Source organism: Mobula hypostoma, unplaced genomic scaffold (assembly GCF_963921235.1).
Source record: "Mobula hypostoma unplaced genomic scaffold, sMobHyp1.1 scaffold_60, whole genome shotgun sequence".
Taxonomy (NCBI): Eukaryota; Metazoa; Chordata; class Chondrichthyes; order Myliobatiformes; family Myliobatidae; genus Mobula; species Mobula hypostoma.
This window is the reverse complement of record NW_026948213.1, coordinates 325,267-397,355: the sequence shown is the minus strand read 5'-3', so window position 1 is coordinate 397,355 and position 72,089 is coordinate 325,267. Positions and strand designations below refer to the sequence as shown.

The 72,089-nt window shown below is 44.8% G+C and overlaps 2 long non-coding RNA genes and 1 other non-coding gene across 3 annotated transcripts; all 3 read right to left on the bottom strand.

Annotated features, from left to right (window-relative positions):
• Positions 1-26,099: 26,099 nt before the first annotated feature.
• LOC134341878 (uncharacterized) lies at positions 26,100-36,723 on the bottom strand. The gene is made up of 5 exons (XR_010016896.1): positions 32,416-36,723; positions 30,717-30,803; positions 30,396-30,565; positions 30,073-30,240; positions 26,100-29,913 (listed from the first exon to the last, which is right to left on the bottom strand). It is a non-coding gene; the product is annotated as an uncharacterized LOC134341878 (long non-coding RNA).
• Positions 36,724-39,683: 2,960 nt separating this feature from the next.
• LOC134341879 (uncharacterized) lies at positions 39,684-45,909 on the bottom strand. The gene is made up of 3 exons (XR_010016897.1): positions 45,402-45,909; positions 40,813-40,905; positions 39,684-39,724 (listed from the first exon to the last, which is right to left on the bottom strand). It is a non-coding gene; the product is annotated as an uncharacterized LOC134341879 (long non-coding RNA).
• A 4,744-nt stretch (positions 45,910-50,653) lies between these two features.
• On the bottom strand, positions 50,654-50,735 carry trnas-gcu (transfer RNA serine (anticodon GCU)). The gene has a single exon. It is a non-coding gene; the product is annotated as a tRNA-Ser (tRNA).
• Positions 50,736-72,089: the final 21,354 nt, after the last annotated feature.

Genomic DNA, 72,089 nt, shown 5'->3' with positions numbered 1-72,089 from the left:
GCATCTTGCACAATGGCTGTGTGACCATCCCATTGGATGCAGTCTCTCATTGATTCTATCATGTTTCTGTTACGTATCCCGTAACTGGGTTGCCAAATCAGCAGAAATGGACCACTCGTTGGAGTCTGGATTACTAGGACCTAATAAAGTTTTATTAAAGAGATAAGTAACGCAGTACTCTAATCGTAAGGATATAAATGCAACAGGTTTGTGATGATAATACACACATGTACACAGAACTAGGGTAATAGGAATCAACCAAGCTCTATCGCAGTCTAGGGGTAAAATGATCAGTCTTAAGCGACGCAGAGTTCAGTTCAGCTTAGTACAGTTCGCAGTAATGGCTGTTGTGCCGTTGGGGGGGAGGGAATACAAATTTGATTCAGGCAGACCTTTGATGTTCTTCGCAGTTGGTTTCGAGCAGACCCTTTTATGTCTTCTATCCCGCTTGGTCACCGACTGTGACCCCTCCGTTCCGGATACGACCGTTCTTCCATGGTGAACCCGGCACCCAGGCAAGGGCAGACACACACACCAAGTTCCCACTGTTCGTACCTTTACACCCTGTGAGTCTATGGTCGGTTCCCACGAACCGGACCTCCAAACTCTCACCAACTTTTGGGGGCACACCGTTCTTCCAGGCTCTCGTTAGATCTCATGGTGTCCCATGCCTTAGCGAACCTGTTCTTTTTATCCCCCTGCTGGGGTATCACCTGTTCATCAAACTTCAAACAGTTCAGGTACAAAGCAACCGGTCTGTCAATATTCTGAATTGTGTCCCTTTTCTGTTAATCTCTCTCTCCTCTCTCATTAACATTTTGAACGTTTCTCCATTGTCTCCCTTATCTCTCTCATTAGCATCAATCATAACTTGGTTTGGCATCACACTGTATTTACTGCGTTTGCCCACAAGAAAATGAATCTCATGGCTGTAAATGCAATACATCTCTACTTTGATAAGGGATTTATAATGAACTTTGAACACTGAACTGCATACACCTTATCTGAGTCTCCTTTTGCTTTACCAGGCCCTCATTATCTCTCGATAACAGAAGTACCCTAAACCTGTCAGCTTTGACTTTTATTCTAATAGGAGCATACAGATTCTGTACACTCAATATTTCACTTTTGAAAGCCTCCCATCTAACAGGCATCTCTCCCCTGTCAAATCCACATCTAGCAGATCCCGTCTGATGCCATCAAAATTTGTATTTCTCCAATTTAGATTTTCTCCTTGCCGTCCCAATTTCCTTTCTAGCCATCCCCTACACTTTTTATACTTACTGTATCTATGAAATATCTTTCTTCTCTCTACCTAACCCTTGACATTCCCCTCACAATCTTAGGTTGCCTGTACTTGTTACCTTTGGTTCTTACATTGATGGGAACATGACAGTTCTGAACTCTTGTTATTTTTCCATAAAACATTGGAACAGAATTAGACCATTTGGCCCATTGAATCTGCTCCGCCATTACATCACGGCTGATTTATTGTCCCTTTCAATCCCATTCTCCAGCATCTCCCTGTAATATTTGAACCCTTACTAATCAATAACGTATTAATCTCTGCTGTATCTATACCAAAAGACTTGATCTTTCCAGCCATCTGTGACGATGAATTCCTCAGATTCACCACCACATAGCTAAAGGAATTTCTCATTTCCCCCACCCCCATTCTTCTAAACTCTAGTGAGTACAGACACAGAGCCATCAAATGTTCCTCAGGTGTACTTTAACCCTTTCACTCATAGAATTGTTCTCGTTAACCTCCTCTGGATGCTTTTCAATACCAGCACATCCTTTCTTAGGTAAGCGTCCCAAAGCAACTTACAATATTCTAAATGCAGTCCAATAAATACCTTATAAAACCTCAGTGTTACATCCTTGCTTTGATATTTTAGTCCTCTAAATAAGTGCTTTATATTGGATTTAACTTCCTTACCATCAATTCAACTTGCAATTTAACCATGAGGATTCCCAGGTCCATTTGCACCTCTAACAGCATTCAGTATACCACAGTTGCTGAAGATATGTTCAGTTGTGTGCAGCTGATCTATCTCACTCCTGTACACCAGCTCATTGCCATTAAACTTCTGTCAACAATAGGCTAATTTATATATGGTGGTTGAGACACCCACACTCACTCTGACCACTGACACTCAAATTTCTGCCATACTCTTCCACAGTGAAGACAGACACAAAATACATTTTCTGTTCATCCATCATTTCGTTGTCCACCATTACTACATCCCAGAATCATTTTCCAGTGCTTCAATGCCCACTACCACTTCTCTTTTCCTCTTTATATATCCAAAAAAATCTATTTGTATCTACTTTTATATTTTTGGACAGCTTACCCTCATATTTCACTTTTCACACATTATTGCATTTTAAAGTTGCCTTCTGTTGGTTTGTAAAAGCTTCCCAATCCTATTGCTTCACACTAATTTTGGTATATAAGCCTTGTCTTTTGTTTCCATCCATTCTTTGACTTCCCTTGTCAGATTGCTTTAACCTGGGCCTTACAAATTGCTCCCAGAGCATCCCACCATTGCTTTTCTACCATCACCCCTGTGAGTGTTGCCTTCCAATAAACTTCAGCCACCTCCTCTATCAAGCTTTTGTAGTTTCCTTTACTCAACTGTAATAACAATTTAATCTGATTTTTGCTTCTCCCTCTCAAACTGCAGGGTGAATTCTGTTATGTTTTCATCACTGGCTCTTTATACAATACCTAATCCAAAACTGCCTTTTCCCTGGTGGGCACAACCACACGCCATCTCGTAGGCATTCTACTATTCCCTTCTTTTGGGATCCAGTACTAATCTGATTTTGCCTACCTACGTGCAAAGTGAAATCCCCATGGCATGGTTCTGTGTTGTATGACTCTGTGACTCTCTCCCTTCCTCTCCCAGCTCTACGGTCCTACACTTTATCACTACACCCCCCCCCCCCGCCCGCCCCAACTCCTCACATTGTAGCAATACCTTGTGTTTCAACTCGTGATGTTTTACCAAATGTTACCCGTTCTAGGATATGAAACCCCTCTGTTCTCCCTCTGTTTGCATCCGTTGACAAATAGGAGAAGAGAACAGGGTAGAATTAACCAGAGGGATGTTCCTATTACATCTGTAATGCCCACGGAAGCACGAGCAAATAATTTGGAATGTTTTGCAGAGAAACAGAATATTCAGCCCCACAAACTACTTGGCACCTGTCTGACCTTTCCTTGCTATCCCCCCCCCCTATTTTATCTTTCTCTCTCTCCTAGCTGACTATCTCTCTCCAGCACACTACCTCAGCACCATTAAACTTCTTCTAACAGCTGTCAATTGGCAAATTTAAAAATGGTGTTTGAAGCACACACTCACTTTACCCCCTGACATGCTCGAAATTCTGGCATACTGTCACCCTATTCACCTCGCCATCCTATTCCAGGAACTACTCTCACTCCAGTCTCTGGGTGAATTTGCATCTGTGCCTTTCAACCCTTGATACCTGAGTGAGTGAAATGAATAATCCTTTGTTCTCAATCTACGTGTTTCCTGTTGCTTATAATTTCCTGTCAGTAAGTTTCCCTTCTTAAAGAGTGAAGTAACATTTGGAATTTTCCATTTCCCCAAAACTTTGACATCCTCCTTTCAGCCACAGTTGCCTCATCCTCCCTTCAAGCAACACACATAGAAGTTTCTGGTGAACACAGCAGGCCAGGCAGCATCTATTGGAAGAGGTACAGTCGACGTTTCGGGCTGAGACCTTTCGTCAGGACTAACTGAGGGTCTCGGCCCGAAACGTCGACTGTATATCTTCCAATTGATGCTGCCTGGCCTGCTGTGTTCACCAGCAACTTTTATGTGTGTTTCTTGAATTTCCAGCATCTGTAGGTTTCCTCGTGATTGCATCATCTTCCCTTCACAACTTTTTTTTTTCCACCTTTGGCATTTATCTGGGACTGGGAGAAATTCAGAGTTCAGCAGAGGAGGGCAAAGGACTTAATTAGGAAGGGGAAAAAAGATTATGAGAGAAAACTGGCAGGGAACATAAAAACTGACTGTAAAAGCTTTTATAGATATGTAAAAAGGAAAAGACTGGTAAAGACAAATGTAGATCCCCTACAGACAGAAACAGGTGAATTGATTATGGGGAGCAAGGACATGGCAGACCAATTGAATGATTACTTTGGTTCTGCCTTCACTAAGGAGGACATAAATAATCTTCCGGAAATAGTAGGGGACAGAGGGTCCAGTGAGATGGAGGAACTGAGCAAAATACATGTTAGTAGGGAAGTGGTGTTAGGTAAATTGAAGGGATTAAAGGCAGATAAATCCCCAGGGCCAGATGGTCTGCATCCCAGAGTGCTTAAGGAAGTAGCCCAAGAAATAGTGGATGCATTAGTGATAATTTTTCAAAACTCGTTAGATTCTGGACTAGTTCCTGAGGATTCGAGGGTGGCTAATGTAACCCCACTTTTTAAAAAAAGGAGGGAGAGAGAAACCAGGGAATTATAGATTGGTTAGCCTAACGTCGGTGGTGGGGAAACTGCTGGAGTCAGTTATCAAAGATGTGATAACAGCACATTTGGAAAGCGGTGAAATCATCGGACAAAGTTAGCGTGGATTTGTGAAAGGAAAATCATGTCTGACGAATCTCATAGAATTTTTTGAGGATGTAACTAGTAGAGTGGATAGGGGAGAACCAGTGGATGTGGTATATTTGGATTTTCAAAAGGCTTTTGACAAGGTCCCACACAGGAGATTAGTGTGCAAACTTAAAGCACATGGTATTGGGGGTAAGGTATTGATGTGGATAGAGAATTAGTTAGCAGACAGGAAGCAAAGAGTGGGAATAAACGGGACATTTTCAGAATGGCAGGCAGTGACTAGTGGGGTACGGCAAGGCTCAGTGCTGGGACCCCAGTTGTTTACAATATATATTACTGACTTGGATGAGGGAATTAAATGCAGCATCTCCAAGTTTGCGGATGACACGAAGCTGGGTGGCAGTGTTAGCTGTGAGGAGGATGCTAAGAGGATGCAGGGTGACTTGGATAGGTTGGGTGAGTGGGCAAAATCATGGCAGATGCAATTTAATGTGGATAAATGTGAAGTTATCCACTTTGGTGGCAAAAATAGGAAGACAGATTATTATCTGAATGGTGGCCGATTAGGAAAAGGGGAGGTGCAACGTGACCTGGGTGTCATTATACACCAGTCATTGAAAGTGGGCATGCAGGTACAGCAGGCGGTGAAAAAGGCAAATGGTATGCTGGCATTTATAGCAAGAGGATTCGAGTACAGGAGCAGGGAGGTACTACTGCAGTTGTACAAGGCCTTGGTGAGACACACCTGGAGTATTGTGTGCAGTTTTGGTCCCCTAATCTGAGGAAAGACATCCTTGCCATAGAGGGAGTACAAAGAAGGTTCACCAGATTGATTCCTGGGATGGCAGGACTTTCATATGAAGAATACTGGATGAACTAGGCTTGTACTCGTTGGAATTTAGAAGATTGAGGGGGGATCTGATTGAAACGTATAAAATCCTAAAGGGATTGGACAGGCTAGATGCAGGAAGATTGTTCCCGATGTTGGGGAAGTCCAGAACAAGGGGTCATGGTTTGAGGATAAAGGCGAAGCCTTTTAGGACTGAGATTAGGAAAAACTTCTTCACACAGAGAGTGGTGAATCTGTGGAATTCTCTGCCACAGGAAACAGTTGAGGGCAGTTCATTGGCTATATTTAAGAGGGAGTTAGATATGGCCCTTGTGGCTAAAGGGATCAGGGGGTATGGAGGGAAGGCTGGTGCAGGGTTCTGAGTTGGATGATCAGCCGTGATCATAATAAATGGTGGTGCAGGCTCGAAGGGCCAAATGGCCTACTCCTGCACCTATTTTCTATGTTTCTATGTTTCTATCATGTGCCTTCTGAATTACTCCTAGAATTTCCAGCCATTGCTGCTCTGACATCATCCCTACTAATGTCCCCTTCCAATTGCTTTGTTCAGGTCCACGCTCATGCCTCTGTAGTTCACTTCACTCCACTGTAATACTGATACATCTGATTTTAGCTTCTCCCATTCAAACTGCAAGGTGAATTCTATCTTATTAGGATCACAGTCTGATTACACAAGACCAGATCCAGACTTGTCTTTATACTAGTGTGCTCAACAACAAGCTGCTTTAAAAAGTCATCTTGCAGGCATCCTACAAACTCATTCTTTCAGGATCTGGCACCAACCTGTTTTTCCCAAACTTCCTGCAAATTGAATGACCCCATGGCTATCATTGCATTGCCCATTTTACATTAGCTTTCTATCTTGTGTTGCAATTCATAGCTACTGTTCAGAAGCGGGCATAAAACTCCTGTCGGGGGATTTTTACTTTTACAGTTTCTTAACTTTACCCACGAGGATTCTACATCTTCCCAATCCTGTAAGACCAGAAGGCACATGAGCAGAATTAGTCTATTCAACCCATCGAGTTTAATCCACCATTCCATCATGGCAGATCCCGGATCCCACTCAACCCCATACACCTGCATTCTCGCCATATACCTTGACGCCCTGACAGGTCAGAGAACTTTTGCCTTAAAAATACACCTGGACCTGGCCCCCACCGCAGTCTGTGGTACAGCATTCCACTGACTCACTATTCTCTGGCTAAAACAATCCACCTTACCTATGTTCTAAAAGGCAGCCCTGCAATTTTGAGGCTGTGCTGTCTAGTTCTGGGTACCCCCACTATAGGAAACATACTCTCCAAAATCACCATGTTCAGTCCCTTTAACTTTCAATAGGTTTCAATGAGATCCTTGGGCTTTTATCCAAATTCCAGTGAGAAAAGGCCAAAAGCTGCCAAACACTCCTCATATATCAACCCCTTCATTCCTGGAACCATCCTTGTGAACTTCTCTGGACTCTCTCCAATGACAACACATCCTTTCTGAGATATGGGGCCCAGAACTGTTGACAATACCTTATATTCCATCTGGGTAGCCTCCAACCTGATGGCATGAACATTGACTTCTCTAACTTCCGCTAATGCCCCACCTCCCCCTCGTACCCCATCTGTTATTTATATACACACATTCTTTTTCTCTCTCTCTCTCCTTTCTCTCCCTCTGTCCCTCTGACTATACCCCTTGCCCATCCTCTGGGTTTTTCCCCCCATCCCCCTTTTCCTTCTCCCTGGGCCTCCGGTCCCATGATCCTCTCATATCCCTTTTGTCAATCACCTGACCAGCTCTTGGCTCCATCCCTCCCCCTCCTGTCTTCTGCTATCATTTTGGATCTCCCCCTCCCCCTCTCAAATCTCTTACTAGCTCTTCCTTCAGTTCGTCCTGACGAAGGGTCTCGGCCCAAAATGTCGACTGTACCTCTTCCTAGAGATGCTGCCTGGCCTGCTGCGTTCACCAGCAACTTTGATGTGTGTTCCTTGAATTTCCAGCATCTGCAGAATTTCTCATGGTTGCTGTTGACAATACTCCAAGCTCAGCCTGACTAGCGTCTTATAATGGCGAACCAGTATCTCCTTGCTTTTGTGTTCTTTCCCCTTGAAGTACATGCCAACATTGCATTTCCCTTCTTTACCACAGACACAACCTGTGAATTAAACTTCTGGGAATGTTGCACGAGAACTCTTAAGTCCCTCTGCACCTCTAATGTTTGCGCCTTCTCTCCATTTAGATAATAGCCCGTGCTGTTGTCCCTTTTATCAAAATGCATCTCGTTTCCAACACTGTATTCCATCTGCCACTTTTTGGCCCTTCTTCCTAATTGTCTAAGTCCCACTGTAATCACATTGCTTCCTCAGCACTACCTATCCCTCCATCTATCTTCGTATCATCCACAAACTTTGCCACAAAGCCATCAATTACATTATCCAATTCATTGACAAACAAAGTGTAAGCAGTGGTCACAGTAAGTAGAGGTCACAATACTGACCCCTGAGGAACACCACTAGGTACTGGCAGCCATCAGGCAAAGGCCCCATTTATTCCCACTCATGGTCTCCTGTCTGTCAACCATTCATTGTCCATGCCAGTATCCTCCCTGTAATGCCATAGGAGTTCAATTTGTTAAACAGCCTCATCAGTATCAAATTATCAAATGGGATACTGATAATCCAACTAAATGACTTTCACTGCCTGTCATTTATCCAACCTACTTGTTACTTCCTCAAAGAACTCTAACAGATTTGTCAGGCAAGGTTTCCCTTTACAGAAGCCATACGATTTTGAATTATTTTATCATTAGACTCCAAGTACCCCAAAACTTTGCCCTTAATAATGGACTCCGAAACTTTCCCCACCGAGGTCAGGTAAGGCTAAAAGCCCTATAATTTCTTTTCTTTTGCCTTCCTCCGTTCTTAAAGAGTGGCATGATGTTTGCAATCTTCCAGTTCTCTGGGACCTTGCAAGTATCAAGTAATTCTTGAAAGATCATTACCAATGCATCCATTATCTCTTCAGCAACCTCTCTGGAACCTGGAACATAGTTCATCTGATCCAAGTGACTTATCCACCTTAAGACATTTGAGTTTGCCACGCTCTTTTCTCTTTGTAATAACAATGGCACTCACTCCTGTCCCCTGAAACTCACAGACCACTGGCACACGGCTCGTTTTTTCTCCCCACAGAGAAGACTGAAGCAAAGTACCCATGAAGTTCATCTGCCGTTTCTTTGTCCCCCATCACTACCTCACCAGCAACATTTTCCAATGGTCCATTATGAACTCCAATGCCAATTCTCTCTCAGAACTCTATGACTGTGTGGCAAAGTACAGCTCCAACACCATATACAAGTTTGCTGATGGCACCACTGTTGTGAGCTGCATCAAAGTTGGTGATGAATCAGCATACAGGAGGGAGTCAGAACATTTGACTGAGTCATGTCCCAACAATAACCTCTCACACCATGTCAATAAGACCAAAGAACTGATAGTAGACTTCAGGAGAGGGAAACCAGAGGTCCATAGGCCAGTAATCACTGGAGGATCAGAGGGGGAGCATGTCAGTAACTTTAAATTGTTGGATGTCTCTATCTCAGAGGACCTGTACCGTACTCATTATAGAAAGATAATTGTGAAGAAAGCATGACAACACCTCTACTTCCACAGGAATCTGTGGTGATTTGGTATGTCATCAAAGACCTTGGTTAAGTTCTGTCGCTGTGTGGTTCAAAGTCTTCCGACTAGCTGTGTTACGGCCTGGTCTGGGAACACCAATGCCTTTGAGCAGAAAATCAAACAAGAGGTAGTGTATTCAGCCCAGTACATCACAGGTAAAACCCACACAACTATTGAGCACATCAACATGAATCATGGCTGTACAGAAATAACATCAAACATCAAAGATCCTCATCACTAAGGCCAAGCTCTTTTCTCACTGCAACCATCAGCGAGAAGGTACAGGGTTTCCACTCAAAGTGTTGACTGTACTTTTTTTTTCCATAAATGCTGTCTGGCCTGCTGAGCTCCTCCAGCATTTTGTGTATATTCCACCATGTCAGTCATAGCTGTCAATTTCTAACTGTGCTTCAGTTAAATTAATATCCCTTTTGTTTTTTTAATTCATTCAGGAGACGTTTGTAACCTCTCCTGCACTCTCCTTTTTACTTTATCCTCATTCAGCCAAAATGTTGAAATGCTAATCCTAATATTTAGGTCAAAGACAAACTTCATCCAATCCCACTGACTGCAATTTAAACCTATCACCTGCCTAAATTCCAGCACTATGTTGGTTTTGCTACCAGTGGTGAAAATACACTGAACCTGGTTTATACTAACACACCAAATGCAGATAAAGCAGATCCTCTGCCCCACACTGGGCTCTCAGGTCACTGATCTGTTATGCTAATTTCAGCACTGATCAAACTGGCCAAACCAGTTCTGAGGGAGTGATCTCAGCATTGCAGGATGGCTTTGAAAGCAGGAACTATAGTATGTTCAGAAAGGCTGCTGCCCATGGCAACCACATTAACATCGAGGAATGTGTGGATTCTGTGACCAGCAAACGCAGAGACATGTACTGAGAATTTTACCATCACAAAGCACATCTATGCGAGGACAAATCAGAAGCCATGGTTTACTTCAGAGATCCGTGCATGGATGAGGGATTGTGATTCTGCCTTTAGATCCGGAGACGTGACACTTCTCAGGGAAATAAGAACTGTGCTTTCCCACTCCACTAGGAAGTGGAGCAGGAGCATTCTTAGAGAATACAGAACCACTTCAGTGATACCAGAGAAACAAGGCACACGTGGCTGGGAATTCAGAGGATTACAGACAAATCTGCCTAGCACGTCAGTGACAAGGATGCTTCACTCACTAACAGTCTGAATGTCTTTTGCCCAGTTTGATGAACAGAACAGAGTGCTGGCCAGAAAGGCACCAGGGGAGCAGTTTCTTCCCTTGGGCCATTAGCCTTCAGAACTCACTGCTGCATCGCATTCGTAATGTCACCAGTTCATTGGTTCTGCACCCACCAATATTTAATTTATGCACTTTACTTATGCATGATTCATTTGCAGATTTTATTCTTACTTTCCTAAGTTATTTTGCCTCATATGTGTGTTATGTGTACTTCTGTGCTTTACCCCTGGTCCAGAGAAATCTTGTCTCCTTTGACAGTATACATGTATGTATTTCGATGACAGTAAACTTGATTTGACTGTCCTTCCTCACTGTCTCAGCCATACACTGTATCCACTTGTATACCAACTTCCCATCCTCAGCCCTATCACTCGAGTTTCCATTCCCCTGCCAAAGTAGTTCAAACCTCCACAACAGCTCTAGCAAACCTGCCCGCAATGATATTGGTCCCCCTCGGGTTCAGGCTGAAATGTCAACTGTTTATTCCTTTCCATAGATGTTGCCTGAGCTGTTGAGTTCCTCCAGCATTTTACATGCATTTCTTTGGTTTTCCAGCATCTGAGAATCTTGTGTCAGGTCCTGTCTTATTATCATACAATGCCTGGCCCTCCCCTCCAAATTTAAAATATAAATCCATAAATTTCTCCAAAAGAACTTTGAATTGAAAGTCTGCTTCTCTGAAATATTACTTTAGCAATGCAATCATTGACCAATCCTCATATTTCTAAACTCAGAGCACGTGGCAGAGAGATTATAAACTTGGAAATCCAGCACTTTAACCATCAACCCAACTCTCAAAGCACACACTGCAATATCTCATCCCTCTGAAATTAAGACCAAGCTGAACAATAATCTCCGGCTGATCTCCCTCACCTTTCGCAATGCCCAGATGTCGCCAGTGGCCATTCTCAGAACAGATAGTCATTACCAGAGGGTGCAGTTTTACAGCCAGTTGTCACAGGTTCACAGCAGATATCAGGATTATATTCTTACCCAGAGGCTCCTCGAAGTTTCGAATGCAGTTCCTGAGAATATAATATCCAGATCTGCACTTGAATCAACAAGGCGTAGGAGGCGATGAACGAAGTGTGTTCAATTGGGATTAGTATAGATAGGTACTTGATGGTCAGCATGGTCTGGAAGGGCCAAAAGGCCTGTATGTGCTGCAAGTTTTATGACTATAGTGGCTTCAAAGTTCAAAGTATTTAATTACCAATGTACATACAGTATACTGTGTCATCATACACAACCCTGAGATTCATCTCCATGCAGACACTCACAGTGTGACAAAGAAATACAATAAAAGCAATGAAAAACTACACACAAATAAAGACCCACTCACAACCAATGTGCAAAAGACAAACTGGTGGAGATAGCATCATGATGTGGGGATGCTTTTCAAGAGCAGGAACTGGAAATCTGGACAGTATTGATGGGAAGATGAATGCTGCTAAACACAGAGATTCTAGATAAGAACCTGCTAGCTCTGCCAGAAAGCTTAAACTGTTGAAGTTCATCTTTTATCAAGACAACAACCCAAAGCACACTGCCAAAGCAATCAGAAAGTGGCTTCAAGTGAAGAAAATTGATTTCATTGTCCCAGTCAGATTCCTGACCTTAACTGGTCAAACGTCTCTGGCAAGACCTCATGATTGCTATCCATCGCTGCTCCCCACTAATCTGGCACAGCTTCAGCAATTTTGCAGGGAGGAATGAGCAAATCATGCTCCATCACATTGAGCAAATTTAATAGAGACATCCAAAAACACTCGTCTCTGCGACAGCAACACTTGAGGCCAGTTCATTGGCTATATTTAAGAGGGAGTTAGATATGGCCCTTGTGGCTAGTGGGATCAGAGGGTATGGAGGGAAGGCTTGTGCAGGGTTCTGAGTTGGATGATCAGCCATGATCATACTGAATGGCGGTGCAGGCTCGAAGGGCTGAATGGCCTACTCCTGCACCTATTTTCTATGTTTCTATGTAACTAAATAATGAGCAAAGGGGAATGAATACTTTTGAATTGTTTGGTTTTCATGCTTTCCAATTCTCCCTGGTTTTGGGCTCTATTGTGAGAAACAAGGAGCATGTGATTCACGTACACAAATTCTAAGTTAAATTGATCAAAATCCCTGGTTGTAATATTCATTGATGTGAACGATGGCTTGGGGCTTGAATACTTTTAGAAGGCACTGTAGTTAGAAAGGTCAATACATGATACTGAGAACATGATCTGTAGAGTCCTTGAAAATGAGTCCACAGGTTGTGGAATCAGTTTAGTATTGAGGTGAGGGAAGTTATCCACATTGGTCCAGTGACCTGATGGTTGAGGATAATAACTGTCTTTGATCTGGTGGTGTGACCCTCAGGCTCCTGTACCTCCTGCTTAATGGCAGCAGTGTGAAGAGAGCATGGTCTGGATGGTGGGGTCCTTGATGATGGATGCTGCTTTCTTGTGTCTACACTCCTTGTAAATGTGACCACTGGTGGGGAGAGTGTCTCTTGAGATTGAGTGGGCTGTATTCACCACTTTTTATAGGCTTCTCCATTCTTGTGCATTGGTGTGAGATAGGGACAGATCAACCAGTGAGTGGCAGCCTAGACTTGGGGGTAGGCCAAATTCCTCTTGCTCCCGGTGAGTTGTCCTCTTACAACACGAGATGGAGGGGTCTCAGGAGGTGACTCTAAAGCAGGATGTCCTGGTTTCATTCCACACGCTGATCAGAAGATTAATTGACCACAGAAAACTGCCTCCTGGGACGGTGGAGACAATAACTTGGGATTAACGTAGGATCAGTGTCAATGGTGTTCGATGGTTGGCATGTACTCAGTGGGTCAAAGAGCCTGTTTCTGTGTTGTGTGACTCTGCGATATTCTCCCTCCTCTCTCACCTCCACTGTCTTTCACTTTCCTACTTTCCCCATCACCCCCTCAACACCTCACATTATACGAATGCCTCATGTTTCACCCTGTGACCTTTCATCAAATGTTACCTATCTCTATCATGTGAAACTCATTTGTTCTCAGTCTGTTTGCATCCAGTGGCAAACAGGAGAATAGAACAGGGCAGAATTAACCAGAGGGATGTTCCTATTAGATCAGTAATGCCCACAGAAGCAAGAGTGAATAATTTGAGCAACACACATCAAAGTTGCTGGTGAACGCAGCAGGCCAGGCAGCATCTGCAGGAAGAGGTGCAGTCGACGTTTCAGGCCGAGACCCTTCGTCAGGACTAACTGAAGGAAGAGTGAGTAAGGGATTTGAAAGCTGGAGGGGGAGGGTGAATAATTTGTAAAGTTTTGCAGGGAAATAGAATATTCAGCCCCAGAAACTGCACAACATCTCTCTGAACCTTTCTCTCTCTCTCTTGCTCTCTGTACCACATCAGCACCCTAATCCAGGATGTTTTGTCACTTCCCTCTGTTGGTGAATTTGCATCTGTGGTTTTCGACACGTAATACCTGCGTGTGTGAAATAAACAGCCTTTGTTCTCAATCTGTGTGTTTCCTGTTGCGAACATGGTGTCAGAACAAAACAGGATTAAAACATGCGGTATTATTATTCAAAATCCAGTAGCTGCAGAGTCACATTAAATTATTCAGGAGAAATCTGTAAAAACAGGTCACTTGTGGGGAAAAAAAGGCTCCTCTTTAAATATACCAGACTTTTCCTCCCCAAATATCTGTGCCAATAAATTCTAATGACCGAGCTCTCTGGCTAAAGAAATTCCTCCATCTCTATTCTAAATAGACGTCAATCTATTCCGAGGCTATGACACTCAGTCCCAGACTTCACCACAATAGGAATCATTCTCTCAACATCCACTCCTTCCAGGGCATTCACTGTTGAATAGGTTTAAATTAAATCCTTCTCATTCTTGTAAACTCCAGCAAGTACTTACTCAGAACCATCAAATACTCTTTCATTCACAGGATCATTCTCGCCAACCTCCTCTGTGTGTTCACCAATGCCAGCACACCCTTTCTTGGAAAAGGGACCCAAAACTGCTCAATACTCCGAAGGCAGTCTGACAAATGCCTTATAAAGCCTCAGCATTCCATCTTTGCTTTTATATTCTGGTCCTCTCAAAATGAATTCTTACATCACATTTGCATTCCTTACCACCAGCTCAGCCTGCAGGTTAACCTTTGGGGAACCTTGCATGAGCATTCCTAGCTCCCTTTGATTTCTGAATTTTCTCCCCATTTAGAAAATGTTCTACACCTTTAATCCTTCTACCAAAGTACATGATCACACACTTGCCTACACTGTATTCTATCTGCTACAGTTTGCCCAGTCTCCTGACGTATATTAGTCCTTCTGCAGGCATCCTGCTTCCTCAACACTACCTCCCCTCTACCTATCTTTATATCATCCACAAAACCATCAATTCTGTCATCCAGACTACTGACATACAGAATTATGTGAAAAAAGTGATCCAGCACCGACCAGTGGAACACAACTCGTCACCGGCTGGCATTCAGAAAAGGGTCCCTCTGTTCCTCCTCTCAGCTTCCTGTCAGTCAGGCGTTCTTCCATTCATGCTGCGATCTTTCCTATAATACCATGGGCTCCTACCTTGTTAAGCAGCCTCTTGTGCAACACTTTGTCAAGGGCCTTCTGAAAATCCAAGTCAACAACAACCACTGACTTTCCTTTGTCTACCCTGCCTGTCAATTCCTCAAAGAATTCCAACTGTTGTCAGGTAAGTAAACCTTGCTGGCTATGGCCTAATCTGTCATGCGCCTCCTAGCACTCCAAACTTTATTTTTAATACTGGATATTTTAGCAACCATTGACATCAGGCTTATAATTTACTGCCTTTTGCCTCCCACCCTTATTAAAGAGTGGAGTGACATTTGCAAGTTTCCATTCCTCTGTAACCATTCCAGATTCCAGTGATTGTTGCAAGATCACTGCCAATGCCTCTACAAACATTTCAGCTACCTCTTTCAGATTCCTGGGTGTCCACTGGTCCATGTAACTTATCTACTTTCAACTACCCAAGCACCCTCTCCTTACAAATAGCAACTACACTGACTTCTGTCCCGGCACACCAATTTCTGACCTACAGATGATGTCTTCCACAATGAAGACTGATGCAAAATACTTATTGAGTTTCTCTGTCTTTTTTGTCCCCCATTACAATCTCTTCAGGGTTGTTCTCCATTCTTGCCTCCCTTTTACCATGGTGTATCTGAAAAAGCTTCTGGAATTCTCTTTTATATTCTTGGCAAACTAACCTACTTATTTCATCTTTTCTGCTTATTAATTTTTATTGGTGTGCAGAGGTGAACGTGTCTCAGGAAGTCATTCTAGAGCAGAGAGTCTTGGTGGACAGCGGGGGAGGATTTCAATTAAGGATAGAGCCTCGGGGTGGATGAGACAACAAAAATATCTCAGTCAGATCAGAGGAAATGAAATCTTCTCCCAGTCCCAAGACCACAACCTCATTATTTGTCTCTGGTATTATTTATTTATTGTGTAAATTATATCAGTGATGACAAACCTGACTCTGTTTCCCAGCTCTATCTCTCACCTCGGCATCATTCCAACTGTTGCTCAATGTCGTCCTGTGGTTTTTCTCCAGATGTTGTCTTGGCATCTGACACGGAGAGTCCATCGTTCACTCTGTCAGTTTCCTTTCACAAACACAGCGTCTCTATGTGGCACCAGAGACGGCTGGAATCTGAAGCAACATACAAGATGGTGGATGCGTTCAGGCAGGTCAGGCAGTATCTGCAGTTGGAAATGAAGAGTCAATGTTTCGGGTCGAGACCTTTAATTAATCTACAATCAGAATAAATCCAACCCCAAACTGTGTCTGTGTCCATGCTGTCACACTGTACACAGATTGTAATGGACAGAGAGTGAGAGACAGACTGCAGGGTTGATCCTTCCACACCAGCACAGTGTCAGATATGCACTTTGCAGAGGAAGGTGGGATTAGTTCAGACTGGCAACGTGGTAATTACAGATATCGTGGGTCAGATGGACTATTCCTGTGCTGTACTGCTTTGTGCTTGAGTGGCATTAGTGTTTTGTACATAGAATGTATTACACTGACACCACAAACAGGAGAAAACTTGCAGAGGATGGAAATCCGAGCAACACACACAAAATGCTGGAGGAACTCAGCAGGCCCAGCAGCATCTAGGGAAGAAAGCACAGACAACATTTCAGGCTGAAACGCTTTGGCAGGACTGGAGAGAAAATGCTGAGTAGATTTGAAAAGTGGGGTAGGGGAGAAAGAAACACCAGGCAATAGGTGATACTTGGAAGGGGAGGGATGAAGCAAAGAGCTGGGAAGTTGGTGAAAGAGACAGAAGCCCATGGAAGAAAGGGGAAGAAAAAGAGTTGTCAGGAGGAGCACCAGATGGGTGGCAAGGAGATAACATTTGAGAGGGAAAAGGGGAGGAGAAATAAAGAAGGGGGATTACTGGAAATCTGAAGAATCGATGTTCATGTCATCAGGTTGGAGAGTAGCCAAACAGAATATAAGGTGTCCTTCCTCCAACCGAACTGTGGCCTTATCACGACAGTGGAGGAGGCCACGGATGGACCTATCGGAATGGGAATGGGAAGTGGAATTAAAATGGATGGCCACTGGGAGATCCCACTTGTTCTGGCAGACTGACCGTAGATGCTCGGCGAAGCGGTCTCCCAAACTATGTTGGGTCTCATCAATATACAGGAGGCCACACTGGAACACGGACTCACAGGTGCAATGTTGATTCACGCGGAAGGACTGTTTGGGGCCTTGAATAGTAGTGAGCGAGATGGTGAAGGGGCAGGTGTAACACTTGATCTGCTTGCAAGGATAAGTGCTAAGAGGGAGATAAGTGGGAAGAGATGAATGGACAAGGCAGTTATCCCTGCAGACAGCAGAAAGTGGGGTGAGGGAAAGATGTGTTTGCTGGTGGGATTCAGTTGGAGGTGGCGGAAGTTTTAGAGAATTATGTGCTGGACATGGAGACAAGTGGGGTGGTAGGTGAGGACAAGTGGAACCCTTTCCCTGGTAGGGTGGCAGGAGAACGGGGTAAGTGCAGACATGTGTGAAATGGAAGAGACATGGTTGGAGGCAGAGTTGATGGTGGAGGAAGGAAGGGAAGCCCCTTACTTTGAAAAAGGAGAACACCTCCTTCATTTTATAATGAAAAGCCTCATCCTGAGAGCAGAAGTGGTGGAGACGGAGCAATTGAGAATGAGGTAGACCTGAGATTCAATCGAATTAAGCATCGGGCTGAATTGGAAAGGTCAGGTACAGCTCGTTTCGAAGGGGGTGACTTCCGGACCCCAGAGCAGATTAAGGTGTTAGAACCCAGAGTTTAGATGACAATTTAGGTACAGGGCTAAAAGGAAATGTCAGGTGCAGGCCCCATGTTGGGCAGAGGTGACTGAAACTGATGCCTGGATGACAATTTAAGTGCTATTATGAATTGGAAAGGTTGGGTACAGGCTGAATAGAGCCGGCAGGGTTTGGACGATGATTTAGTCACCAGGTCAGATTGAAGAGGTCAGGGGCCTGAGGTGAAGAACAGACCTGTTCAGCTTGCTGCTCCACGACACTGACTCGGCTCTGTGCTGAACTGAGGGTCTGGGAACGGACTTTTTGTGGACGTCAGGTCAGAACTCTATTTGATTGCATTTATTGTTTATATGATTTGTGGTTTTTTTGAACATTGGGTGTTCAATGTTCTTTTTATAGGTTCTATTTGGGGTTCTTTGTTTCAGGGCTCCCTGTTAGGAGGCAAACCTCAAGGATATGCAACACATACATACGTTGAAATTAAATGTACTTTGTACTTTATTTTCAGACCATTCTCTCTAAACTCGAATGACTGCTGTGCATGAAAATCGCAGCACCTGAGTGGTTTCCAATATACTCAAACCACCCCATCTGGCACCAATCATTACATGGTCAAACTCACTTCAATCACTTTCTTCCCCATTCTGATGTTTGGTCTGAACAAATGAACCTGTGAATCATGTCGGCTTGTGTTTATGCATCGAGTTGCTGCCACATTATTAGCTGATTCGACATTTACACTAATGAACAGATGTACAGGTATACCTAATAAAGTGGCCACTGAGTACGTGGAAAACAAGATACTACAAAATTATTGTTTGGACAACATTATTAACATGAAGAATGCAAAGTACTGTAGTATATTTCCTGGATATATTTTGTGAATAAAGTTTGCATGTCAGATTTTTAGAAAAATCTACCTGGATTGAATTTGAGATGAATAGAGTACAGAGGGACTGAAATGTTCTGTCGAATGAAACACTATAAAGTAAGCTTGAAGCTGCAGCAAGCAATCACAAGGTAAAGGGTATTCTGTCATTATTGTGAGGGGTTAGAGTTTACAGGACTAATGTCACACAAAGGAGGGTGTGTGAAGACAACTGGAATATTATGTCCAGCTTTGGTACCCTCATTTAAACAAAAGTAGAGACCAGCATTTTAGATAGATGAGAAGAGATTCACTCAGCTGATTACTGGTATGAGAAAGCTGCCTTTCGCTGAGGAGCTAAAAGCTTCAGACCTGTACAGTTTGGAATTTGGCGTAATGAAGGATGATCTTATTGTGATTTGAACGGTCCAGAGGGAGATGACAGTGTAGATGTTGAGAAGTTCCCAGAAGTGGGTACAACTCTGATAAGGGGAATGTGGTAACAAGTTGTGTGGTCATTTAAAAGTGATTTACATCGTTATTTCTTCTCACAGTTTTAAATCCAGAATCTTAAACACTGTGGTCATGAATGAAATGGTCAATCTGTAAAGGAATGGAGATTTGGGAGCTTTGTGGAGTTGGTTCAGGAGAGGAGTTGAGGCTGGGGGCAAATCACCCAGATCAATTTGAGAAGTGGGTCAGGGTTGAGGAGCCCAGTGACCCAGTCAAGCTCCTGATCTGTTGTGAGTTCCTGTCTGGAGGTGCAGGTGTCTTGTGATGTAATTCTACAGCAGAAGGACATGGGACAGTGCTGAAGGATTTAAATCACAATAATAGTGACAGGGATGGGACAGCAGTGATATCTCACTGTAGAATAAGACCAGACGAAATGTTCAGCCTCCCAGTCTCAGCTCCATCTCTCACCTCAGCCTGGTTTCCATCTGTTATTCAGTGTTCCCCTGTGGCTCCTCACCAGACGTTGCCTCTGCGTCTGACAAGACTCCATCACTCTCGGTCTGATACCTTCCTGTAACAGACCCGTCATCAGTGGGCTCCGACCATTGGAACTCTGCCCACATCAGACCCTCAAGTCCATCCCTCACCCTGAGAAAGCTCACTCAGTCTGTCCCTCAGCCTAAGAAGATCCCTCAAAAACCTTCCATCAGGGCCTCCCTCATAATCAGACCACCCCTCGACCTGAGGACCTCCTTCGATTACCATGAGACCCGTCACTGAACCTGAATTAGACCCTCGCCCTCAAACCCTCGCTCAGCCCATGTTCCTCACTGCATCACAGGAGTTCTGACATCCCAGACGATGAGCTTGGAGTAGGTGTGGGAGTGAGGGAGAGCATGAGGGGAGTGAGCTTTGGCCACAATGAGAATCCAGGTGTCCCTGCAAATTCTCCACTCCCAGAGGAGTTAAGGAGGTCGGCTCCCTCAGTCTATCACATCTTAAGGAATTCCCTCACCTCCATTTGCACACGGGTCAGGTTAGCTGACCAATGACTAAGGGCTACCTGCTCCCTCCATTCATCCCTCTCCCCTCACTGGCATATTTTATCCCAACAACGATCTCCTCCTGTCTCTCTCTCTCTCCAAACAATCCCTCACTCCCTTCCTCTCTCTACCCACACAATCTCTCCCTCCGAACATCTCCCCTCAGGCAATACTTCCAGCTTTCTAACCTCCCTCAGGCTCTGTCTTTCTTTTTCTCCTGCTTTATTCCACGTGCTTCCACTCTCTTTATTCCTCCCCTCTTCACTTTCCTCCATCCCTAGCTACTACCCTCCCTCCCCCTTCATTTTCTGCCTATTCACTGTCCCACACTCTATCCCCCTCCATTTCTCTGTTCCTCCTCTCCCACTTGTTGCCTCCCAGCTCTTTAGAGCCTCGTTCCTCCCTCACTTTTCATTTCTCCTGCACTTTCCCTAAGTACTGCTCACCCTCGTCCCTTAGACCCGCATTTCACACAGCCCCTTGCCCTCAGGGGTGACCCTCAGTCAGTGCCCACACCAGAGAGCTGCCTGACCTTGGTGCTCCCTCACATCAGACATTCTTCCTCACCTCTGAGACCTTCACTAAACACCGGACACTCCCTCACCTCAGACTCTCTCACTCCCCCACTCCCCCGAGACCCTCACTAAATACCAGTCGCTCCCTCAATTTAGACTCTCTCCGTCCAACCCCCCCACCAAGATCCTCAATAAATACCAGACATTCCCTCACATCAGACTCTCTCCCTCCCCCGAGACCCTCATTAAACACCAGACACTCCGTCACCTCAGACTCTCTCCCTCCCCCAAGACGATCAATAAACACCAGACACTCCCTCACCTCAGACTCTCTCAGTGCCCCGAGACCCTGACTAAACACCGAACACTCCCTCATCTCAGACTCTCTCCCTCCCCCGAGACCCTCACTAAACACCGGACACTCCCTCACCTCAGACTCTCTCCCTCCCCCGAGACCCTCACTAAACACCAGACACTCTCTCACCTCAGACTCTCTCCCTCCCCCGAGACCATCACTGAACACCAGACACTCCCTCACCTCAGACTCTCTCCCTCCCCCAAGACCCTCACTAAACACCGGACACTCCCTCCCCTCAGACTCTCTCCCTCCCCCGAAACCCTCACTAAACACCGGACACTCCCTCACCTCAGACACTCTCCCTCCCCCGAGACCCTCACTAAACACCGGACACTCCTTCACCTCAGACTCTCTCCCTCCCCCGAGACCCTCACTAAACACTGGACACTCCCTCACCTCAGACTCTCTCCGTCCCCCGAGACCCTCACTAAACACCAGACACTCCCTCACCTCAGACTCTCTCCCTCCCCCAAGACCCTCACTAAACACCGGACACTCCCTCACCTCAGACTCTCTCCCTCCCCCGAGACCCTCACTAAACACCGGACACTCCCTCACCACAGACTCTCTCCCTCCCCCGAGACCCTCACTAAACACCGGACACTCCCTCACCTCAGACTCTCTCCCTCCCCAGAGACCCTCACTAAACACCGGACACTCCCTCACCTCAGACTCTCTCCCTCCCCCGAGACCCTCACTAAACACCGGTCACTCCCTCATCTCAGACTCTCTCCCTCCCCCGAGACCCTCACTAAACACCGGACACTCCCTCACCTCAGACTCTCTCCCTACTCCGAGACCCTCACTAAACACCGGACACTCCCTCACCTCAGACTCTCTCCCTCCCCCGAGCCCCTCACTAAACACTGGACACTCCCTCCCCTCAGACTCTCTCCATCCCCCGAGACCCTCACTAAACACCGGACACTCCCTCACCTCAGACTCTCTCCCTCCCCCGAGACCCTCACTAAACACCGGACACTCCCTCAGCTCAGTCTCTCTCCCTACCCCGAGACCCTCACTAAACACCGGACACTCCCTCACCTCAGACTCTCTCCCTCCCCCCCGAGACCCTCACTAAAGACCGGACACTCCCTCCCCTCAGACTCTCTCCCTCCCCCGAGACCCTCACTAAACACCGGACACTCACTCACCACAGACTCTCTCCCTCCCCCGAGACCCTCACTAAACACCGGACACTCCCTCACCTCAGACTCTCTCCCTCCCCCGAGACCCTCACTAAACACCGGACACTCCCTCACCTCAGACTCTCTCCCTCCCCCAAGACCCTCACTAAACACCGGACACTCCCTCACCTCAGACTGTCTCCCTCCTCCCGAGACCCTCACTAAACACCGGACACTCCCTCACCTCAGACTCTCTCCCTCCCCCGAGACCCTCACTAAACACCGGACACTCCCTCACCTCAGACTCTCTCCCTCCCCCAAGACCCTCACTAAACACCGGACACTCCCTCACCTCAGACTCTCTCCCTCCCCCTAGACCCTCACTAAACACCGGACACTCCCTCACCTCAGACTCTCTCCCTCCCCCGAGACCCTCACTAAACACCAGACACTCCCTCACCACAGACTCTCTCCCTCACCCGAGACCCTCACTAAACACCGGACACTCCCTCATCTCCGACTCTCTCCCTCTCCCGAGACCCTCACTAAACACCGGACACTCCCTCACCACAGACTCTCTCCCTCCCCCGAGACCCTCACTAAACACCGGACACTCCCTCACCTCAGACTCTCTCCCTCCCCCGAGACCCTCACTAAACACCGGACACTCCCTCACCTCAGACTCTCTCCCTCCCCCAAGACCCTCACTAAACACCGGACACTCCCTCACCTCAGACTCTCTCCCTCCCCCGAGACCCTCACTAAACACCGGACACTCCCTCACCTCAGACTCTCTCCCTCCCCCAAGACCCTCACTAAACACCGGACACTCCCTCACCTCAGACTCTCTCCCTCCCCCAAGACCCTCACTAAACACCGGACACTCCCTCACCTCAGACTCTCTCCCTCCCCCAAGACCCTCACTAAACACCGGACACTCCCTCACCTCAGACTGTCTCCCTCCTCCCGAGACCCTCACTAAACACCGGACACTCCCTCATCTCAGACTCTCTCCCTCCCCCGAGACCCTCACTACACACCGGACACTCCCTCACCTCAGACTCTCTCCCTCACCCGAGACCCTCACTAAACACCGGACACTCCCTCACCTCAGACTCTCTCCCTCACCCGAGACCCTCACTAAACACCGGACACTCCCTCACCTCAGACTCTCTCCCTCCCCCAAGACCCTCACTAAACACCGGACACTCCCTCACCTCAGACTCTCTCCCTCCCCCGAGACCCTCACTAAACACCGGACACTCCCTCACCTCAGAAGCTCCTCGGACTCGGTCAATCTGAGCGGAGTTTTCCAGACGGATGAAAAGCGGAGAGCGGAGATCGCGCGACTAACAGGAATTCCCGACCAATGGTGGAAGGAGATTGGAGCTCGCGCCGTGGGCGGGGCTATTGTCCAATGATGAAGAGAGATTAAACCTCGCGCCGTGGGCGGGGCTACTGGCCAATGCTGGAGAGCGATTGGAGTTCGCGCGGTCAGGAACTGACGGTGAGGGCGGAGCGCGATGATCGCGCGGTGGCCGGGGCTCCCCGATCAATGACGGAGAGATCTCGGAGCTCAGCAGAGGGGAGCGGTGACTGGGAGACAGGGCAATTGATGTTGATCCCCTGCCCCCTGTCCCTCTGTGGGTGAGGGGGTGTCCGGGTCTTCCCTCTCTCTGCTGGGTTACACATCAGTGACAGGGGAGAGGTGACTGGGAGACAGGGCAATTGATGTTGATCCCCTGCCCCCTGTCCCTCTGTGGGTGAGGGGGTGTCCGGGTCTTCCCTCTCTCTGCTGGGTTACACATCAGTGACAGGGGAGAGGTGACTGGGAGACAGGGCAATTGATGTTGATCCCCTGCCCCCTGTCCCTCTGTGGGTGAGGGGGTGTCCGGGTCTTCCCTCTCTCTGCTGGGTTACACATCAGTGACAGGGGAGAGGTGACTGGGAGACAGGGCAATTGATGTTGATCCCCTGCTCCCCGTCCCTCTGTGGGTGAGGGGGTGTCCGGGTCTTCCCTCTCTCTGCTGGGTTACACATCAGTGACAGGGGAGAGGTGACTGGGAGACAGGGCAATTGATGTTGATCCCCTGCTCCCCGTCCCTCTGTGGGTGAGGGGGTGTCCGGGTCTTCCCTCTCTCTGCTGGGTTACACATCAGTGACAGGGGAGCGGTGACTGGGAGACAGGGCAATTGATGTTGATCCCCTGCTCCCCGTCCCTCTGTGGGTGAGGGGGTGTCCGGGTCTTCCCTCTCTCTGCTGGGTTCCACATCAGTGATAGTAAAGTCCCCTCTGTTCACACTTCCGCAATCAGACAGTGAAGCTCCCTTTACCAGGTGTCTCGGCCCGAAACGTCTCTTCCTAGAGATGCTGCGTGCACCAGCAACTTTTATGTGTGTTGCTTGAAATTCCAGCATCTGCAGATTTCCTTGTGTGTACGTTCCCAGCTTTTCTCTGCCATGGACCTCTCCCATTAAAAGAGTACCTGCACCCAGTTTGGGAACTCCTACTTCTGAACGGTCCGATCACACACTCCCGAAATCAGACACACAATGAAGCTCCCTCTGCAATGTCCAATCACACACTCCTAGGGATTAGACAAGGAATATAGCTCCCTGCACAATATCCCATCGCACGTTCCTGGGGTCAGACACAGTGAAGCTGTTTCTACAGGTCCCATCACACAAAACCGGTGTCAGACACAGTGAAGCTGCCTCTACACAATACCATCGCACACTCCCACAATTAGATATATAGTGAAGCTCCCTCCACACTGTCCCAACTCACATTCCCGTGGCCAGACAGAGTAAAGCTCCCTCTACATTGTCCATCGTGGTAATTAAAGGAGATCCTGAGGTAGAGGGAGTGTATTTCATTAGCAAGAGGCCAGACTGAGTGAGCTCCCTCAGGGTGAGAGATGGACCTGAGTATCTAAGGTGGACAGAGTTCCACTGGTCAGATTTTACTAATGACTGGTCTGTTACAGGAAGGTATCAGACTGAGAGTGATGGACTCTTGTCAGTGACAGAGGCAACGTCTGGTGAGGAGCCACAGGGAAACACTGAACAACAGATGGAAACCAGTCTGAGGTGAGAGATGGAGCTGAGACTGGGAGGCTGAACGTCTCATCTGGTCTTACACTCCACTGAGTTATCACTGCTGTCCCATCCCTGTCACTATTATTGTGATTTAAATTCTACAACACTGTCCATCGTGTCCCTCTGCTCTAGAAGTACATCACGAGACACCTGCACCTCCACACGGGAACACACAACAGATCAGGAGCTTGACTGGTTCACTGGTCTCCTCAACCCTGACCCACTTCTCAAATCGATCTGGGTGATTTGCCCCTGGCCTCACCTCCTCTCCTGAACCAACTCCACAAAGCTCTCAAATCTCCATTCCTTCACAGATTGATCCATTTCATTCAATAACCCCAGTGTTTAAGATTCTGGCTTTAACACCATGAGAAGAAATAACAATGTACATCACTTTTAAATGACCATGCAACTTGTTACCACATCCCCCTTATTTGAGTTGTACCCACTCCTGGAAACTTCTCAACATCTACACTATTATCTCCCTCTGGACCTTCCAAATTTCAATAAGATCACCCCTCATTACTCTAAATTCCAAACTATACAGGTCTAAAACTTTTAGCTCCTCAGGGAAGGACAACCTTCTCATCCCAGGAATCAGCTGAGTGAATCTCTTCTCATCTACCTTCAATGCTAGTCTCTACTTTTGTTTAAATATGGGTACCAAAGCAGGACATAATATTCCAGGTGACGTCACACACCCTCCTTTGTGTAGTAGTAGTCCTCTAAACTCTAACCCCTCACAATGATGACAAAATGTCCTTTACCTTCATGATTGTTTGCTGCAGCTTCATGTTCACTTGATATTATTTTATTCGCAATAACAGTTCAATCTCTCTGTAATATGTTCATCTCGAATTTTCTCCATTTAGATTTTTTTCTAAAATTTGACATGCAAAATTTATTCACAAAGATATACAGTACATTATATTCCTCACATTTGTAATGTTGTTCAAACGATATGCTCGTAGTGTCCTGTTTTTTCACATATTCTTTTGCCACTTTATTAGGTAGACCTGTACATCCGCTTGTTAATGCAAATATTTAAACAGCAAATTTTGTGTCAGCAACTCAATGCAAAAGTGCCTGCAAACATGGTGAAAAGGTTCAGACCGAACATCAGAATGGGGAAGAAAGTGATCAAAGAGTATGATGGTGAAATAATTGTTGGTGCCACATGGGGCAGTCTGAGCATCTCCGAAACTGCTGACGTGCTGGGATTTTCATGCACGACAATCGCTTGAGTTGAGAGAGAATGGTCCAAAAATAAAGTTGTACAAGGCAGTATGAATGTTCAGGAATGTAAGGAGCTGTAGAGATTGGATGACTCAGACCAATACATTACAGACACACCCCTCCCCACTGTCACTAGTTTCTACATGAGGTGCTACTTCAAGAAGGCAACGTCTATCATCAAACATCAAGACCATGCCATCTTCTCACAGATACTATCAGGCAGAAGGTATGTAACCCTGAAGTCCTCACAAGGGTAGGTTTCACACAGTGAACAATAGGGCACTAGAGATTGTGGTAGAACAAAGCAATCTGGGAATACAACGGCAGATGGGCCTTCATAAATCAAAGTATTGTTATGTTGAAGTTGTGTAAGCCTGGCTTATAGTATTGTGTGCAACTTTGATCTACTGACCTGTAGGAGAGATGTAAGTAAGGGTGAAAGTGTACAGAGACAATCTACAGGGTTGTTGCTGGATCTGGAGGATCTAAATTAGAAAGAAAGATTGACTAGGTTAGGAATTTATTCCTTGGAATTTAGAAGATTGGGAGGAGATCTGATACAGGTATACAACATTATGAGAGGTATAGATAGCATAAATACTGGCAGGCTTTATTCACTGAGGCTGAGTGAGATTACAATTGAGGTCTAGGTTAATGGTGAGTGGTGAAAATGTTCAGGGGAACATGAGGGAAACCTTCTTCACTCAGAGGGTTGCGTGCGTGTGGAATGAGCTGCCAGCACAAGTGGTGCATATGAACTCGGTTCACCGTTTAAGAGAAGTTCGAATCAGTACACGGATGGTATGTGTATGGAGGGCTATGGTCCCAGTACAGGTTGATGGCAGTGGGCACTTTAAGTGGTTCAGCATGGACTCAATGGGGCGAACAGCCTGTTTCTGTGCTATACTTTCCTGTGACTCTATGTCCTGTCTATCACCTCCTCAGCCTCCTGGAAGTCCTATTCTCAATTATTGACGAAATGAAATAACATGTACTAATCGGAATTATACTCCATCTGCCATTCGTTTGATCACATAAAGAGAATATCAAGATCTCTCTGCAAATCCCGATACCACATTAACTGTTTTCCACATCACCTATTTTAGTGATGCGTACATCTCAGCCAGTTCTCTCCCATTTCCCTCCATTCCAACAGTGCTCTTGGCCTGGAGATTTCTCAATACATTTTGAGATATTTAGCACCTCCTCTGCTATAATGTAGACTATCACAAAACCATTTGCATTGACTATTTTAAGTTTTGCATGATTCTCTACAATGAAAAAAAAAGCAGGATAAATATTGATTTACAATCTTGCCCATCTGCTGAGGCTCAATATAAAGAAGTTTACTTCCAGAAGTGATCAATTTTTGATCTCTTTTTGATAGATCACGTGGATGCTCTTCAACACTCATTGTGCATTAAAGTTTAATTTGTCAGAGCCCACAGCCTTACTAATGTCCGGTGTGTTAGAGGAAGCTGATAGACTGTGATTGATCGACTCCCTGTATCAGAGACATGAGACAACATGAGGTGAGAAGCCACGCGAGAGCTTTGAGTAATAGTGACAAACAAGACCGAGGTGACAGAGGGAGTTGGGACTTGGGCGAGTGTATGCATTTCCTGTGCCCTTAGCCCCCACAGAGATAACAATGACTATAGCAGCCGTATTTGTCACATGTGCATTGACACATATAGAGAAATACGTTGTTTGCGTTGGAGAGGTGCCGTGACAGTTCGCAAGTGTTGCCATGCGTTCGGCGCCAACACAGCATATCCACAACTCAGTAACCCTACCTGTGTGTCTTTCGAATGTGGGAGGAAACCGAGGCAGCCAGAGGAAGCTCCCACAGGGAAAGTGTGCAGGCTCCTTTCGGACAGTGGCCGGAATTGAAACACAATCTTAAAGCTTATCCTAACCACTATTCCACCATGTCATTCTGTTATCCTTAACTTAAATACTCCAACACTGGCCACTAATATCTCCCACTCGAGAATGACCTCCAAAGCCCTCTCCAGTTATTTACACTCTTACTGCTGTGCTCAGTGATTCTAACCAGACATTGAGAGCGTCCGTGAGAGTTTGAGGGAACAGGCATGGTGTTTGCCAAGTTACACTGTTTCATTTACCGATTCACGAAAATGATTCCGGAATGGAAAGGCTTGTCATAGGAGGAGGTTTTGGTGCTTTGGGAAGCTAATCACTGGAATTTAAAAGAATGATTGGGATCCTCATTGAAACCTATCGAATGTTGAACGGCTTTGATAGAGTGGATGTAGAGAGGATGTTTCTCATGATATGGAGGTGGATGGAAGAGGTCTGAGACCAGAAAACACAGCCTCCTAATAGAGGGGGCTGGAGGAGATCAACTTAGAACGATGAGGAGGAATATATTTACTCAGAGCGTGGAGAATATGTGAAATACTTTGCCACAGATGGCTAAGGAGGACAGGTTATCCCTTATATTTAAGGCAGAGGTTGATAGAATCTTGATTAGTTAGAGCATGAAAGGATACGAAGATAAGACAGGAGATTGTGGTTGGGAGGGAAATCTCGCTTTCCTGATGCAGTTTTTGAGGAAATAACAGCAAATACAGACAAAGGAGAGTTAGTGGTTATTGTTTATTTGGATTTTCAGAAGACATTTGATAAAGTGCGGCACATAAGGCTGCTTAATAAGGTAAGTGCTCATGGTATTACAAGAAAGGTGGAGAGTTTAACAAAGTGTGGTCGCACCCGGTGTAATGCATTTACTCTGGTGGCCCCACTAGAGGAAGGATGTCGAGTCTTTGTAGAGGATACTGAAAAAGTTAACCAGGATGCTACCTGGATTAGAGGGCATGCGCGATGACGGGAGTTTAGACAAACTGCGACTGTTTTTTCTGGAGCGGAGAAGGCTGAGAGTAGATCTGACTGATGTTTCTGAGTTTATGAGCGGCACAGTATCTTTTCTTCAGGGTTGAAATTTCAAGTAGAACGGGCCATGAATTTAAGATCAGATGGGGATAATTCTAAAGGACATGTGAGGTACGGTTTGTTTTTCAATTTGAGGTTGTGGGTATTTGTCAGTTTAACATTATTATTTCGGCCACACTGCGGAATGTACCGTCCTCAGCAAAGTGAGCAAAAGGATTCACTCCCCGGATTACCCCATCCCGGGACTGGTGTCCCATGAGCACTGCCTCCGGGCTCTTACTGTCTGTGTAATTACCCAGGGCATCGCTTGGGGGAGCTCTCCGAACTGAACATACATCGGAGGCTGTTCCGCTGATCCGGAGGTGGAATTACGTCCTCTGGAACTGACTCTGACGTCACAGAGCGCGCTGCTGGAGACGGGATCCGTTAGAAACTTTGGGAATTAAATCTGTCACGCGGCCATTAAAGGCGCGGGGGAGGGGGTGGGCGGAGAGTCTGTCAAACTGTGGGTGGGGATGTGCACACATTCAGATGTTCACAGTATCAGACTCAGTCCGGATCTGAGCTCCTGCAGAGACTTCAGTTCCTCTTCCCCGGTCCAACTGATCCCATTGTCCCACAGCCTGAAACAGATGGAAGAATGAAGAGGAAATAACAGATTACGCAACAGTGCCAGCAACAGAGGACTAGGGTTAATGTTTCAACAACATTCACAAACACAAACGGGAACCCGGCGGATCCGCTGATACTTTATGACATTGAATATGAACGCAATCACTCACCAGATCCGCTCCAGACTCGGGAGGGCCAGTATGAGGCGGCGAAGAGCGGGGACAGATTGATCTGTGAGCGAGTTTGATCCCAGATCCAGCTCTGCCAGTGATTGGGTTGCACTGAGAGCGGAGACGAGATCATCGACACCAGCATCAGTGAGACCGACCTTGTACAACCTGGAGATCAGAGAGAGTGAGGGTGAAGGACACCGAGAGACAGTGGACGCTATGAATCTCGAATGTTTACCAATAAGACAATTACTGATCACATTAATGTTCAGCATCAGACACCCAGTGACTGTAAACACAATCTCCCACAGTCTTACACTTACCACAGTTTCTGCATTTTACACTCCGAGTTCGTCAGAGCCTCAGACACCAGTTTCACCCCGAATCTCCTGGTTCATTTTCGTTCAGGTTCAGCTTCGTCAGTGAAGGGTTTGTACTGAGAGCGGAGGCAAGATGCTCGGCACCAGAAGCTGTGAGACCGACATTGCTCAGCCTGTGGATGAAAGGGAGAGTGTGGGTAAAGGCCACAGAGAGGCAGGAGATTTAGAAATTCCCAGTGTTTATCAGTAATACAATTACTGATCAGCTTAATGTTCAGTGTCAGATACCCAGTGACTATAACTGCAATATAGTCTGGCACTTACCATAGTGTCTGTATTTTACACTCTCGATTCCTCAGAGCTGCAGACAGCAGTTTCACTCCTGAATCTCCCAGTTTATTCATCCCAAGTCTAAACACAAACAGACAAATTGATGAACAAATTGATTCAGACAGTGGTTCTGAGGGAATTCCTCTCACCCGGTATTTCAGGAAACATTAAACCCTTCAGTAAATCACTGACCAATTCACATAACTGTCAATGTCCCTCACTGCCCAGCTTCGAATGTTAGTAATTTAGCCTGTCGGTGTGACTCTGTAAACTTTCTATATTCTGTCTCATTCCCCGACGTTTGGAAAAAAAATCCTGACTAGATGGTAGAAAGCTGCAGCGTTGAAGGGCTGGAAAAAGTCCCACAGGGAGGAAGAGTTGTGGATGAGAACGTATCCATGGGAGATGGCGGAAGAAAAGCCCGCCAGGGGAAACGGGATAGGCAGAGTAATTCCACAAGAGGAAGGGAGATGGGGAATAGAGATACCACGGGAGGGAAGGGGAATAGAGAAGAAAGATGCCACAGAAGGAAGGGAGATGGCAAAGAGATATCCCCACAGGACGAGTGGGGTGGAGAAGAGAGATTCCATGGGAGGACGGGGAATGGAGAAAAGAAATCCCACAGGAGGAAGGGAGATGTGGAATAGAGATACCACGGGAGGGAAGGGGAATAGAGAAGAAAGATGCCACAGAAGGAAGGGAGATGGGAAAGAGATATCCCCACAGGACGAGGGGGGTGGAGAAGAGGGATTCCATGGGAGGACGGGGAATGGAGAAAAGAAATCCCACAGGAGGAAGGGGGATGTGGAAGACAGATGCCACAGGAGGAAGGGGGATTGAGTGGATAATTACCACAGGAGGAAGGAGAATGGAGAAGAGAGATCCCACAGGAGGATAAATGTATGCAGAGGATAGATCCCAGAGGAGGAAGTGGGATAGGGAAGCGAGATCCAACAATGAAGGAAGATAAGTAAAGAGCCATCCCACAAGATGAAGAGGATATGGCAAAGACAATCCCATAGGAGGAAAGGGAATGGGGAAGAGAGATCCCATAGGAGGAAGGCGGATGAAAGAGAGAGATCCCATAGGTGGAAGGCAGATGGGGAAGCGAGATTCCACAACAGGATGTGATGCAGACGTAGATCGCACGGGGAGGGTTGGTCAGAATTGAACCTCACAATTGGAAGAGGTGATGCCCACATGAGTGCTGGGTATCTGGCAGTGAATGAAGTCACTGAAGTCACACTGCTGGAGTGATCGTAATAGTCCCACGCAGGGAGAGGGGTTGGGAAGGATATTCTGAGAGGTATTTCTCTCCCTCTCACTGGGACATTCCTCTGACCCTCTCTTGTACTTCATCGGGAAGAGGGTGCGCAGATCCGTCACACCTGCTGCAGTCAGTGTCGGTGTCGATGTCAGTAACTGTGAGAAGGAACATTGTGAATGGACGTGTCACAGGCAGTGAGAAACACGGCCATTCGTGTGATTTACTACCATTAAACCAACGGCCATTGTTCACTCATCTGAAGTCTCCAACCTCTCTATACACGAAACCACAGGGCACTCCCATTCTTGATTTACTGATCGATCGCCTATTAATTTGTCACAAAAACTCATAATCTGCTTTACCTTTACATTAAAAGAAAATAATGAAATACTTTCACAGATCAGACTGAGAAATAAGTGAAGTTACCCCAACTCCTGGCATTTGTGCAGCCCAGGTACCAGCCGCTGGATTCCTTCACACTGAATGTGGCAGCCAACTAGGTTGATATGTTTTATCATATCACAGAGTCCGATGACATGAGAGAGGACCGCGCAGTCAATCGGGGTCAGTGTCATTCTACTGAATGAAAGTGTTTCCACAGATTCCAGTGCGGCCTGAGCCAGCCCACGATTCTGAGACTCAAACAGGTAGTGCAGTGTGTTCAGGAGGCTCCTTTTACCAGCTTCACTCCTCGTGTTTAGGAAAGCGTGGATTGTATTACATTTACAGTTACATTAGAGAATGGCAAACTAGTACAAAAGTTGTCCTTCAAAGATCCAGGGGAGTATCTATTGCATGTTCCAAAATGGTTACCTAGAGTGCCAGGCTTTAGGTGTTTCAGAAAGAACAGGGAGGGAGACAAAAGGGGTGGGCGTGGCACTGCTGATCAGAGATAATGTCACGGCTGCAGAAAAGGAGCAAGTCATGGAGGAATTGCCTACTGAGTCTCTGTGGGTGGAAGTTATAAACAGGAACTGGGCATTTTTTACCGACCACCCAATAGTAACATGGACATCGAGCAGCAGATGGGGAGACAGATTCTGGAAAGATGCAAGAATAACTGGGTTGGCATGGTGGGTGATCTTAATTTCCAAAATATTGATTGGCATCACCCTAGAACAAGGGTTTCAGATGAGGTGGAGTTTGCTAGGTGTTTTCAGGAAGGTTTCCTGATATAATATGTAGATAAGCCTACAAGAGGAGAAGCTGTACTTGATCTGGTATTGGGAAATGAATCTGGTCAATTGTCAGATCTCTCAGTGGAATAGCATTTTGGAGACAGTGATCACAATTCTATCTCCCTTACCATAGCATTGGAGCGGGGTATGCACAGACAAGTTAGGAGAGCATTTCATTGGATTGAGGTGAAATATGAAGTAATCGGGCAGGAACTTGGAATCATAAATTGTTCTCAGGGAAATGTATGGCAGAAATTTGGCAAACGTTCAGGGAATATTTGCATGGCATTCTGCATAGGTGCGTAGGGTACAAGAACCGTGGTGTACAAAAGCTGTTGAAAATCTCGTCAAGAAGAAAAGAAAAGCTTACGAAAGGTTCAAACATCTAGGAAATGACAGGGACCTAGAAGATTATAAGGCTAGCAGGAAGGCGCTTAAGGATGAAATTAGGAGAGCCAGAAGGGGAACCTTTAGAAGGCCATGGCGAGCAAGATTAAGGAAACCACCCAGGGCATTCTACAAATATGTGAAGAGCAAGATGATAAGACATGAGAGAATAGGACCAATCATGTGTGACAATGGAAAAGTGAGTATGAAACTGGTGGAGATAGCAGAGGTTCCTAATAAATACTTTGCTTCAGTATTCACTATGGAAGAGGATCTTGGTGATTGCAAGAATGTCTTACAGCCAACTGAAAAGCTTGAACATATGGACATGAAGAAAGACGATGTGTTGGAGCTTTTGGAAAGCATCAATTTGGATAAGTCTCCGAGACCAGATGTGATGCACCCCAGGTTACTGCAGGAGGCGATGGAGAAGATTGCTGAGCCTGTGGCAATGACCATTGCATCATCAATGGTGACAGGAGAGGTTCCAGAGGATTGTAGGTTTGTAGATGTTGTTCCCTTATTCAAGAAAGGGAGCAGAGATTGTCCCGTAAATTATAGACCAGTGAATATTACTTCAGGAGTTGGTAGGCTGATGGAAAAGACATTGAGAGGCAGGATTTATGAACATTTGCAGAGGCATAATACCATTAGGTATAGTGAGCATGGTTTTGTCAAAGGCATGTCGTGCCTTACGAGCCTGATTAATTTTTTTGAGGATGTGACTAAACATATTGGTGAAGGTAGAGCAGTAGATGTAGAGGATAATGGATTTTAGCAAGGCATTTGATAAGGTACCCCATGCAAGGCTTATTGAGAATGTAAGAAGTCATGCGATCCAAGGGGACATTGCTTTGTGGATCCAGAATTGGCTTGCCCACAGAAGACAAAGTGTGGTTGTAGGTGGTTCATATTCTGCATGGAGGTTCGTGACCAGTTTTGTGTCTCAAGGATCTGTTCTGGAACCCTTACTCTTCGTGATTTTTATCATTGACCTGGATGAGGAAGTGGAGTAATGTATTAATACATTTGTTGATGATACAATGCTTGGGAGAGTTGTGGATAGTGTGGAGGGCTGTCAGAGGTTACAGCGGGACATCGATAGGATGCAAAATTGGGCGGCAAGGTGGCAGATGGAGTTTAACCCAGATAAGCCTGAGGTGGTTTATATTGGTAGGTCAAATATGATGGCAAAATATAACATCAGTGTGGAGGATCGGAGGGATCATGGGGTCCGAGTCCATAGTACACTCAAAGCTACTGCGCAGGTTGACTCTGTAATTAAGAAGGTATACGGTGCATTGGCCTTCATCAACCGTGGGACAGAGTTTAAGAATTGAGATGTAATGTTACGGCTACATAGGACTCTGGTCAGACCTCACCTGGATTACTGTGCTCAGTTCTGGTCGCCTCAGTACAGGAAGGATATGGAAAATATAGAAAGGGTGCAGAGGGGATTTACAAGGATGTTGCCTGGATTAGGGAGTATGCATTTTGAGAACAGGTTGAGTGAACTCTCTGGAGGATGAGAGATGACCTGATAGAGGTGTACAAGATAATGAAAGGCACGGATAGTGTGGATAGTCAGAAGCTTTTTCCCAGGGCTCAAATGGCTAGCAAGGGAGGACATAGTTTTAAGGTGCTTGGAAGCAGGTAAAAAGGAGATGTCAGGGATAATTTTTTTTTACGCAGAGAGTGGTGAATGCTTCGAATGGTCTGCCGGTGGTGGAGGCGGATACGATAGCGTCTCTTAAGAGACTCATGTATAGGTACATAGAGCTTCGAAAAATAGAGGACTATGCGTAAGCATAGGTAATTTCTGAAGTAACTAACATTACTCAATGTTAGGCACAACATTGAGGGCCGATGGGCCTGCATTGTGCTGTAGGTTTTCTATGTTTCTAAATAGGTGTGAGAATTCCACAGCTGTTTCTGTTCCCTTGGGAAGCAGCATGAAGAACATTGAAGAATAATTTTGCAAGCAATTTGTAGAGATATACTAAGTCAGTGGTGCATGGAAACTGAGGTGTTTTGTTGTCTGAATATGGACCGAAACAATAATTATGGAAGTGTGAAGTCTTTCTACAATTTCTAATTAGCCTGTTTGAATTTGTTCTTGGAAATGAGAGACGCTGAACCAGGACACTGGCAGGGATCCCTCATGTTTCTGATGAACACTTTCGAATACTGAGATACAACATGGGCTGTTGTAAGATTAATAACTGTTGCAATATCTGTCTTTCCTTCGCCTTCTCCTCTCTTAGATGTGCAGTTGGGTGATACAACACTGTCTGTGAATATGAAGCTTCTCGGACTCTGAGCCCTTGCACTGCCCAAGGCTCCATTTTCACAGACGCAATGTGCTTATGGACGAAGTGAGCTTCTCATCAGTCTGGCGCAATTTAATTTATCTCAACATTTTTTTTATCGATTTCTTCAGATCTTCTCAGCTTCCTCGTCGCATTAACACAACACTGGGTTTCTCTGACCTAATTGACAGCTCTTACCCGTCCACAGTTTCCATCACACACCACAGGCAGACATGAATTTCAGATCTGTGGATTTTGCAACCCCCCACCCTCCCCTCACCTCCACTGTCTCCTGATGGACTTCCCACTGTTTGCATTAAGAGAGTGCAGATGCGACCAGACTGGGTTACAGTTGCTTTTTTTTAGGGGGGGGCGGGATTGGACAGGTTAGTTGGAATATGACCTGGTTTTCTATTTAAAGGGAAGCTGTTACTGGTATTCTGTGGCTAGAACTTCAATCGATGTCCAACTCGAAGAACTGATGATCTGTGGGGACTGACGGAGTTTAGAGAAATGAATTAGGATGAGGGATGTTCGGCAGTGGGGAAGGGGGAGAGAGGCAGGTAGGGTGAGGTTTTGACCTTTTGAGGTGCTGAGGTTTCCCAGACTTCCCCTCCACCGGATTGCTCCTTTGTCTGCTCTGACCCCGGTGGAAGCAGCTGTAGTTCCAGGCACCAGAGAGGAGTCACCCCTTTCCTCAAGTCCCGACTCTCAGCCTCGTTCCTCATTATGTCCTTTGAAAGCTCTTCCTCCAGGAGACAATGTTTCTATGTGCCTTAATTTGTACTGTGTCACAGTGACAACATTTACCTGGTCAAACCTCGTGGCTCATCAACATAACCGTTCTGCACAAGTATCAGCGGTTGGTGGAAACAGCATTTTCTTCACCTACCTTTTAGCTCACTGGGGATCTCCCGTAAACCTTGAGCGGGATCTGATCGCTCGTACGGTGCACAACCTGTTTAATTTTAAACAATTTGGTGAAATCAGATGTGTTAAATTATAAAGTGTGCATTGTTTGAATCCAAATTGAGATTAATCTCTGCTATTATCTCACCATATTCCTGTATTTCTTTAAGTATTTTGTCCAACTTTGGGACGCCATTCCGCATTTTCACAAACGATTCCCACATCACCCTCCGGGCGCGGGAGCCTCTCTCAATCACCAGGCTCAGGAGGAGTTTAGAACCGTCCGCCAACTCTCCCTTATCAGCGAGATCAGAGATTTTCTGTGAGGTGTAGAAATGAACATATTGGGGACTGCCAGATTCACAGAGAATGCGAACTAAACGATGTGCCCTTTATCGGGATCACACGGCCGGTTGCCGATCCTCTCTGGAGATGGGCTGTACATTCAGAGCAGAGCACAGAGAGGGGACTGGCCCACCAGTCAATGAGATCCTGGTTGGTCTGTGACAGCTTTGTTACAATGACTCCAACCCATAAATAATTCCTCGTCAGATTTGACAAGAAGAAATCATAAAATATGATTTATCATAAAGCAGATGAACAAAGAAGTCAAGAAACTTTTTTTTATAACACGTGTTCAGTCTCAGAGAAGTTACAGAAAAGATGATGCGATTAGACTGCTCAGTCTGCCAGTATCCAACATGACGGCGGCTGGCACCTACTGTATTTCCATTGCCTTTTTTGGTGGCGTTTTTTCAGTGCTTACATCACAACATCGCAACATGGTAGTACACCGCGAATGACACAGTTTGCAGTTACAAATTATAACACAAGCACCTCCACCCAAAAGAGAACACTGTCGAGCTCCTGTGACACCCACAGATGATGCCCAGGTTTTCACTGAAATCCTACGGTCACGCTCTGCGATCATCCTAAACCGAAATATCGTATCATATTTCTATTTAATCTCCATTATGTTAAGCCTACACAACAGTTACCCGCTTCCCTCGCTGTGAAAATGAGCAATCGCCCACCAGTCCGGGGGATATTTTCACCCCTCTTCTGTCATTGGTGCAGATTCATAATTTTGTGATTGTACAGGGCATGCAAAATTTGGGCACCCCTGTTCAAAATTTCTGTTATTGTGAATCGTTAAGTGAATAGAAAATGATCTGATCTCCAAAAGACATGAAGTTAAAGATGAAACATTCTTTGCAACATTTTAAGCAAGATTAGTGTATTATTTTTCTTTTGTACAATTTTAGAGTGAAAAAAAGGAAAGGAGCACCATGTAAAAATTTGGGCACCCCAAGAGATTTGAGCTCTCAGATAACTTTTACCAAGATCTCAGACCTTAATTAGCTTGTTAGGGCTATGGATTGTTCACAATCATCGTTAGGAAAGGCCAGGTGATGCAAATTTCAGAACTTTATAAATACCCGGAATCCTCAAACCTTGTCCCAACAATCAGCAGCCACGGGCTCCTCAAAGCAGCTGCCTAGCACTCTGAATATTAAAATAAATGATGCCCACAAAGCAGGAGAAGGCTATAAGAAGATAGCAAAGCGTATTCAGGTAGCTGTTTCCTCAGTTCATAATGTAATTAAGAAATGGCAGTTAACAGGAACGGTGGAGGTCAAGTTGAGGTCTGGAAGACGAAGAAAGCTTTCGACAGAACTGCTCGTAGGATTGCTAGAAAGGCAAATCAAAGCCCTGTTTGACTGGAAAAGACCTTGAGGAAAGTTTTGCAGACTCTGGAGAGGCGGTGCACTGTTCTACTCTGCAGCGACACCTGCACAAATATGACCTTCATGGAAGAGTCATCAGAAGAAAACCTTTTCTGCGTCCACAAAATTCAGCGTCAGAAGTTTGCAAAGGAATGGCTAAACAAGCCTAGTGCATTTTGGAAACATGAAGTTGAAATAGAACTTTTTGGCCGCAATGAGCAAAGGTATGTTTGGAGAAAAAAGAGTGCAGAATTTCATGAAAAGAACACATCTCCAACTGTTAAGCACAGGGGTGGATCGATCATGCTTTGGGCTTGTGTTGCAGCCAGTGGCATGGGGAACATTTCCATGGTAGAGGGAAGAATGAATTCGATTAAATACCATCAAAATTCTGGAAGCAAACATCACACCGTCTGTCTTCTACAATGGGATCATGATCCCAAACACACTTCAAAAATACAAAATGGACTACCTCAAGAGGCACAAGCTGAAGGTTTTGTCATGGCCCTCTCAGTCCCCCGACCTAAATGTCATCAAAAATCTGGCGATAGACCTCAGAAGAGCAGTGCATGCAAGACGGACCAAGAATCTCAGAAAACTAGAAGTCTTTTGCAAGGACGAATGGGCGAAAATCCCCCAAACAGGAATTAAAAGACCCTTAGCTGGCTACAGAAAGTGTTTACATTATGTGATATTTGCCAAAAGGGGTGTTACTGAGTGCTGACCATGCAGGGTGCCCAAACTTTTGCTTCAGGCCCTTTTCCTTATTTGTCATTTTAAAACTGTAAAAGATGGAAATTTAAAAAAAAAACTTGCTTAAAATATTAAAGAAATGTGTCATCTTTAACTTTATGCCTTTTGGAAATCAGGTCATCTTTTACTCGTTTAACTATTCACAGTTACAGAAATTTTGACCAAGGGTGCCCAAACTTTTGCATGCCACTGTATATTCAGTATTTATTTCCCAGTTGTACATTTATCTACTTTAATATCTGATGAGTCAGATTTCGGACACCTATGATGTGTGAACATTCAAACCCGTTCTCTCGCTCACTTACCCGATGTTCCTCTTCAGTTAACTGATTCTTGAACGTTAACGCCTGGCTCACTCCGTGCACCACTCCTTCCATCGCCTGCTCCAGCCTGTCCCGGTAGAAGTCAATCATCTGCAGAAGCTTGAAATCGCTCCAGGTTGCCAGGAGCTCGGTGATTACTGAGCTCGGACCTGTGAAGCGAAGCGAAGGAAACTAAAGACATTATCGAACCTTTATTGCTCAACACCTTTCTATCTAGAACCTAAGGTCGGTGCACCATGTTACCAAACAAAATCAGAAATAGACACACACAGGTATTACCATTTTGAAGCACAAGTCAGGGAAGGACTTACACAGTGAAAGATATGGCACTGAGAAATATAGATCCAACTCCAAGGAATTTAATTAATTGATAGTGGCGTCACGCGGAGACAGGGTATTAAAGAGAGCCCTGGAACATTGAATTTTATTAACCTAGCTACTGAGTAGAGAAATTGGAACTGTATGAGTCGTTCGTGAGCTCTTGTTTGGAGTATTGCGTGCAGTTGCACCTTAGATCAGCTTCAATATATTTCAATTCTCATTAACCCCACCTGCATTTCCCACTTCTTGAGCTGAATGGTTTGAGGTAGTTAACATTATACAGGTTTGTGAAAGTAAAAGTTAAAACGAAGATTAGGAACAGTATTCTGCTTAGTCTAAACATCAGTGACGTGAACAATTCTCGGCCATTGTAGAAGCTGTATCAGGAGAAAATTCAAAAGAGCTAACAAATTCAACAATGCTTTGTGAAACATAAATCACACTGGCTGAACCCCTTGGAATACTTTTGCTGATGCAACTAGCAGAATATATAAGGCGAGACCAGCGAATGTAGAATATTATGATTTTCAGTAAAATCACGCATTACAGATGATCAGGCAAGCGTAAACCACGAGGGGTAGCGGATAAAGTAATGATACGGACACGAACGTGTTGGTCGAATTACATAGACTAGGCATAAATTGATTGTTTTCCGAATGGCAATGAGTGAGGAGTGGTACCACCGGAATCAATGCCAGGACCCGAGCTATTCAGAAAGGCTATTTCCACGAGGGAAATAAATGAAACATCTCCATGTTTCTGTATGACGTAAATCTGGATGGAAGGCGAGAATCGAAGAGACAGGCTGCGACAGATTTAAATTTGTCTGGGAAGTTGAGAAATACCTAGCAGATACAGTACGAATAACAAATATACGACTGGCCACTTTGGTGGAAATGACAGGACGGCTGCGTACCCGGGTGTTTTCCTGATGTTGACGCCACTGAGTCTCGTCCCTCGTCGGCTCCATCAGCCATTGTGAAGATGGATGTTAACAGATTCCGGTTCTCTGCAAGAAACAAAATCAAGAGTAGGGTCAGGTATTAATTTAGGTATAAAGGAGAAAGCTAATATCTGTATAGAACAACATACTGCCAAAAATATAGTCCTTCCCAATGAAATCATGATATGGCTTGATCCTGCACACACCCAGACAACTCCTGGAATATACTTTATGGCCGGATTACTGGATGAGATGCCCGTGCTTTTCCAGGCAATCCCGTGGCATGGAGCAAGAGTGAGATGTCACACCGGCTTGTCAAGTCAACTGAACGTCAATGCGGGTTGGAGGTCCTGAGCAGGGAGCACATACAGCTTGTGCCCTCCGACCACTAGTGGCGCTATGGTGATCAATGGACATCTAGTACAACAGCGAGTGCTCAAACACCTCTGCTGACCTTGGCACATCTATTCCTCACTTCGCCAAATTGTACACATTTCTCCATCGCACCTGATTCTCAGAGTCTCCTTCCACTTTTATTAAATTACGAAGTATTGACGTCACTGGCAAGACTACATATCTTGTTTCAGGCAATATGGAAAGGCCCGTGTACAGCATCGCGACGTCTTGCCTTAAACCACTATATTTTCACCGGCAGGGGTCAGCGCCTAAATTGCTGTCAGGATTTATTGGAGCATATCATCTGGTTACCACTGGATCGTTACATCCAATACAGCAAATTTTACAAAAAATCTTCAAAATAATTTTAAATGCGGCAATTATTCAACAAGACAGGCATTGTATATATTGTTTTCAGGTCGAGGGACCATAATCAGAATTGAGCCTGTCCACAGCTGTTCCCCAATCTGCTGAACATTTCCAGTATACTCTGTTTACGTTTCACATTTCCCTCACCGAAGATTTATTTTAATTATTTAATGGATAAGAATTTCGTCAATTGACTGTAAAAAAAATCCTGCAAAATTAAGCAAGACTATTGGAATACCATTCGATTTCCCTAATGCGACAATTTTCAATGTTTTATTAGATAGAGTACGAAACTAACAGCATGGAGCATAACCTCGATGCGTCCCTTATCTCGTTTCATTGGGTCTGCACCTGAGATGACACTTTGACTGCCGAGTGGCAGTCACCACACCTTGATAAAATCACAGACCTGGGGATCGGGACGACACGCGGTCTGGGGATAGGGGCGCCGTGCGGACTTGTTATGGTTGTGGTGGTGTTGCGTTGTGTGAATAACTCTCCTTGCAGTTCGCAGACAATGAAAGCAGACTGTCATCATAGACAACCGAACAGAGAAATAATACATTTAAGGCCACGTGTTTCTTAGTTATCCGGACAACAATTCCGCAATATCTGAAGCTTATTGAACAGTTGCGTGCATCTGTGAAATGACTGTATTTCATAGGAATACCTTCACCGAAAGTAAGAGAGCAGCACACACAAACTTCTGAAAGAATTGAGCAGATAAGGCAGCTTCTATGGAGAGGAATATTACGGTCGACGTTTCAGATCCGAGACGTTTGATCCGGACGTCGATTACTTATTCATCTCCCGAGGTGCTCCTTGACCTGCTCAGTTTTGTGTGTGTTGCGCTGGATTTCCAACATTCTCAGATCTCTTGTTTTGTGACTGAAATATATATTTCTCAGTAACCTACCTTGTACTGGGTCTCCCGATTCGGATCTGAGTTCGTTATTGTTTTTGTGGGTAAATGTGGTCTGCGGAGTAAATATTACTTCCACTTGATAATCAGAAACAAAAAGACGGCTTTATCAGTCGACACGCTTCTCCACCCTACCCCCACCCCACACCACAAGCATTTACTGTATTCGGTTTTGATCGGATTAATGCGCTCAGATTAATTCACCGGGACGTCAGCAGTACACCGGACATTCAATAGTGTCCGGGAAGTGAGGTTCGTGCAGCGAAATTTACGACTGAGACAGTACTCAGGAGGCTTAATGATCTGAGGGTGGATAAATCTCCTGGACCTGATGGAATGCACCCACGGGTTCTGAAGGAAGTAGCCCTAGCGACTGCGGTGGCGTTTACGATGATCTTTCAAGAATCGATAGATTCTGGCATTGTACCGGATGACTGGAAAATTGCAAATGTTACTCCGCTACCTAACAAGGGTGGGAGGCAGCAGAAAGGAAACTATGGACCTGTTAGCCTGATATCAGTGGTTGGGCAGTTGTTGGAATCGATTGCTAGTGATGAGATTACGGCGTACCTGGAGCCACATGACAAGATAGGCCAACGCCAGCATCGTTTCCTGAAAGGAATATCCTGCCTGACAAACGTACTGCAATTCTTTGAAGAATTTATAAGCAGGGAATACAAAGGAGATGCAGTAGATATGGTGTACTTGGATTTTCAGACAAGATAAGAGCCCATGGAATTACAGGGAAGTTACTCATATGGATGGAGCACTGGCTGGTCGGCAGAAAACAAAGAGTGGGAATAAAGGGAACCATTTCTGGCTGGCTGCTGGTTACCAGTGGAGTTCACAGGGTCAGTGTTGGGACTGTTACTTTATACGATGTATGTCAATGATTTGGACGATGGTATTAAGGGATTTAGATTAGATTAGATTATGAGGACACGCAGTCCTCTTTCATTGTCATTTGTGGCTAAATTTGCCGATGGTACAAAGATAGATGGAGTAATGGGTAGTGTTGAGGAAACAGAGAGCATGCAGAGAGACTTAGATAGTTTAGGGTAATAGGCAAAGAATTGGCAAATGAAATACAATGTTGGAAGGTGTATGATCATGCACTTTGGTGGAAGAAATAAACGGGCAGACTGTTATTTAGATGGGGAAAGCATTAAAATGCAGAGATGCCAAGAACTTGGGAGTCCTTGTGCTGCAAGATGCCCAAAAGGTTAACCTGCAGGTTGAGTCGGTTGTGAAGAAGGCGAATGCAATGCTGGCATTCTTTTCTAGAGGTATAGAATATAAGAGCCGGGATGTGATGTTGAGGCTCTATAAGGCAATTGTAAGACCACTCTTGGAGTATTGTGCAATTCTGGGCTTCTTATTATAGAGAGGATATACTGACAGTGAACAGGATTCAGAAAAGATTCACTAGAATGATTCGAGGAATGAGAGGGTTACTGTAGGAGGAACGTCTGACATCTCTTGGGCTGTATTACCTGGAGTTCAGGAGAATGAGGGGGGATCTCATAGAAACATTCCAAATGTTAAAAGGTCTGAATAGATTAGATATGACAAAGTTATTTCGCCTTGTGGGGGATGCTAGGACAAGAGGGCATGACTTCAGGATTAAAGGACGTCCTTTTAGAACTGAAATGCAGAGACATTACTTTAATCAGAGGGTGGTAAATCTGTGGAAATCCACAAGCGGCTGTGGAGGCCAAGTCACTGGGTGTATTTAAGGCAGAGATAGACACGTTCCTGATTAGCCAGGGCATTAAAGGGTATGGGGTGAAAGCAGGGGAGTGGGCATGAGTGGATGAAGTGGAGAAGCGCACGATTGAATGGCGGAGCAGAATCGAGGGGCCGAATGGCCCACTTCTGCTCCTATATCTTATGGTTTAATGCCGCGACGCCTCGCACAGAATTGGACTGTTAATTGGCTATGTTTTTGAAAACAGGGGCATCGGGAATAATTAGGTCCAGATCTCATAAATGCTCATATTAGAGATAGGGGAGGGCTGTCTGAATAGGAAATACAACCATAGCCACTCTATTCGGTGGATATGTATACCAGCTCGTCAATGCGATCCATGTGGCAGCAGCTCAAAACATAAAAACATGCAGGCATGGTCAATACGTAAGAAGGGTGTTCAGGGGAAACTTCAAGATGGGGAACAAAAGTGATCCAAGCGTCTTTGACCGTGGGAGGATTGTTGGTGCCAATATCTCAGAAACTATTCAGCTCCTGGGACATTCACGCACAAATTGTTTCGTTGACAGAGAATCGTGCAAAAAACAAAGGCCAAAAAAAAACAAATCAAGTGTGCGAGAACATCGCCCTAATGAGAGAGATCAGGGAGACCGGCCAGGCGGAAACCGGCAGTTCTGTGGGCGAGAACATCGCCCTATTAAGAGAGATCAAGGGGATTGGCCAGACTGATTCCGTCTGATAGGAAAGCAGCAGCAAATCAAATATGCACACGTTATAAAAGTAGTGTGCAGTGCAGCATCACTGAACGGGTAACATACCGAGCATTGAACTGGACGAGCAACAGTAGCAGAAGGCCCCGAACATACACTCAGTTTCCACTTCATTAGGTACAGAACGAACATAATAAAGCGCCCACTGTGTCTGCACTTCGGTACGTTTTTATCAACAGCCAGTGAATTCACTTGGAGAAAATTGATATTAAATACCATTACCTGCTGTATCCTGTCATTGCTAAAAGAAAAAATTACGCATACAAAAAAAAACAGATCCATAAAGCCATGCAATTTTAGAGACCGTATTGATCTGGTAGTAACACTAGACGGATTGCCGTGACGAGTGGGCGCATTGAAACACCGTGACTTTTCCCCGTATAGTCTCTGTCCTTACCTTGTGCTCAACTCCCGAGTCTGGTCCCAGCGTATCGAAGCAGCTGAATTTTATTTTGGATCTTTTTGGATCTCCCCCTCCCCCTCCCACTTTCAAATCTCTTACTAGCTCCTTCTTCAGTTAGTCCTGACGAAGGCTCCCGGCCTGAAACGTCGACTGTACCTCTTCCGAGAGTTGCTGCCTGGCCCGTTGCGTTCACCGGAAACTTTGATGTGTGTTGCTTGAATTTCCAGCATCTGCAGATTTCCTCGTGTTTGAGCTGAATTTTATGTGCTCTAAGTGTAAGGGAACACACCCTGAGCAAGGGTCAGTTGATAACACGCTCATAAACCTAAACAGCACACTTTTCAGCACGTAACGCCACATACGGTTTCACAACGCCTATGTTAAAGCATTTGTATCGCTTGAATGCGCATTTCTAACATACGGTTCCAACCCGAGCTACTACGACAGTGCACAATTGTAATGAGTAACTTTCACTGGAAAATTTGATCTGCTCCAGAGAGCAATCACAGCCCGGATCCTGGTTCCATTCGGTTGGTGTCGGCGCTCTGATTTATTATTCACCCTGGGCCCAGTTTATTGCCAGACTATAAACTCCAGTGACAGCTCAGGGCAAAGACCGCTGCGTGTTTACTGCACAGGCACCGCAGAAGGAAGAGCTCTGTGAGGGGTTATCATATATTTTGCCTTTGGAATATATATATTTTTATGAAAACTGGATCCTTCCTTTCTCCAGTCCTAACTGCTCTCCCATCGCGTAGACTTGCGCTGATCTTAAAGTTAGCCCGTTTATAAAGCCAGCTTTAGCAGTTGTCTGATGGTGGTCTATTGGAATAATGGGCCAGTTGGGGAGAAACATGCCGAGATTACCATCTCTCCCAGATAGCTACGGGTCAAAGTCGACAGCAGATTAAGAACCCCCTTCTCCTTCACTTTACTACTCACACACTGGAAACACGTTACCATATCACAGCAGCAATCATATCAAATTACGACCATTCTCGCCTGTGAATTTGCCTGATGTCTAATTTATATTATGCATACACTTACCGTTCTGCGTCAGTGGTCGATAGAAAACTCCTGAACATAAAATTAGCTGGATCTTTCATCTGTCAATGTGTTCTGTGGTATCAGCGGCCTTAGACCTGCTTCTGCGAATAAACTCGTTAAAATTTTATGGACCCTAACAGTAGGTAAACACACCTTCAGAAAATAACACACTCATAACCTGAGCTTCACCCTGTTTCATCACGCTTTTCTTAAAACACGCAGGTACTCATTTTACATCAATGAGTCTTTGTAACGTGTTCCGACTCAAAAAATATTAATTCAGAGCACCATAGCAGTGGCCACGTTTTCTCTAGAAAAATTGGTCTACTGCAGAGAGGAATCGCAACCTGCAGTTGGTTCGATTCGGTTGGTGTCGGCGCTCTGATTTATTCTTCAGCTTGGGACCAGTTTGTTGTCACTCTATAAACTCCAGTCACAGCTCAGGGCGAAGTCCGCTGTGGACGTATTACTCAGAGGCAGCAGAAGGAAGGACGCTGTGAAATATCATGAACTATCATGCATTTTTCATTTTTTTTTCCTTTTGAACACGAGACATTTACCCTCTCCTGGCTTTAACTTTGGCCCAGCTGCCTGGAGCCGCACTGGTCTCAGAGTCAGCCCGATAATAAAACTGTCTTCAACAGTTGCACCCAGTTGCACCATTACAGCAATCGGCAAAGTAGCACCTATGCCGAGATTACACTTCCCAGAGATAACTACCGGTCAAAGGCGACAGCAACATAGGCGCGCCCTTCCCCTTCAGATGGCTGCTCTTACTGGAAACAGTAGGTACCCAAATCACAGCACCAATCATATGACATCACGGCCATTTCCCGCGGATGAATTTGCATCCATCATATTTAACTGATAGATACATCTCTTCAGTAAGTGATGGAAAGACTAGGGACATTAAATTCACTGGGTCACTTATTTCTCAGGTCTGGCTGCTGTTTTATTGAATTCAGAGCAGGGCGTTTGACCTCTCAGTCACTTTCCGCAGCTGAACTATGACCTCAGCGCGCCCTCTCCTGTGCCTGCCTGCAGCAGTTCCTTCCCTTGTCCATCGAGGGTCTGTGGAGTGCGGAACGAAACATATTGAGAGATAAATTGGAGCAGAATAAACAAAGGAGAGTCACTGAATGTTGTTTACTTGGATTTTCAGAAGGTCATTGACAAAGTGATGCACATCAGTCTGCTAAAAAAGATAAACGTTCCTCATAATACAGTAAAGATACCGCCATAGATAGACGAATGGCTTACTGGGTGGAGGCAGACGGTGAGAATAAAGGGGAATTTTTTTTCTGGTCGGCTGCCGGTGACTAGTCGGAATTAGGGCATCATATGTCAATGAATCCGGATGATGAAACTGGTCCTTTTGTGGCCAAATTTGCGGATAATCCAAACATAGATTGTAGGGTAGGTGGTCTTGAGGAAGCAGAAAGTTTGCAGAAGACCTTGGACAGGTGAAGAGAGTGGGCAATGAAATGGCAGATGGGCTGTACTGCAGGGAATTGTATGGAAAAACACTTTGTTAGCAGCAATAAAGGTGAAGACTATTTCCTGATCAGAACAAATCAGAAAAGAAGAGGTGTAACAGGAATTCAGAGACCTAGTGCGGGATTCTCTGAAGTCTAATTGACAGTTTGAGACGGAAGTAAGAAAGGTAAATGCAGTGTCAGCATTTATTTCGAGAGAGTTAAGGCATCCGTTAGTCTTTCGAGACCATGGATCTGTGCCTGGAAAGTCTTCACTCTCCAGGGCGCAGGCCTGGGCAAGGTTGTATGGAAGACCGGCAGTTGCCCATGCTGCAAGTCTCCCTTCTCCACGACACCGATGTTGTCCAAGGGAAGGGCGTTAGGACCCATACAGCTTGGCACCAGTGTCGTCGCAGAGCAATGTGTGATTAAGTGCCTTGCTCAAGGACACAACACGTTGCCTTGGCTGGGGCTCGAACTTCAGGTTGCCAGTCCAATGCCTTAACCACTTGGCCACGTGACCACGCTAGTTTCGAGAGAACTAGAAAATAAAAATGGATATGTAATGCTGAGCCTTTATAAGGTTCCGGTGGGACCCCAGTTGGAATATGGTGGATGGTTTGGATCCCTTATCTAAAACGGATGTGCTGGCATTGGACAGAGTCCAGAGGGCAGTCACGAGAATGACGCCCGGAATAAAAGAGCTACCTATGAGGAATATTTTAGGACCGCGGGCCTTGGTCGCTGGAATTTGGAAGAATGAGTCGGGGATCTCATTGAAATCTATCGAATATTGACAGGTCGAGTTAAAATAGACCTGGAGAGGATTTTGATGTAGTGCCAGAGTAGAGGGTAAGAGGGCACAACCTCAGATAAGGACGTCACTTTAGAGAAGCAGATTCTGTAGCTTAAAGTTATGGGTTTGTGGAATTTATTGCCACGGGTAGCCATGAATGACAAGTGTTACGTACCCCATAACTGGGTTGCCAAACCAACAGAAATGGATCACTCAGTTGGTGTCTGCATTACTAGAACTAAGAAAGTTTTATTAAAGAAACAAGCAACACAGTAATCGAAAGGATAATAAATGCAACAGTTCAGCAATGATAACCACACATGTGCACAGAATTAAGATAACAGCATCAATCAAGCTCTATCGTTGTCTAGGAGTAAATGACCAAATATAAAAGTGACTCAAAGTTCAGTCCAGTTTAGTAGTTCAGTTCGCAGTAATCGTTGCCCTGGCGATGGACAACGTGGGGGAAGAGAGAGAGAGAACAGGAACAACTGATCATTCAGACACGGCTTCAATCACAGACCGGCGATATGGCTCACAAGCAACTTTTGGGCGGGTCCTTGGTGATGTCACCTGAGGTCACCGACTGTGACCCCTCCTCCAGATGCGGTCGATCCTCTGCAGTGAACCCGGCACCCAGGCAAGGGCGGACACACACCGGGTTCCCGCTGATCGTACCTTTCCACCCTGGCCGTTGTCTGATACTTCTCACCGACTCGTGAGAGGCGTACCGCTTCCAGGGTCTCGTTACCTCGGGTGTCGTGTGTCTTAGCAAACCGGTCCCTTTTTATCCCCCTGCTGGGGTATCGCCTGTCCATCACTTCAAACAGTTCAGGGTTCAAAGGGGGAGCCGCTCCAGACAGCTCTCTCTCTCCCACGTCCCTCCATTACACATCTCCAGACGCTGCTCCATTGTTCCTTATCTCTCCTTCCCCTGAGGGCAGGTGGCAGACCACTTGCTGATGTCACTGATGCTAACCCAGGCCAGCAAACATCTTAATTTTATGTGTATTCTCGTCACACAAGTAATTGGGCATACTTAAAGCCGCGATTGAGGAGGAGGGCAGGTAATAAGGTTGTCAAATGTGACGAGGAGAAGACAAGGGAATGGGGTTGAGACTGATAATATGTATGACCACAGGGCTATAAGACATAGGAGTAGGATTAGGGCATCTGGTCCATCGAGTCTGCTCCGCCATTCAATCATGGCTGACCCTTTTTTTCTCTCCTCATGAACTCCAGTCCCCATCCTCTCCCGTATCCTTTGATGCCATGTCCAATCAGAAACCTACCAATCTCTGCCTTAAGTACACCCATCGACCTGGCCTCCACAGTTGGATGTGGCAATATATACCACAAATTCACCACCCTTTGGGTGAAGAAATCTCTACGCATCTCTGTTTTGAAAGGGAGCCCTTCTATCTTGACGCTGTGCACTCTTGTCCTAGATTCTCCCATCATGGGAATCACCCTTTCCACATCTACTCTGTCTAGTCCATTCAACATTCGAATAGTTTCAATGAGATCCTCCTCTCATCCTTCTGAATTCCAGCGAGTACAGACCCAGAGCCATCAAATGTTTCTCGTATAACCCTTTCATTCCTGGAATCATCCTTGTGAACTTCCTCTAGACTCTCTCCAAAGATAGTACATATTCTCTGAGATGGAGGACCCAGAACTGTTGACAATACTCAAAGTAAATCCTCAGCCGTGATGGAATAGCGGAGAAACATCGATGAGACGAACAGCCTAATCCTGCTCCTACAGTATATCTTTGGCATTAAGGCAAAATTTGACGATAAACTAATGATGAATATTGTTTTTCATGACTTATATAACAAACCGTCTGGCGTCCCTGTGACAGAAGTTGGAGCTTGGATGTTTTAAAGTGACAGATTCAACAAAGAGTCTCCCAGATAAACATGTTGCGATGAGGATGGGATTCGAGCCCACGCGTGCAGAGCACAATGGATTAGCAGTCCATCGCCTTAACCTCTCAGCCACCTCGTCTGCTCTACTCTCTCTTGTTTCTAAATTCTGACTTTCTTCAGAGCACTTACAGACTCTACTTATCGTCAAAACATTTGTGTTCAGATTCTACGTCAATTAACTTTGCTCGCCGTGCTTACCAGAATTCATGGACGTGGATAAGGACAGTTTAAAGAGATTTGTGCCAACCACAGGAAAGATGGAAGTCACTAATCTTATTCCTTGATGAAGTATCACAGTTTCTTGCATTCTGTGTCAGGTGGATACGGAAGGAACTGAGATAGACCGAGTTTCTGTTCACTATATTTATCGCTTACCACCCATTTCTCTGGAAGCCTGATTGTTGCGCCTCAGGAAGGAAAGTTTCAAATTTGATGTTTACACGCAATAGATTGTTATTATATGGCCTATTGACGAGGATGAAACAAGGCCTGTGGAGTGGATCGACCACGGCCGCGACAGGATGGGGAGACACGCAGACGGGGAGACGGGGAGACAAGGACCTGTTAATCACACTCGGCATAAATCGCGGATTAAATTACAGTTCATAACTCACTGTTATACATTTTCTTCCATGAAGAAGCATCGAAAATCACAAAGAGCTATCTATAGAAACTGAGCGGACAAACTGAGTGATCGTTTCCCTATCAGCAATAGGTAGCTCACGGGTCACCCTACTGATCAATGTTTGGCGTCTGATCTTGACAATCAATATCGAAAATTCTGCACTGCGTTCAATCCCAGATTTTTAATTAACATAATAAATTGCAAATTCACGAATGGACTCCAATCTGAAACTCAGTGGAGTATTGCATAGAATTCCCCATGGATATGTTGTAAATTTGGAGCACTAGCAGATGGAATTTAATTCGAACAAATTAGCGGTAATGAATTTTGGAGCTTCCAGTAACGTAAGCAGTAAATACACAGAGTAAATTGTTTGCACCGAGGAATGCCAATACTATAGTTCCACGAAGGTTGCCCTTTCTATGAGAGATGATTAACTGCGCGATGAAGAAGATTGGCGACATGATTGTGTCTGTAATTCTGGGCCTAGAACTGAAATGTTGAGTCGTTATATTGCAACGTCACGGTGCAATGCTAAACGGTACTGCAATCTAGCTCACCGCATTATGGTGATGACAGAATCATTTGAAGTGAGTGCAGATGATATCTTCTAGGATTTTTTCTTACATTGCATAAATCAATACATTGATTTATGAAACCGAATTTGCAAAAAAAAACTATATTTACGATCCTAACTACTTTGCCTTCACTTTCAACGAATTATAGATCTGTATACCCAGATCACTTTGTCCTACCACACTCCTCAGTACTCGACCGTTCACTTTAAAAGACCTTCCTTGGATGGTGCTACCAAAGTACAATACTTCGCACATGTCTGCATTACATTCCATCTGCCATTTTCAGCCCATTTTTTCCCAGATGATCCAGTTCCCTTTGTGAGCTATGATAACCTTCCTCGCTGTGGCCACACTATCATCCAGATCATTGATATAGATGACAAATAAGAACGGACCTAGCACTGATCCCTAGTCAGAACTTGGACAGACATGGACTGATTATACATGGTTATACCTTACCTACCACGAACGAAGTCCATGCCTATTCAAATACTTATATATCCAGTCCCTCAGAATACATTCCAATAACTTTCCGACAACTGATAACAGACCTAGAACGTTCTGGTTTATGTTTAGATTATTTCTTAGATTGTGGAACAATATTGATTATCCTCCAATCCGCGGGCATCTCTCTTGTCGCTAAGGATGATTTAAATATCTCTGCAAGGGCCCCTGGCAACTTCTGCAATGAACTTGCCCTTAATAGTGTATCGTCTCCTTGCACTTTCCTAAAGAAGGTGCAACATTTCACACTCAGCACACACTGAATGCTGGAGGAACTCAGCCGGGCAGCAGCATCTATAGCACCATCTGTGGAAAACAATAGTGGGTGTCTCGGGCCGAGGCCCTTCGTCAGGACGGAATTCAATCAGTTCAGTTATGAACTTTTGCACTTTCTGACACGAAATCCAAAGAGGCAGCATAATGTTCGTGTCGAAACACTTAACAATGTTTACGCGAAGACCGATATTGGTATCGAAGTTCATACTGCCATGAAAATGTCTACACATGTAGACAGGGTAGTAAAGAAGGCATGTGGGATATTTGCCATTGTTAGTGAAGGAACTGACCATCCAGAGATTGGGAGTTTATGATGTATCTTTATGAAGTTCCAGTGAGGTGGCAGTGGAGTATTGCATTTAGGTCTGGTCGCTCCATCTCAGTAAGTATGTGGAGGCTCTCATAATGAAGCAGATGATGCCTGAATTAGAAGGCATGTGCTATCGGGGAGTTTGGATAAAATCAGTTGCTATGTTTGGTACTGTGAAAACTGAGTGGATATTTGAGAAAGATTCATGAGATTATGAGAGGCATAGGTAGAACTGTGGGTCAGTATTAATTTGGCAGCATTGAAATGCGTATCATCAGAGATCATGTATTTTAGAGGAGGTAATTTCAAAGGTCTATTAAGAGATACTGGTTAGTACCGAGTATGGGCGGGTTGTGGCAGAGGCGAACGTGAAGTAGGCATTCAAGAAGTTCTTGAGCACATTGTTGGGCAGGGTTGTGACTCTGCTATGACCTCAGAATAAGCGAGAGACGTGTTCCCTGAAGCAGAAGGACAGTGTTCAAATCAACAGAGCAGACCAGGAAACAGCCGTAGGGTGATCAATAGGATATTCAGGTAGAAAAGTATGTGGTCATTAACTTTGGCAGAGATTTACAGAGATCAACTGAAAGCAGAGAAGGACAACACATCTGCGGCGCAGGGGACGAAGAAGTGTGTGATCATCATGGGATGGAAATAGGATCGGCAACCAGAACAAAGAACCCATGGGAACCTTCCCCTTAATAACAAGTGTATCACATCGGATACTGTGAGGAGTGACGCCCTAGCAAAACAAAGCCGCCGGGTCTGACTCTCTGACACAGAACAGAATGGAAACAGACAAATAGTAATGACAGGGGATTCAATGTTTATAGAGACAGACAGATTCTGTGAACGAGAACGATATTCAAAGATCATAAACCTCCAGGCTTACCAGTGTGGGAGAAATCTTGGATAATGTCTATAGCATTCTTAAGTGGGAATGGGAGTGGGCGAGCAGCATGAGGTCGTGGTTCCCGGGGGTATCAATGCTACGGGCAGAGAGTGTGACCATGTCCTGCAAAGCGAGTTTAGGTTGTTAGGTGATATATTGGGAGACCAGACCTCAAGGTTGATTATCTCGGGATCTGTAACCATGCCAAATGCCCCAGACGCTCGGAATATGAACATAACACAGTTTAGCACGTGGCTCGACAGATAGTACAGGAGAGACAACTACAGAGGTTTGGATTTTTGGAGCCTCCTCCACAGAAGCTAGGACATTTCCAACGGAGACAGATTGCATATCAACTGCATTGGGACCATTATCCTTGCAGTAAGCATCTCTGGTCCTACTCATGGACATTTGAACGAAAGCTGCAGAAATATGGAAACAACAAGAATTCTGTAGATGCTGGAAATTCAAGCAACACACATAAAAGTTGCTGGTGAACGCAGCAGGCCAGGCAACATCTCTAGGAAGAGGGACAGTCGACGTTTCAGGCCGAGACCCTTCGTCAGGACTAACTGAAGGAAGAGTTAGTAAGAGATTTGAAAGTTAGAGGGGGAGGGGGAGATCCAAAATGATAGGAGAAGACGGGGGGGGGGGGGGTGATAGAGCCGAGAGCTGGACAGGTGATTGGCAAAGGGGATATGAGAGGATCATGGGACAGGAGGTTCCGGGAGAAAGACAAGGTGGAGGGGGGTGGGGAACCAGAGGAATATGGAAACCCGTGTGCCAGGATAGCTGGTGAATTAGTTGTGAGGAAAGTAGGGTTTAGGCCTACATGCAAAGACATGACCGAAGGTTTGCGCATTGTGGGACAAATATTCTGAGTGCCTCTATTTCAGTACAATGAGTACTGTTGATAAGGCAGTGATATTATATGTTGGATCAGCACGTGGATTCTGAGGTGCGATCATTAGTGACAATTACATGCAAGAGGGCAGAGCTCGAAGTTCACTGTTCCGAGGTTCTATTGTTTCATAACGAATGGAGGTGGATATTTATGAGGGAAACGGTGCCGTTACTCGTCATGGAATATGCCATAACAGTGCTCATGCAGGACCACTTCGAGGGCTTCTATAACGAGTCTATATGAGAAGGACAGAATACAAACTAACTCATGATCATGATTTTTCAGATTGTATCAAAGATCAGCAGGATTTAGAGGAAAAAATTTGCAGAAATTTCCGATAGTTGAAAAGGAAATAAGGTTGTGATTGAAGATAATTTTAATTTTCCACGTGATGAATGCGTCTCGGATACTGTAAATTGTTGGAAGGGGTAAACTTTGCATATTATGTTCAAGTAAGTTTTCTTAAAAATTATATAGCAGTCCCAACTAGAGAGAGCGAGATACCGGTCCCCCTCTTAGGGAATGAGACAGGGCAGGTGGCGGAAGTGTGTGTACGAGAAAACGTGTGCCCAATGATCTTACTGTCGTTAGCTTGAAGAATGACTGGATTGGTACTGAGTTCGAGATCCGAAAATTGGAGAACGACCAGGCTCGATTGCATCGTAAAGGATCTGTAGCAGGTGTGATTTCGATTAGGATGGGTTCCTTATATCAAAGGGATGATTGGTGTCACGAACCCCGTGACGGGAATAAAGAACCAGCAGAGATGGAAAACACTTTGGACTCCAGTATTGCTATGAACTAATAATATTTATTAGTAACTACGCAATACAGTAATATAAATGCAGATAAATCAAACAGGTTAGCAATGATTATATATATAAGTATATCAGTAGGTGTGGAAATATATCTATGAAAAAACAAACTTCTTTAAGTCTAGGGGTAAAAAGGTACAGTCTTACGATGATGGGTAAAGTTCAGCTCAGTGCAGTTCAGTTCGTGGTATTGAGTTGAATCATGACGGAGAGAGAGAGGGAGAGATTTGAGTCTTCAGGTGAGCTGACGCCGTCGATCTTCTCGTTGTCCTTCGAAATCCTTTAACAGTCACCGACTGTGACTTCAACAAAGGGGATCAGTTTTCTGTGGTGGAGCTATCCCCCAGGTGAGGGTGGGCACATGGACAACTCCCCACCAGTCAACCCTTTTCCTCCTTCCATTGCAAGAGCGATGGATGGATCCGCCTGATCGATGCTCCAAAACCCACTTTTCTTGAGGGCACAACAATGCTCATTCAATGTCCGGAACATGTGTCTGAGGTCCATCATTTGACCTCCTATTTTATCTCCCGTGCTGAGCATCAACTGTCATTCAAATAACTCCTCCTTCCTATCTCTGTGAAGAAATGCACAAGCAGGCGAACTGTCCTTGAGAAGTGCCAACAACCTGCCGAAAATCGTAACATTGAGTGTCCATTAAATAACGTGGCCTTTGGTCACCATAGCAACTTACTAGCTGCTCGGCGCTGTCTCCGACTCAGCAGAAATCCAAAAGTTAACCAGTTCTTAAAGTGGCAGTCCAACAGTTAGTCGTCGTCTCTCTCTCTCTCTTTCCAAAACAACATGTCGGTGTTAAATAACTGTCTCGCTCTCTTTTCAAAAGCACAGTTCATAGGGATGCTTCAGGATTCCGTCACGCTCCCCTTCCTCAGAGAAAAAAAATGACGAAGACAATTTTTGTCTAAATGTAAATTACAGAGTTTGCAACAATACGGGTAAAATTATCAGATGACAAAGCAAAAATGTGCATAATTTCCAACTTAATATCTGGATAACTAATCAGCTATAATATTGTCAGTACCTTTCACATGTTTGATTTTTAAGTCACCTTCCTACAATATCAGACTCCAATTTAACAACCCTCTATTCTTATCCTTCATCTTAATTAGAAACACCCACAGATTATAACCCATGTAAACCACAAGTGGTCTCTGGGCAACAGAAAGATTTCAAGGCCTCTGCACATAGACCTCAAAATGTTGTCAGATCAGAATAAGTGCTAATAATTCATTTTCAAGAGTTGAATAATTTTTCTGGTGTACATTAAGTTTCTTTGTGAAATAAACTACTGGATGTTCAATGTCATCCACACCCTTCTGTAACAGAACTGCCCCAGCAGCTTCATCACTAGCGTCCGTTACTATACAAAATTGCTTTGAGAAAACAGGTGTTTTGAGCACAGGATGATTATTCAGGATGGTTTTCAGACGTTCAAATGTCTCCTGGCAAAGGTCATTCTATACAAATCTTTCACTCTTCCCTCGGGGTTTTGTTAGGGGGAGAGCGATGTTCTTACATAACTTACATAACTTACAATAATACCTAACCATTCCTAAAAACCTTCTCAAAGCCGGAACAGGAACTTCACCAATAGCTTGAACCTTGGCCTGTACAGGAGCCAGTTGGCCTTGGCCTACTACGTAGCCAAGATAAGTAACAGTAGCATGATTAAACTCAGTCTTATCAAGGTTCATGGTAAGATTGGTCTTGGAAAGTCTGTTGAACAGTTTCTCTACAGCTGCAATATGCTCTTCCCACATGTCATTCCAGACGACTAAACCATTGATATAAACCCCTGTGCTTTCTAACCCCCCAATCACAGAATTGATCATTCTTTGAAATGTCCCTGGAGCATTTTTCATCCCGATGTCTAAAACATTGTATTCATACAGTTTAGATGGTGTCACAATTACTGATATCTCTTTAGCCTTCTCTGTTAAAGGAACACCCCAGCATCCTTTTAACAAGTCAATCATTATAAGGTATTTAGCCTTCCCCTCTCTATCAATACAGTCACCCATTCTCTTTCCTTCTTCTTTCCTGTTTCTAATTTCTTCTTCAACCATTTTACTTTTCTCAAAGTTCTCACTGTGAAGATGCTGTTTCAAAGGCTGGGCTGAATTTATAATGATGCGCATCATTTCAAAATACCAATTAATGCGTTTACTTGTTTTTGCAGTTTTGGGTCCAACTGATGGACTTTATCAGTAATATTTTCCAAAACAATGGAATTCTGACATTTTGGTGAGACTAGATTGAGTGGGTAAACATGTTTTTCCACTCCATTATCAGATTCCATGACTGCATTTTGTTCCATAACAATTCTCCCAGCTGCAATTCTAGCAAACAGGTGTCTTATTTTGTTTCAACCATTTTGTAAATTTTCCTTTGCAAGGACAGAAAGCTTAGTAAATCTCTTCCAGAGTTTGAAAACATACTTGAACACAGTGACACATTTTTCTAAATCAGACCATAGTTCTCTGAGTAGGGTCAAAGGTCTTGTTGGCCTGTAACTGAATACAGGTTCTAACAAACTACCCTTCACTACCTTCTGAATCGATTCTCCAACAATAAATAAGAGAAGGGGAACCCCTCATCCCAATTTTTCCCATTTCTTACACAATGCCCTTTAATCATGGTCTTAAGAGTTGAGTTTAGCCGTTCCAAGGCTCCCTTGGACACTGTGTGACATGTAAATGACACCATGTGCTTAGCTTCCAATTCTCTAACTATCCCCTGGAATGTTCTCAAAGTAAAGTTACTGCCCTGGTCAAGTTGAATTTCTTTGGGCAAACCTACCAGTGTGTAAAACTTACTGAATGCTTTTACCACAGACTTGGCCTCCGTGTTTTCAAAAGGCACTGCTACAGGGGACCTAGACACAGCACACAATTGTTAACCCATATTGATAACCAGCTGCAGTCTTTGACAATGGGCCTACACAATCCACTATGACCCTAGGAAAAAGTTCACTAAAAGCAGATATCTGTTTAAGTAGTGTTACCTGAATAACCTGATTAGATTTCCCCTCAACTTGACAGGTATGGTCAGTCCTGCTAAAATTCACAGCATCCTTTATTAAACTGGACCAGTAAAATTCCTTCATAATCCTGTTCACTTTCTCTCTCACTCCACGAGGTCCACCTAAAGGCATACTGTAAGCCATGTTTAAAATTTCAGCCCTATAAACTTTCAAAACCACCACGTGACTTGCAGGCACTGTGGCTGGTCTCCACCTCCTCATCAACACCCCATCTTTAAGGTAATATCCTACTGATTCTCTCTGAACCTCCTCTCCTGTGAGAGCCACCTCCCTTAAAGCCAATATTCCAGAATCTCGCTTCTGTTCCTCTGTAAATTCCTTCCTCAATAAAGACAAACCTTTCTCATACACCTTACTCTTCTCAGCCTTACTACCCTCTAAGTCCTGCTCAAATCTGGATGGTAGAAAAGTCTGTGTCACATCATCATACTTTAAACCTGTGGTTTTGCTATCATAGGCTCCAACAGCAGCTCTGCTCGTCAGCTGAACAGCCATATCAACCTTACCTTGGAGAGGTGCCAACATGCCTCCATTGTTTACTAAACTCAGCACCATCATCAGGCTTATGAGAACCATGTATACATTACGGAAGAGACCAAACAATCCACCCATCTGATTACGACCTTCCCTTCGACTTGCTTCCATAACATCACCCTGAATAACAGCATGACCTAGCAGGTGTTCAAATGTTCAAACAAAATTCAACAGAGTAGCACATCCTTTCTCAGCAGGCCTTTGTCCTGCAAACAGGGTCAAAGTTCGCGCAACCAATCCAACCTTTTCTAGCACTTTATCCGGAAGTCCAGGAAAAGCACTTTTGCCATTATTTCCAGTAACACTGACCTCATCAATTTCTACCTCTTCTTTCTTTCTTTTTAAATCTTTTTATTGAGTAAGTATACAAAAAAGGTAAGCCATATAAACATTAATACAATGTTAAAGTATAATAAAATTCCAAAAGATAACAATACCAAAAAGAAAATACTACAAACAATGTAATTTAAGCATAAGAAACCAAGATAACATAATAGTATACTAGATTTTATATATATCAATGGAAAAAAAAAGAAAAAAAAACCCCCCAAAAAAAACCCACCGTGCAACTAACTAAAAGCAAAGCAAAGCAATGGGCTAACTTGAAACCAAACAGAGTTAAACTTAAAATCACGTCCTCAATCCCGACCTCCATTAAAACAGTGAAGAAAAAACAAGAAGGGTAAATATTACATTAAATGAAAATATCGAATAAAAGGTCCCCAAATCTGTTCAAATTTAAATGAAGAATCATAAAGGTTACTTCTAATTTTCTCCAGATTCAAACATAAAATCGTCTGAGAAAACCAAAAAAAGGTAGTTGGAGCATTAAGCTCTTTCCAATGTTGTAAAATACATCTTTTCGCCATTAAAGTAAGAAATGCAATCATTCTACGGGCTGAAGGGGAAAGATTACTAGAAATTTTAGGTAGTCCAAAGATAGCAGTAATAGGGTGAGGAGAGATATCTATATTTAATACCTTAGAAATAATATTGAAAATATCTCTCCAAAAAGTTTCCAAAGTAGGGCAAGACCAAAACATATGAGTTAAAGAGGCTATCTGCCCCGAACATCTATCACAGAAAGGATTAATATGCGAGTAAAAACGCGCTAACTTATCTTTGGACATATGTGCTCTATGAACCACTTTAAATTGAATTAGGGAATGTTTAGCACAAATAGAGGAAGTATTAACTAATTGTAAAATCTGCCCCCAATCATCCAATTTCTACCTCTTCACCAACTTTTAAAACACGGTCTGATACAAGTGACTGAAAATCCTCACAGTCCACTGGTATCAAGGTTAACCCCTTATTCACTGAACCAAGATCAGCTGACACACAGAAACTGCATTCCTTTCCAACCAACTCAGACACCTCCGACTTCAACTGAGCTTTAACACAAGTTTAAGACTCCTTGAACTCACAGGTACTTACACAATCTGAACACATTCAATCAGAACAGCTGCCTCTTCTGGGCTGTCACCACTTGTCCCAGTTTCAAATTCAAGGTCACCCGAACCTCACAGCTATTCTCTGGCAACCACTTTCCTGGAGTAAACTCAACCTCGTGGGTTAAAACTTCCTCATCTGCTCTCTTATCAAACCACTGCAGGGTAGCAGGGTAATCAAGGACACGACCCACCCAGCCAACACACTTTTCATCCCTTGTGCCTCCTGGAGAAGGCTCAGGAGCTTGAAGACTCGTACGGCCAGATTTGGGAACAGCTTCTTTCCAACTGTGATAAGTCTGCTGAACGGATCCTGACACAGATCTGGGCCGTACCCTCCAAATATCCGGAACTGCACCTCGGGTTTTTTGCACTACCTTACTTTTCATTTTTATATTTTCTATTTATTATTTATAATTTGGATTTTTAATATTAACTATCGATTTGTAATTCAGGGAGCGGGAAGCACAGAATCAAATATCGCTATGATGATGGTACGTTCTGGTATCAATTGTTTGGCGATAATAAACTATAAAGTAAAAGTAGCGGCATCCTCTGCATCTGGGTATACCCTCGCACAAAACAAGCACTTCCGAGCTGTAAAAATTATCAGGGTCCGACACTGAACCTCTTTGCTGCAACCTCTCTATCCTTTCCAGCTCGAACCGTCTCTGCATCTGGGTATGCCCTCACACAAAACAAGCCCTTCCGAGCTGTAAAAATTATCAGGGTCCGACACTGAACCTCTTTGCTGCAACCTCTCTATCCTTTCCAGCTCGAACCGCCTCTGCATCTGGGTATGCCCTCACACAAAACAAGCACTTCCGAGCTGTAGAAATTATCAGGGTCCGACACTAAACCTCTTTGCTGCAACCTCTCTATCCTTTCCAGCTCGAACCGCCTCTGCATCTGGGTATGCCCTCACACAAAACAAGCCCTTCCGAGCTGTAAAAATTATCAGGGTCCGACACTAAACCTCTTTGCTGCAACCTCGCTATCCTTTCCAGCTCGAACCGTCTCTGCATCTGGGTATGCCCTCACACAAAACAAGCCCTTCCGAGCTGTAAAAATTATCAGGGTCCGACACTAAACCTCTTTGCTGCAACCTCTCTATCCTTTCCAGCTCGAACCGCCTCTGCATCTGGGTATGCCCTCACACAAAACAAGCCCTTCCGAGCTGTAAAAATTATCAGGGTGCGACACTGAACCTCTTTGCTGCAACCTCTCTATCCTTTCCAGCTCGAACCGTCTCTGCATCTGGGTATGCCCTCACACAAAACAAGCCCTTCCGAGCTGTAAAAATTATCAGGGTCCGACACTGAACCTCTTTGCTGCAACCTCTCTATCCTTTCCAGCTCGAACCGCCTCTGCTTGTCTGCCACGTGATCTTCTCGTTGCCATTTCTCCCTCTCGAGCTGTCTCTGTCTTTCTGCCTCTCTCTTGAACTGTTTTAATTTCAATTCATGCTCCATTCTTAATATTTCCAACCGAAGCTGAAGCTCATCTTCAGCAGATTCACCTTCCACGAACAACTCTAACGCCACCTCATCAAACGTTCCCTTATCTATATAATGCTGGGCTATTACCGTCCGCATCTGAGGTTTCCTCATTTTAGTGGTCAGCTTTAGTTTTAACTTTAGAGCAATTCCCAACAGCACGGCCCTCGTAGCATCATCCAACACTGCCGGGGTTGGTTCCAACAGAAACCTCTCAACACTAACATCCATTTCTGCTGTATTTCCACACAGCAAAATCAAAAGGGATTTCCCCCAATCAATTCAAACCAGCCTCTCGACCAATTTGTTCATATCGCGGATGCAGGCGCCAATTTATGTCACGTACTCCGTGACGGGATAAACAACCAGCAGAGGTGGAAAACACTTTGGAGTCCAGTATTGCTATAAACGAATAATATTTATTGCTAACTACGCAACACAGTAATATAAATGTAAATAAATCAAACAAGTTTGCAATGATTATATATTATATAAGTAAGTAAATCAGTAAGTATGGAAATATAGAGACATAAAAACATAGAAAATAGGTGCAGGAGTAGGCCATTCGGCCCCTCGAGCCTGCACCTCCATTCAGTATGATCATGGCTGATCATCCAACTCAGAACCCTGTACCTGCCTTTCCTCCATACCCCCGATCCCTTTAGCCACAAGGGCTATATCTAACTCCCTCTTAAATATAGCCAATGAACTGACCTCAGCTGTTTCCTGTGGCAGAGAATTCCACAAATTCACCACTCTTTGTGTGAAGAAGTTTTTCCTAATCTCGGTCCTAAAAGGCTTCCCCTCTATCCTCAAACTGTGACCCCTCGTTCTGGACTTCCCCAACATCGGGAACAATCTTCCTACATCTAGCCTGTCCAATCCCTTTCGGATTTTGTACATTTCAATAAGATCCCCTCTCAATCTTCTAAATTCCAGCGAGTATAAGCCTAGTCGATACAGTCTTTCATCATATGAAAGTCCTGCCATCCCAGGAATCAATCTGGTGAACCTTCTTTGTACTCCCTCTATGGCAAGAATGTCTTTCCTCAGATTAGGGGACCAAAACTGCACACAATACTCCAGGTGTGGTCTCACCAAGGCCTTGTACAACTGCAGTAGTACCTCCCTGCTCCTGTACTCGAATCCTCTCGCTATAAATGCCAGCATACCATTTGCCTTTTTCACCGCCTGCTGTACCTGCATGCCCACTTTCAATGACTGGTGTACAATGACACCCAGGTCACGTTGCACCTCCCCTTTTCCTAATCGGCCACCATTCAGATAATAATCTGTTTTCCTATGCTTGCCACCAAAGTGGATAACCTCACATTTATCCACATTAAATTGCATCTGCCATGAATTTTCCCATTCACCTAACCTATCCAAGTCACCCTGTATGAAAAAAGCAGCTTCTTTAAGTCTAGGGGTAAAAAGTTACAGCCTTACAATGATGAGTAAAGTTCAGTTCAATTCAGTTTCAGTTTGTGGTATTGAGTTGAGTAATGACAGAGAGAGTGGGAGAGATTTGAGTCTTCAAGTGAGCTGACGCCGTCGATCTTCTAGTTTTCCTTTGAAATCCTTTAAAAGTCACCGACAGTGAATTTAACAAAGGGGACCGGTTTTCTGTGGTGGAGCTATCCCCTAGGCGAGGGTGGACACATGGACAACTCCCCACCAGTCATCCCCTTTCCTCTTTTCACTGCAAGAACGAAAGATCAATCCTCCAAAACCTACTTTTCATGCGGGCACAACAATGCTCATTCAGTGTCCAGAACCTGTGTCTCAGGTCTATCATCTGACATCTATTTTATCTTCCTGTGCTGAGCATCAACTGTCATTCAAATAATCCCTCCTTCCTCTCTCTGTGAAAGAAATGCAAACAGGCAAAAATCCTTGAAGAAAGTATCAGCAACCTGCCTAAAATTATAACATCGGGTGTCCATTAAATAGCGCTGCCTTCGGTCACAATGGCAACTCACGAGCTGCTTGGTGCTGTCTCCAACTCCAACTCAGTAGAAACCCAAAGTTACTTTCATTGCCTTAAGGTGACAGTCCAACCGTTAGTCTTCGTCTCTCTCTCTTTTACAAACAATTTGTTGGTGTTCAATAACTCTCTCTCTGTCTCTCTCTTTTCGAAATACAGTTCATAGGGGTAATTCAGGATCCTGTCACATTGGAAACTGGTTGATCGAAAAAAAAAAGGTGGTTAATTTCTTCAAAATACTGGTGGAAATCAACAGATCAGGCAGCAAATGTGGAGAGGAGACAACATTTAGGCCGAGCCCCTTCAGCATATCTAGACTGTGCACTCCTCTGCTTAGTTGCTGCCTGATCTACCGAGTTCCTGCAGCATTTTGTGTGTATGTGTCTACATTTCCATCAACAGCAGAATCTCTTGTCTTTTATAACTGCATTTTTAAGAAGGTTCTACTGTGGCATTAAACACACGGAAAGTTTGCTGTTATTAATTATGGAAGTTGCTTTCTGCTTTAAAAGAGCTGCTGAGTTTTCTACACACAAAAGAAAACGTGTATGGACATGGAATAGGTGCTTGCAGAAACTTTCAATGGCTCCGTGATTAACTTGAAAGCTCTTTAACAATTCTCACGTCGCTGAAGCACCGACCGAATGCGCAGGCGTCAGGGCTGCGGATGGCCCGAATATCGCGCATGCGCGCAGTATTCAAAGGCCTCGGCGAAAATTGGATGCAGGTAAGAGAGAATCTCGGGGCGAGCCTTTTTAACACCGACTGAGGGGCATTTGTTTTGAGATACGAACACCGTGTCCGCAATCTCGGGACAGTCCTGCTCTCGTCCCTCTCTCTCAGCCCCACGATCCGTACACGGACCCCGGGGAGCTTCCGGCTGATGAGGGAATGGGAACCGATGGATCTGTCAGACAGAGCTGAGCTCCAGCTGTCTAAATGCAAGGATTAGGAACTCGGAGAAAGGGAACAAAATCTTTTACATCAGCTGTTGGGAAAATCACCTTTGTTCTGCCTCCAAAAACAAACAAGAGAAAATCTGCAGATACTGAAAATCCAAGCAACACACACAAAATGTCGGAATTCAGCATTAGTACACTTTTCCACAGATGCTGCCTGGCCTGCTGAGTTCCTCCAGCATTCTGTGTGTGTTGCTTGTTCTACCTCCTCTTGTTCTGGACCTTTCTACCCGTGAGAACATGTTTTGACCCATTCTGTTTGGGTACATAATGACATCAAACACATTCGTCCTGGGCAACAAATAGCTTTCATATCACAAATGTACCAGACTCCAATGAGACAGACTGCTGTGCTTCCCTTTATATTCATTGGCATTACCATCAATGAGTTCACCAGATTTGGGGGAGGGTTCAGGGGAAATATTTATGTACAATACAGAAACTGGTATTACCTGTGTGTATTGCGGTGATGCAAAAGTTGCTGGAGAATTTGCAAGTGGGAAGAAGTGGAGTGAAATTTTGAAATCTAACTTTTTAAAGCATAATTTAGCAAGCAAACCACATATGGACAATATGCAAAAGCTCTGGTGAGAAAATCAATCATTACCCGTTACAGGCCTGCTACGTAGGTTGTGTGAGAGTGCAGATGAACTCGATCATACCCAGACGAGATTACAGTTCCTATCAACAGTGATTTACTAGCTGCTCAAGTGAATACCTCTCTATATAAAATTAACTGCGTGCATGTTGTCACTGCGTGAAAAATGCACAGTACAAGATTTATGTGCACACTGGTCATTACAAATTAGAGGGGACATTGGTGGGAAGGTGAGGAGACCTCCAGTGTCCCTGATGCCCTCATCTACAAGATGTGCATCCAGCTGCAGCTTGTAACCCTGTACTTCAAGGAGTTGGTACTTGAAATGGAAGAATTCTTGATCATCCAGGAGTTGGAGGGGGTGATGGATATGACATGAACAGAGCTGAGTTACACCCAAGGTGCAGGACACAGGAAACTGGGTGAGAGTCAGGAAGGGGAATGAGGTTAAATAGCCATCGCAGAGTACCCTTGTGGCCACCCCCAACAACAAGAGGTGGACCACTTTAGAAACTGTTGGGGGGAATTACCTGGCAGAGGAAAGTGAAAAGGGCGATTCGTTAGTTAGGGGGACAGAACAAGAGGGGACTAATACCCTAGTGGTACGGCTTGCTAGTGCTAGTGTGGGGAAGGGGTGATGTGGTTAATATAAATTGTAGAGGGAATGGGAGCCAGAATGAGAGAACAGATAGTGGAGAGGGTGAATTGAATTGAATTGACTTTATTACATACATCCTTCCTATACATGAGGAGTAGAAATCTTTACGTTATGTCTCCGTCTAAATGTGCAATGTGTAATTTATTATAAATAGTTTGTACATAGGACAGTCAATATAACACAGAAATGCAATTTGTATCAACATGAATTAATCAGTCTGATGGCCTGCTAGAAGATGATGTCCTGGAGCCTGTTGGTCCTTTTGCTGTGGTACCATTTCCTGGATGGTAGCAGCAGGAGCAGTTTGTGGTTGTGGTGATTCGGGTCCACAATATCCTTTGGGCCCTTTCGACACACCTGTCACTGTAAGTGTCCTGAATAGTGGGAAGTTCACATCTACAGATGCGCTGGGCTATTTGCATCACTCTCTGCAGGTTCCTGCGATTAAGGGAAGTACAGTTCCCATACCAGGCAGTGATGCAGCCAGTCAGGATGCTCTCAATTGTGTCCCTGTAGAAAGTTCTTAGGATTTGGGGCTGCATCCCAAACTTCTTCAACTGTCTGAGGTGAAAGAGTTGCTATTGTGCTTTCTTCACAACACAGCCGGTATGGACAGATGATGTGAAATCCTTGGTGATGTTTCTGCCAAGGAACTTAAAACTGTTCACCCCCTCAACCCCAGATCCATTGATGTCAATAGGGGTTAGCCTGTCTCCATTCCTCCTGTTGTCCACAATCAGCTCCTTTGTTCTTGTGACAATGAGGGAGAGTTTGTTTTCTTGACACCAGTCAGATGTTGTTCAGACCTCAGATAGAGTCAGCAATCAAATGATTGAGCATGCTGCAATGAATGTGCTGAGCTGTATATATCACAAGGCAAGAAGCATCATAGGAAAGACAGATGAGCTCAGCACAGGGAATTATGATACTGTAGCAATTATTGGGATTTGGTTGCACCCAACAGTCTGAGGGATGTAGAGGAACAAATTTATAGGGAGATCGCAGACCATGCCAAGAATCAAAAGTTGATTCAGCAACTGATTTTAACATTCCATATATTGACTGGGACTCCCATAATGTAAAAGGACTAGATGTGGTAAAGATTGTCAAATGTGCCCTTAATCAGTACGTAGAATTCCCGATGTAGAAGTGTGCAATAAGCTTTTAGGAAATGATCCAGGGCTGGTGACAGAAATTAGTGATCATAATGCCATGAAATTCGACGTAAAAATGGAAAAGAGAGGTCTGGACCACGGGTTGAGATTCTAAATTGGAGAGAGGTCAATTTTGATGGTATCAGAAAGGATCTGACAAGTGTGGTTTGGGACAGGCTGTTTTCTGGCAAAGGAGTACTTAGTAAGTGGGAGGCCTTCAGAAGTGAAATTTTGAGTGTGTGGAGTTTGTATGTGCCTGCAAAAATAAAAGTTGAAAGGTAACTGGTGCAGGGAACCTTGGTTTTCAAGCGATCTTGAGACCCCAGATATTTTGTTCCTCTAAATGCCTCAGTCTGTTGGGTGCTACCAAGACTCATTAATGACTACAATATCATAATTCCACACCCTGAGCTCATCTGACTGTTTTTTTAGGGGTCTGCTGTTAGTTTCTAAAAGCTTCTCAATAGTTTTTGCTCTATTTTTTGCCCTCTCTTTGGCTTTTATGTTGGCTTTGGCTTCTAATTTCAGCCAAGGTCGTGTCCTCCTGCCTTTCCAATGCTTTCACTTCTTTGGGATGTATCGATCACTCAGCTCCCGAATTGCTCCCAGAAACTCCAGCCATTGCTGCTCCGTTGTCACTCCTACCTTTTCCCTTCCAAACAAGTTTGGCCAGCTTCTCTGTCATAGAAACATGGAGAAGTTCAGTATGGAAACAGGCTATTTGGCCCATCTAGTCAATGCCAAAAAAACATTTAAGCTGTCTAATGCACCAATCTGCACCGGGACCATCGCCCTCCATACCCCTACCGTCCAGGCTCCCATCCAAACGTCTTTGAAATGATGAAACCGAGCTCATATTCACCACTTGTGCTGACATCTCATTCCACACTCTCATGACCATTTCAGTAAAGAGCTTTTCCAAATGTTCCCATTAAAGTTTCACCTTCCCCACTTACCCATGACCTCTGGTTGTCATCCCACCCAACTTCAGTGGAAAAAGCTGTTTGCATTTACCCTATCTATACCCTCATAATTTTGTATACTTCTAACAAATCCTCAAAGCAATGTATAATTTCCTTGTTTGTGGTTAGAACCTTTTTTAGATGTATAAGATGATGAGGGATATTGATCGTTTGGATAGCCAGAGGTTTCTATCCCAGGACTGAAATGGCTAACATGAGGGGGCATAACTTTAAGGTGCTTGGAGATAGATGTCAGGGGTAAGTTTTTTTACACAGAGAGTGGTGGGTGCGTGGAATGCACTGTTGGCTATTTTGCATTTGAGTGTTTCAGCTACTGTGGGGCCAGGAACCCATGCAGCTCAGTGGGAAGAGGGAATAATACCAATGGAGAGAGTCAAACTGAGCCAGGTCACAGATTGAAGATGGCAGAAATGCCCCATTCTTATAGAGACAGGAAGAGCATCAGAGAGTTTGATGGTCATTCCAGATACCAGCACTGTGCCCAGTTAGAAGATGATTTCTCTCTCCAACTTGGGTTGACCCTCACTGTAACAGTTTGATTCAGATCACACCTTGACAACTCAAGTGATCTCATCTGAAATGTTGCCCTTCACCCACTGATGGATTTTGTAAATCTTTTTTACAGGTTAAACACAACAAGGAATTTGTCTACAGCAATCTCGAGCACAACACGCCAGTTTTGCTGTCTCTGTCCAGATATTTCAGAAGTGGAGCAAAGGATTCACTCGATCATCTGACTGACTGGCATGCTCGTCATTTTACACATTGCTCAGACAGAGGGAATGGATTCAGTTGGTCATTTCAACTGAAGGTACATCAGTGAGTTCACACTGGAGAGACGCCATTCACCTGCTCAGACTGTGGGAAGGGATTCACTCAGTCATCCACCCTAATGGCACACAAGTCAGTTCACCCTGGGGAGAGGCCGTTCACCTGCTCAGACTGTGGGAAGGGATTCACTCAGTCATCTAAACTGAAGTTACATCAGCGAGTTCACACTGGGGAGAGGCCATTCACTTGCTCAGACTGTGGGAAGGCATTCACTCAGTCATCTAAACTGAAGGTACATCAGAGAGTTCACACTGGGGAGAGGCCATTCACCTGTTCAGAGTGCGGGAAGGGATTCACTGAGTCATCTCAGCTACTGAGACACCAGTCAGACCACACTGGGAAATGGCCGTTCACCTGCTCAGTCTGTGGGAAGGGATTCACTTTCTCGTCTCATCTGAAGGTACATCAGCGAGTTCACACTGGGGAGAGGCCGTTCACCTGTTCAGACTGTGGGAAAGGATTCTATCAGTCATCCCACCTTCAAGAACACCGGTTACTTCACACTGGGGGGCGGTCATTCATCTGCTCAGTGTGTGGGAAGGGATTCCCTCGGTTTTCTCAACTACTGAGCCACCAGCGAGTTCACACAAGGGAGAGGCCATTCACCTGCTCCGTGTGTGGGAAGGCATTCACTTGGTCATCCCAACTACAGAGACACCAGCGCGTTCACACTGGGTAGAGGCCGATCACCTGCTCAATCTTTGGAGAGAGATTCTCTCAGCCAAATCAATCAAATGTACATCATTGAGTTCACAATGGAGAGAGGCTGTTCACCTGCTCTGACTGTGGGAAGCGATTCACTCAGTCATCTAACCTTATGTAACTCTTGCTTTGGCTAGCAGCTTAATATAGGGGGTGATAGCCTCCCAGCCCAGGCAAGTTAAGAAATCTCGTTTGGGTGGATGCTGCGTGATGTGTCCCCTGTTACAAATCAGTACCCCAGAATAACAAACGGTCACAATATGTGATTAAACGATTGTGCTTTATAATTCTTACTTTGACTATAGGGTTAGCGAAGTAAACAAAAAAAAATGAAAAAGGGCCCACTCCCTCCATTCATGTCTTCTCATCTCTCCCCAGCAAATGACCATGAAAGTCTCCCTTCCAGACTCACAAGAGAGAACATTTTTGTTATTGGATAGACCCGCACTCCAAAACCCTGTTACCTCTAGTCATAATCTAAACATTGCTGCTGCAGAGAAACCATTACCTGAGCAGTGAAACATTGCTGAGTGGCCGTTTCATTAGCAGTGGAATCTTAAAGCGTTTTACACTTGTGACACACAGTTGGGTTCACACTGGGGATGAAGTTTCAATAAGCTGCATGCTGGATATTTGTCCAATACCATTGCTGAATGCAATTCCGAGAGTGACTGTCGGTGCTGAACTCTGCAATTATTGCTGCTGCTCACCACACCCAGTTCTGCACCCTGGTCACTGGGCATGGGAGGAGTTTCTTCTGCTGCATATTCACCTTTAATGGAACTGGAGTTTCATATTCTGGATCTGAGACAAATAAATCAGTTCTATTTTAAACTCTGTCTCCGGTACTTGGTGAATTTATAACACACCAAGTGTACAGTAGAGAATCAACTCAGGCCAGCTGCACCCTGCCAGTGATTCAGTTCCACGCCGGTCCTTTGAAATCCTGTCCTGTTGTTCATCTCTCGCTCTCCCTGTGGTGATGGGTTCCAAACAGTCACCACTCTGTGAGTGAAGAGGTTTCCCTTGAATTTTCTGCAGACTGAAGAAGCTGAGCTGACTGCAGTTCTGTCTGACATGTTCATCGCCCCTGAAATCTCTGGGCTGAGGAAGAATGACATTGGTCGTTAACCTCCGTAATGACGACTCATTTCCACATTATGGGTCATTTTCCCTGCTTCTATAGGGTTGTTAGAAAACACCACTGTCCTCTAAAGACTGAAAGCAGAATGGGAAACCATCAGTTGGATGTTCAATGAAGCAGGGTCAGACACCAGAGGCAGGTCTGCACAGGGCAGAGTTTGGGGCTCTGGACGATGGTTGGGGTAAGAACGTATGATGAGGAGAAGGGAATCAGCAGTGGGGTCGTGGCAACGAATGACAGAGTAACAACATTTGGAAGCTGATTGACAGAGAAAATCTTTCAGTTGTTTGACTGATGACACAAACAATACCTGTGGTGAGATGCTCCACTGGTCGAGGAACATGTGTGTGTTGGGAATGGTTTTATGTATTGAGGGAGTTGTTCCTGCTTGTTTATCCTGTAATGTTATATCCAGATGTTTATTATGGATTGTCCTATCTGAAATAATGTATTGATTATCATATAATTTGTAATATTTTGACTCTGAACTGGATCAGGCTTGAAATCTGATGCCTTTATGAAGTGATGGAGGGCCTTCATGAGTCTGTATTTTAAATCAAGATTTTGGTGAATGATACTTGCCACTTGATTGTACCTTTGTAAGTAATCAGATTGAGTTAAACTGCAGCAGGATCCTGGAGTGTGTTGGATTGTGTCAGGTTTCTCTTGGCATTTTCCGCACTTACTGCCTTGTTATTATATGATTATGAAGACACGTAGTCCTCTCTTATTGTCATTTAGTAATGCATGCATTAAGAAATGATACATTATTTCCACTGGTGTGATATCACAAAACACCAAGACTGAAAAAACTGTCAAAACCACATAATTATAACATATAGTTACAAACAGTGTAAGAAAACCATAACTTGATGAAGAAGTCCGTGAGCACAGTAAAGTTCAAAGTTTCTCAAATGTCCCACATCTCATGCAGACAGGAGAAGGAAGAAAATCTCTCCCTGCCATGC